This window comes from Mercurialis annua, linkage group LG8 (assembly GCF_937616625.2).
Source record: "Mercurialis annua linkage group LG8, ddMerAnnu1.2, whole genome shotgun sequence".
In the NCBI taxonomy this organism is placed as follows: domain Eukaryota; kingdom Viridiplantae; phylum Streptophyta; class Magnoliopsida; order Malpighiales; family Euphorbiaceae; genus Mercurialis; species Mercurialis annua.
The window spans coordinates 4,054,236-4,126,227 of record NC_065577.1 but is presented as its reverse complement, the minus strand read 5'-3'; the positions used below and the strand labels follow the sequence as shown (position 1 = coordinate 4,126,227).

Below are 71,992 nucleotides of genomic sequence, written 5' to 3'. Positions count from 1 at the left end.
AATCGATTAGCTTTTTTTATTATTACTCTTATTTGAAAGACTTTAAGTCAATTATAGTCGAATATGTCCAATTGAATTAATCTATCTGAATTTTGTCACACCTAAGTCATTGAATTATTGCATTTACTAAATTGCTCTAAAAGAAAGTCAATCTTTCAATGACTATCACATGTGTAAAATTAAACACAAATTATTCAATTGAGCGAACTTTATATAATTAAAATAAAATTCTTTAAATCAAGTTAAAAATAATAAAAGTGAAATATGTAATTATAATTAATGAAAATAATAATAATTTTAGATTATTAGACCGGAAAAAAAATCGTTGATATAATATGAATTAGCAATAAGTGTCATTGAAAATTATCGACATGATTAGTAGGGTAAAGTTGGAATCTTATAATGCCTGGGTCTTGAGTCCGAAAGTGACCGAGGAAAAGGCATCCCCGACCGTGGTGGAGGCGGTTGAGACTCTACCGGCATGGGAGGGGTCAAGTTTGCGGCTGAGGCCGATGTGCCCGTACGGGTGACGGGTGAGCTAGAAGTACTTGGTGTGGTTTGGAGTTTAGGATCAGTTGAATTTATAGTTTCTGACCTAATTACATCCATGGTTGACAAAGATATAGCAATGAAGAAAACTAAGATAATGCACTTGTAATTAAATTCCATAATAAAATTTGGATGAATTTCAGTAGGTTATTGAAAGATCTTTTTTATAAGAAATCGATATAGAATAATGAAAGAATAATCTTGTCTTATTGGCCTTTTATAATTAGATGCATGTCATTTTTGTTGTTTAATTAGTTAATTATTGGCGATTTATATTAGCTCAAAATATTGTTATAATGACGAGTTTGAAGTTTTATGCTGATCTCCTTCAAAAGTATGATTTAACTTATTATTGACTTTGATTAGTTCACTTAGTTTTAAGTTAATGACAAAGTCTATATGACTATGGTCTTCTAAGTAAAATAAATAATATGGTATTAAACCTATTTTTAGTACTAAATAAATGGTTGTTATGGATGCTAATAATAGAATTTTAGGTAATAGTCAAATTTCGCAAGTTAAAGCTTTTAATACTTCCTAGCATCAATTTTGTTCAAGAAAATTAATTAAGAAATTAAATTTATAATAAAATAGAAAATCGAACGAAAACAAACATAAAATTTACGTGGATCATCAAACAAGTCCACGAGCGAAAAAATAAGTTTTATTGACTAAGAACATTTTCAGTGATTTTTCTAAAATTATCAAACTCTTTATTTTGAAGAGTTTAACAATATATTAAGACCTAATCACTCAAAAGCACTGCACTTTTAAACTTTTTTCAATTGTACCCTGACGTTGGAAAATTCTTTCAAAACCTTCCCACCTTTAAATTTCTTTTCAATTGCACCCTGACATAGAAAAATCCTCACAAAACCCTCCCGCGTTTAGATTTTTTTTAGTTAGTACTCCAAATTGGAAATTTTTATGGTTTTAATTTTAAAACGTTATTGCATATAATTTTAGGAAGAATGCTTTTTTACATTATTAATTACATTATCATTTAATTAGAATATAGATTAAAATGTAAGATTATTTAAAATTGTTTTTCATGTGAAAAGAGATCAATTTAATATTTTGGAGTACAATTGAAAAATAATTTAAAGGTGGAGGGATTTTGAGAGGATTTTCTTACGTCAGGGTGCAATTGAAAAAAGTTGAAAATGGGGGACTATTGAGCGATTAAGCCATAAATTAATACTCAAGTAGAGTCTATTATTTGAATTTAAAGTAAAGACATGTGGAGCAATTTCCATCCTTTATTTTATTTTTAAAAAAGATAAAAAGTTCAAAATAAATTAGTTATTTTATTTTTAACATATAAAATTTTATCGTTTTCATATAAAAATAAATAAATAAATATTATTATCAATAGAATTAAATGCATCGAAAATCACCCACTTTCGAGTGCTTTGCATTGAACATAAACTTTTAATTTTGGAAAAAAAGTACACGAATTTTTCAATTTTTGCAATTAAGACCACATTTGCGTTTTCTTTGAAAAATGATGCCGTTTTACATCCAAAATGATGCCGTTTTACATCCAAAATGGTGTCGTTTTACATCCAAAACGGTGCCGGTGTTTTAATTGCAAAAATTAGAAAGTTTGTGTATTTGTTTGCCAAAATTAAAAGTTTATGTTAAAATTGCAAAACACGCGATTTTTGGTGCATTCACGCGTATTTAATATTGTTATCAGGCTAAAGGGCTGAAAAACTACCGATCTTTATTTTGATTTCCAAATTCACTCTGACGCAAGAATTTTGTCAATTTTACCCTATTTCGGAATTTTGGCTTTCAATACCACCCTAAATTAGAAAAATTAGATGATTGTTTACTACAAGTATTAAAATACATTAAACAAGTAAATTTTTAAGGATCATTTCATATTTTTTTTCTATTTGGACAAATTTAAACAAGTCTTTTAGCTTAAAAAAGTTTCAAATAGATCCTAAATAAAACATTAAGCAAGTATATAACTAATTATTAAATTTCAACACGTCCAACTCCACTTACATCGGATCCGCCATCGCCGGACTCGTTGACCCAACTCCGCTAGTCACCCGTCATCGCCTGGACCATCGCCGCCGCTCTCCACCGGAAACTATCGACACATTTTTTTAATTTTTTTTTAAATTTCAGAGGAGGACGAGATGCTCCTCCTTTTCCGAGGAGCTATTGCTACTCATGGAGGAGCAGATTTGCTCCTCGCCGAGGAGCTTCAAGAGGAGGAACAGCTGCTCCACCTCCGACAATTTTAAAAAAATTACTAATTTAATTTTTTTAATTTTATGGAGAAGATAGTTTTTTGTGCAATTTATAACATTAAAGAATATTTAGATTATTTGATAAATATGAAGGATATATAATGCTTCAAGGTGCTATTAAAAACCAAAAATCTGAAATAGGGTAAAATTGACAAAATGCCTACGTTAGGGTGGAATTGAGAACCAAAACAAAGGTCGGTAGTTTTTTTAGCATTTTAGCCTTGTTATTATTGTTGCTATTGTTATTGTTATTTAAAAAAAAAACAAAGTAAAGAGTTAATATTAGAGAGTCCGTTGGACAAAAATTAAAAACATCAATTTTTTAATGCTCTTTATTTTATAAAATATGTTCTTTATTTTATAGAACACGCTCTTAAAAATAAAAAGCACTATTAAAATATTACAAAAAATAATAGAGATTCTCTCGATTCCTAAAATCGAATTTGTTTTGTAAACCCAACAAGAATAAAGTAAATCCCATAATACTTTTGCTCATATTAATCTGTCTCACACTTTTAAATTTAATAAATCATAAGACTTGACTATTTGTAGAGATCTGTTGAGAATTAACCCAACTCGTAATACTCGGTAAATATTTGATCGAACCCACAAGAAGTGTGTTAGGAGCAATTGATGAGAATGAAATTTGGTTATGATTCAATTCGTCTAGCGAAAACACAAATGGTTGAAGTTTTACGTAAAATAACTTGCAAACAACTATTAATTAAACACGCTACTTAACTAAAACAATTAATCAACAATCAACTAATTAACACGCGATTTAAACAATTAGGGTAAAGCGTTTAGAGGTTGCTAGTCATGCCAAAGTCATATCTAAGTAGTTTGGGTTAAGGTGATGGGAACTTAGGTCGGGTCAAGTTATTCTACGGAACCAATTCCGCTCTCTCGAGCCGGAATTGAAAGAGTCGAAACTTGATTAACAATCCCGAAATCTAATCCACTCTCGTGCTCATAGATTTCAAGAGAGTTAATAAAGCCAACTAGTCAAGCAAACTCCACAACCAAAATAGCCCTAGATCATGCTAATGCATCTAGGTCTAAAGCATGTACTCCCCTAGGTATAGTCTAATTAGTTAACTCTCGTCCTCCTAATTAAACCACATAGCAAAGAATAAGAGGCCAACCTATTCTAAGCATTAAGCTCAAGAAGCACAACAACCAACATCACCCATAAACCCTCACCCTAATCACCTATCTAATCAATCATGGCAATCATAACAACTCCCAAACAAGGGGTTTAGCTACTAATCATCATCATGGCATAACTAATTAAGCAATAGTAAAGATTAGGCATAGAATAAAGAATAAATACCTTGGAGTAATAAATGAACTTTAAACACATGAACAAGATAATGAAGCTTGAATTAAAAGATCAATACTTGTATTTAATAAGTTTCCCAATATAGCAAAATCTGGAAAATAATTGAAGAACACCAAGAACTATATAGATTCTATCCTAAAATAGAGAGCAAAAGGAATGAAATTGATTGATTCAAAATTGTTGTCTACAAAAGTGAATGATTCTTGACCTAGAAATATAAAGTGTCTTATATAGTCTGGACAAAAAGGGAAATAATAACATCCTAGTACAAGAGTTGTTGGGCTAAAAAGGGAAGTGGGCCACTTAAAGCTCTTTCTTCAAACAAATTTCGTCTTCAGCTTTTTTCACATGTCTTGGTCGAGAAGCTCATTTAAGTTGAGCTTCTCGATCGAGAAGCTCCTATGATGAGTCTTCGCACAAAATGGTCTTCATGTCTTGGTCGAGAAGCTCATGTCTTGGTCGAGACATGTGTTAAATTACACAGGTCTCTTTTGCTTTTCAGCTTCTCTTCCAAGACATGCTTTGAAAACTTGATTTCTCTTTAACTCTTTGCTTTAGCTTCCGACTTTGATATTTCTTTAATTCTTCACTCTTTTTAGCCCAAATAGTTCCGCAAACACTCCAAATCACCTGAAACGCCAACACACATAATAAGGTATCGAAACACCTAAAAACACATGTCAAAACGTAATAAAGTGATGCAAAAACTATCTAAATACTAGGAGTATTCTACTCCTATCAAGATCAAATCAAGAAATAAGGAGTAATAATCCGAATAGGACTACCCTTCCTATTAGTTCATAAAACATCAATAATAGATAAATTAATTATCCAAAATAAATTAGGATAATCTAAATAAAATATTCTTAAACTAAGTAGAATTATAGATCTAATCATATCAATCTCCGCATTGACTGGAATTCTCTTACATCTTCAAAAATTAGAACAACAAATAAACTCCACAATCTCCACTTCAGCATAACTGGTTATTATAATTGAGAGATTTCAAACAAGTCTAAGAACGTATTGGACTTGTCAATGCAAAATAACGTAATATATAAATAAAATAAATTATCAACTGATTGGTACGCAGTTGTAAATTTGTTGTCATCGATCTTGACAATATCATTAGCAGAATCTGGTGAAAAAGACAATAACTGATCCATCAATCGCATACAAACGACCAACTCTATGAACTTTTAATAACACCACATAATCTTTCTCAATCTCCAAAACTCCATTCTTGCCATAAACTCATATCCACAAATTTTAAAATTGATACGAAGATGATATTCTTACGTATTTTAGGAATATGTAGAATATTAGTGAATGTTCTAACTTCTCCATCATGCATCTTAATCTTAACTTAACAAATACCAAAACAATTGCATGTTTGACCGTTGTCCATAATTGCAGCTCCACTATTAACTTTGTTATAGTCGAAAAACCAATTGAAATTGTCACAAATGTGATATGAGCAACTTGAATCTGCATAAACAATTTGATCAAAAAATTATACAATTATTTTTGCCTAAACCAATTCATCAACCGGTTTTATGGTCTGAACTACCTTTGGACTGGTTCTTCAACCAATTCATTGAGGAAACTCGGTTGTAAATCCAGTTCAGCCCTCGAGGTAGAACCGGCTGTCAGTCTGGTAGGTTCACTTCGAAAACGCTTGAAACTTCTGATCTTTCGCCTTAAACTACTAGCATATCTTCATGGTATTCATCTGATTATTTTGTAATATTGGCTTATATGGTTGGCTTTCAATAGTTTTTGGTTTTTAAATTTTTTCAACTATCAAGATTTAGACGCCCCTTCTTCTTTCAATAGTTACAAGTAGAGTTTTTATGTTTCGGCTACTTGCTATCATATTTTGTCTTCATGCTAGTACTAATTGTAAAGACAATATCAGAGATTTGATTAGCATTCCCATATAAGCTCCTTATCCAAAAATTCTTTGGAAAATATGGTAGATTAACTCACTTAAACAAAAGTGTATCATGGTTAAATATTAAACTTTTACGAAATTGTTTATAGTCATTATGTAACTAACAAATTAAAGCAATATAGATACAAATCTTCTTCGTCATATCAAATATCCAAACTCTCTAAATCCATAAAAATTGAGTTGAATTCTCTAAAATGTATTTTCAAAAACGTATCTTATGTCATGTGAGCCTTTATAGACAATATTTGACAACAAGTTTACTAGTGAGATTTCAAGAACTGCATTTTAAGTTTATTCTACATATTCATAGCGGATTTCTCGTGTAAAACGTTAATTGGAGTAGAATTATTTCTATTTTCTATGTCGATTTTAGTCTTTCTAATGTGTATTTATTGTTATAATTGAGCTATTTTAGGTCTTATTGTTGTGTTTGAGTGTTTCAGGTTAAATGCATGGAAATTGATGAGTTCTGGGTTTAGTTAGAGCATTCCAAAGGCTTCTGAAGCAAAGAGACGCGGAAAACACATTTGCATACATGAGAATCTGACCTTGTTGTATTAATTGATATTTTTGAAGCATTTAGAGATTTTCAGTTGACATTGTGTTATTCGAAAGAAATAAACTGGACATCTGTTGGTAAAATACTGCAAGCGTACAGTGTCAACTCGTAATACAGACTGTGAAGTCCGGATATCGTACCCACAAGGAAAGCTACTAAAGACAACCAATTAGGAGACTCGATTCGGATAGTTAAAAGGATAATTTGGATTGAAGTATGTAAATTTAAAAGCTAGATTAAACAATTAAAGAATAAAGTAAACTAAGGCTGTAAATTAAATAAGATTTAAACAATAATGAGAAAGATCAGGGATTATTAATCTACTTTATGCCATTAATCTCATGGTTTATGGATTTCGTTATTAAATTGCGGTTCAGGCTGATCTAAGGCACCTATAGCTCTCTCTCAGGCCGCTACAGGCAAAAACAGTCGATTAAACAATTAATAGGCAACTACTCACTCTCGTGTTATAATTAACCTAAATAATTACTTGATTGATGTTTGTTAAGCAAACCTAAAGAACACACATTCGCTAATTCACTCTCGTGTTGTTAACTCCTGTGTTATTGATTACACGGTCTATTTCAATTCAACTCTCTCAAGTTACAATTAAAACACAAGCCAATAGTTTAAGTGATCAAATTAAACTAAGCATTAAGAACAGTAATTAATACGCAATTATAACAAAAACCCAAAAACCAATTAATTAACAAAGCATAAATTCAATCAGTAATCCCCGACGATAGGTTAGTTACTCATGATCAAAGATAAACCAACAATATAATATATAGAATTCATAATTGATAAGATAAACAATGAAAAAGATCTCTCTGAATTATCGTACCTTAATCGCATAAAAATCCCAATATAATATCGAAGAATAAAATCCAGCTCAAAAAGTAATCAAATCGAAGAACGGTGAACTAATCTGAAAATAAAGCTAATCTATTGTTTTTAGTCTAATGTAATGGTAAACGAACTAAGTCAACCCTAATTTGGTTGTAAACACCACTATATATACCCGTTGTCAGCCTCAAATTCGTATTTTGGTGAAGTCCCAAAGTCGCCCCTTCATAATTTTAGAATCGGAATGAAAGATCGGGGTCAAAACGTAATGTTGGACAACTCAGCAGATAGGCACGATGGGAGGCACGTTGCTACCATCGTGCCTTCCATCTCGCCTCCTCTTCAAGTAAAGGACCAAACAGAGGCACGACGCGAGGCACGATGCCACCATCGTGCCTTCCATCTCGCCTTCCACAAAACATGAATAAAACTAGGGGCACGATGCGAGGCACGTTGCTTCCATCGTGCCTTCCATCTTCCCTCAGGCAAAATCTCAGAAAAAGCTCTGAAACTAACTCGAAACGCCTATCCAACTCCGGTCTTGCTTAAACTTCACCGTATTGCTCCGATTAGGTCCAAAACTCCGTGAAATCTACGTGGTAGTACCTGAAACGCTCAAATAAGAAATGAGACCCAATATGCATAAAAATAATCACTAAACACACGTAAATAACTCGTAAAACAACGATAATATAGGAGTAATTCTACTCCTATCAAACATCCTCACACTTAACTTATGCTTGTCCTCAAGCAAGAAACGAATCATGCTATAGCCCAAATCAAATAGAATGTCAATAATCAACAAGAAATTAACATTTTTCAAACCCCTAAAGTGATGAATCAATTAAATCGTGCTTTTAAAACCGACAACACAAAGAGAATATAAACCAAGCCAACTTACATAAAATTGCGACATGAATCAATACCACCAAGAATACTCAAACATGTTCACTCATACTTGAACCTAATACGCATTGTTAAATCAAAGCATGCAAACTCACCACAAGCAAAGATAACAAACATTTAGTCCTATGAGCAAAAACAATAATGCTTGAATCATAAAATCACATGGCAAAATAACTCACAAGGTACACTCTAACACTCATGTGTTCAAGGGTTCGAAATTCAGCACTCAAAATTGAAACATTCTAATCCTACCATAGGCTTGCCTGCAATCCATCATTCCACTACTCAGTCAAGTCAAAAACATAAATCAAAATGGACTTTATTCGGGTTGTAATGGGGTTTAAGCGAGGGTATGGTACAAGGTAAAAGAAAGGGTAAACATGACTTAACAAACCAACATAGATCAAAGGAAACCAGAAAATTAATCACATTAGCTCTCTAAATATACAATCTCTCATTCTCTTCTTTTATTTCCTCGAATTCTCAACTTTTTCAATTTTTTTTTTCTTTTAAGCTCAATATTCTGATTTTCTATTCCTTTTTATACATTTTTTTTCTTTTTCTAAGCTTTTGCTTTCTATACTTTTTCTGAATTCCAGGAGGCACTAATAATCACAAAAATCAAGAAATCATCAAACAATAATCACGAGCTAGGATGTTACTACATCCTCACACTAGTTTCCTGTAATGTCAGTCAATTTGCCAAATCAATCAAGGTAGAAAGTGAAAAGATGAGAAAAGATAAAATGTGTGTAAAGTGTGTAAGTAAACAAAAATAAGGTTAAGGCTCAACTTGGGTAAACTAAAGGTAAAAGGTAGGCTGTTTAAGTGGTCTAAGGAAAAAGTGAATCCTAAATGCCATTTATCATCTTCATGTTCTTTAACTTAACTTTGCAATATGACAACGGAAAACAGGCAAGTTCTAGAGAATATAAACATGCTTCAAACCACACAACAAGAAAAATAAGCACAAAAAAATATGCTCCCATAGGCTCAAAATCTCACAAAATTAGTCGTGTGTTCACCATGTCATTCACTATATCAAACATTGCCATTATTTACTCAAGTTTTCAGCAATTTGCACCGTTGCTCAATCCTAATTCACATGCCAAATTTCACAACAATTATCAAATTACAAGCATTTCATTAAACTCGAATTTTCACCCTAGTCGCATTGACCCATGTCATCAAAATCAAGTAAGAAACGCTTAACTACATTCTCCAATTATTGTCAACAATTAAAAACACATTTAACTCATTCATCACGTAGGGGAAAGAGATATGCTAATAATTCTGAAATCATGACATAACAATTATCCTTAGGCTATTTAGGACTAAACAAACATCAAACATGAGTAGATAAACCAAAAACAAGGGTTCACAATCATAGACTACTACAGACGTAAAATAAAAACAAAACACAAAATAAAACACAACTAAAATAAAAACATAAAAACATAATGTTTTCCCCACCCTCACACTAGTTCATGCATTGTCCCCAATGCAATGAAATAAATAAAAACATGACTGAAACATAAAAGTGTAAAGGGTGAAAAGAAAGATACCCTTGGGATTGCCTCCCAAGCGCGCTTTAGTTAGAGTCCAAAGCTAGACTCTTCGCGTAAGGTTGTTAATAATACAACCTAACATGAGGAAGCCGTCTTGGTAGCATCTTCTTCCTTCTTTCCTTTGTTGGCTCCTTCAAATATAGATCAGATAATACAGAGTAATCATTGTCCCTGTAATAAAGAACAAGAGGAGTGTTAAGCAGATTCATATGTTTGATATTATTTCCGTCATACTCGGAATCAAACCCTTCTAAGAATGGATCCCTGTAGTCAAAGGTTTTGTTGATTTTCTCATAGAGTACTGTAATACCAACCCCCTTGATTTTGAGTCTGCAGTGCTTGGGCCATCTGCTGATTCTGCAACTCAAGATTGTGGATAGTGGCAGCATGATTCCTCAATGTTTGCTGCGTCTCAGCATCATTCTTCATCATCATCTCCATCATTTTATCAAACTTGCTATGGAGAGACTCTTCCTGCTCTCTCTGCTGTTCAGTCTCATATGAATACTGCAGTTCATCCCCAAAGTTGAAATCAGAGTTCCATTGGTCTTGATATGTTTGGATGTTACCCCAATTGTTGTTCCACCCATAATTTTGATGGTTGTCCCACCCCATATTGTATGTGTTGGAGAAGGGATCACTAGCTTGACATTGACCACCCACAAAGTTGACATGTTCATTTGAAGTTGGATAAAGTATTGGACATTCAGCCTCAGTGTGATAGAAACTCCCACAAACCACACAATTCTGGACCCAAGCCATTATGCTTTTTTAAATAAGTACACCATAGAAAAAGTATCTGGAGATAAATCAACAAATACCCACGGCGTAAAACAAGAAAAAATAAAAACTAAAACAAGTCAAGCTATCCTAACTTAGTTGTTAAAGATATGCTTTCCCCAGCAACGGCGCAAAAAACTTGTTGGTAAAATACTGCAAGCGTACAGTGTCAACTCGTAATACAGACTGTGAAGTCCGGATATCGTACCCACAAGGAAAGCTACTAAAGACAACCAATTAGGAGACTCGATTCGGATAGTTAAAAGGATAATTTGGATTGAAGTATGTAAATTTAAAAGCTAGATTAAACAATTAAAGAATAAAGTAAACTAAGGCTGTAAATTAAATAAGATTTAAACAATAATGAGAAAGATCAGGGATTATTAATCTACTTTATGCCATTAATCTCATGGTTTATGGATTTCGTTATTAAATTGCGGTTCAGGCTGATCTAAGGCACCTATAGCTCTCTCTCAGGCCGCTACAGGCAAAAACAGTCGATTAAACAATTAATAGGCAACTACTCACTCTCGTGTTATAATTAACCTAAATAATTACTTGATTGATGTTTGTTAAGCAAACCTAAAGAACACACATTCGCTAATTCACTCTCGTGTTGTTAACTCCTGTGTTATTGATTACACGGTCTATTTCAATTCAACTCTCTCAAGTTACAATTAAAACACAAGCCAATAGTTTAAGTGATCAAATTAAACTAAGCATTAAGAACAGTAATTAATACGCAATTATAACAAAAACCCAAAAACCAATTAATTAACAAAGCATAAATTCAATCAGTAATCCCCGACGATAGGTTAGTTACTCATGATCAAAGATAAACCAACAATATAATATATAGAATTCATAATTGATAAGATAAACAATGAAAAAGATCTCTCTGAATTATCGTACCTTAATCGCATAAAAATCCCAATATAATATCGAAGAATAAAATCCAGCTCAAAAAGTAATCAAATCGAAGAACGGTGAACTAATCTGAAAATAAAGCTAATCTATTGTTTTTAGTCTAATGTAATGGTAAACGAACTAAGTCAACCCTAATTTGGTTGTAAACACCACTATATATACCCGTTGTCAGCCTCAAATTCGTATTTTGGTGAAGTCCCAAAGTCGCCCCTTCATAATTTTAGAATCGGAATGAAAGATCGGGGTCAAAACGTAATGTTGGACAACTCAGCAGATAGGCACGATGGGAGGCACGTTGCTACCATCGTGCCTTCCATCTCGCCTCCTCTTCAAGTAAAGGACCAAACAGAGGCACGACGCGAGGCACGATGCCACCATCGTGCCTTCCATCTCGCCTTCCACAAAACATGAATAAAACTAGGGGCACGATGCGAGGCACGTTGCTTCCATCGTGCCTTCCATCTTCCCTCAGGCAAAATCTCAGAAAAAGCTCTGAAACTAACTCGAAACGCCTATCCAACTCCGGTCTTGCTTAAACTTCACCGTATTGCTCCGATTAGGTCCAAAACTCCGTGAAATCTACGTGGTAGTACCTGAAACGCTCAAATAAGAAATGAGACCCAATATGCATAAAAATAATCACTAAACACACGTAAATAACTCGTAAAACAACGATAATATAGGAGTAATTCTACTCCTATCAACATCCTTAAACTTTCCAGGGCGTGAAGAACCAACACATTTCAACGTTTTTACACCGAGTTATGAAGTTTTAAAGTCGGTGGTCGTAGAGCGGAAAACTTGGACCGAACAGTCCAGTTGGGACCGTACGATCTCAACCACAAAGCTACAACAGAGAGTTCAAAGGAACTTCGGACCATTTAGTCCACTACTGACCGTTTAGTCCACTTTGGACCGTGTGGAAGAATATATATATATTCTTAAAATTTGCAAAGAAAGTTCCGAAAATAAAAATGAACAAAAAAAAATATTAATTTTAATTATTAATAGTTCCAATGTTATGTAAACAATAAACGAAAACTTTCAAATAGATTTATTATGGGCGTAAAGTGATACTGGTTATTTTCTGGCAAACACTTATCTATCAACAACTATAGTATGTTTGCTAAATATAACATGACTTGAAAGTTTGTTATTTTCGTCCATCATTTAATTATGGGTGTTGCAGAATATGCAGATGCTTAGTTTATAGCTGATATGGTCCAATATTATAAATGTCAAATAGAATAAGTTTTATAAAAGTGGATGAATAATTGCGCCAAATCAATTATCAATGAGGCGTATGTATATTTAATAAAAATCCAAAAATATTAATAGATCAAACTGATAAATATTTAACATTCTGGTTTATTTGATGAGTAAATTATAGTTACCGATAGGTAAAATTAATATACCATTTCTTTTATTAATAGTATCTCTAATACATTCAGTAAAGAGTCAACGTTTTTAAATTTAAAGAGTTTATCAATAATAATCTATAGCATGACAAAATAATTAAAAATATAAAAATTAATTATTTATTCATTTAGAATTTAAAATTTTAAGATGACTAGCATCTCCAATGGAATGCTATTTTTTTATGCTAAAGTAAAATGCTATAAATAGCATAACATTTCAATTTTTATTCCAATGCACAAAGTTAAAAAGATATGTTATAATTATTTTTTATAGGATTAAAATCTCTTAATTTTATTTAATTGTTAATTATTTAGTAATTTTTTAATTAAATATTTTAAACTAAAATTTATGTAATATTTTTTTAATATAATATAATTTTTTATTATATTGATGTATGGTCTACTATTAAAAAATCAAATCGATGTCGTAAAATTAAATAGAAGCACAAAATTTAAAATTAACAAAAATAAAAAAGTAAAAAAATAGGTTAAAATAATAAATGCAAAAAAATAACCGTGGTAAAATTGTAATCAATAATGGATTGTTATTGGTTGTTGTAGTTTAGCATATGCTATAGTCTATGCTAAATTTAGCACGTGATATAGCATATGCTAAATTTAGCACAAATTATAGCACTACATTAGAGATGCATTTTAAGATTAAATGCTAAATTATGACATTAGCACTCCAATTTAGCATTGCATTGGAGATGCTCTAAGTATTAATTTTCAAATTATCTCATCCTAATAAATGGCTATATAACTCAATTTACAAAACATTTATTAATTAGAAGGGTTATTGTTTACATAACATTGGAATTGATATGTGTAATTTTGACTAAATGGACAACTAAATAAAAACGGAGGGAGTAGTTACTTCCAATAAAGTGATAAATTAATTGCTTGGTTTTCGGGAAATTAACAGTCAAACTTCATCTTAATTAGGGAAGTAATTTTTTTAGAAAAAATCTAGATAAATTTCTTTTGATGAAAATGCTAGATAAATTGTACTTCTCTCTATAAATAAATAGAAAATACAATAATATCTTTAATTTAATTGTTTTTTATTATTTAGTAAGCATTTTTTTATTATTTAATGCATAAAAATCACTTGAAGAAAATCAAATAAATTATTACTATCTCTCAAGTAATTAAGTTCATGAGTAATTAACTTCGCAAAAATCCACTTGCCAAAAATTATATAACTATGAACCAAGCGAGCTAGGCCTGCTGTGACAGTTGAATTCACTATATGTCTATTATCCTGGATCCTAAAGTTAATAATTAAATGAATCCACAATAGAAATAATGTAGATATGTTTTGATTATATAAATATATATTGTAGTAAATGGAAGACAAAAATTACCATTTATTCAAAAATAAAAAGATTATTAAAAAAAATCAAACAATTACATATATCATTTGAATGTGATTTACTCTATAGTCTTACTGAGATTACAATCAGAAGAATATTAAATTTAATGCTCCATAATGTAGAACGGGATCGTGGAACTAATAATAATTATGATAACTATTTGGTTGGATGAATTTAGTTCCAACTCGGTTCGACATAATCGGTCGCCATTTGATTTGTGGAAAAAGGAGTAAACACAGTTTTCACTGTCTCGGTTGATACACTTACGGGATTAATTGGCAATATTGTATCTCCAGAATGCGGATAATATTGAAGTGGCTCAGGTGCCGGTTCTGGTGCCGCTGCGGGCAAAAGCACGCGAGCAAAGCTAACGTTCATGCTTGAAAATGACAAGGCAATTAAGAAAATTACTAAAACGGTGCACTTGTAAGATGCCATTTTAAATTACTTAGAGAAATTATTAAACGAGTTTGTATGTTTGTTTGTATGTATGTATGTATTTGTAAATGTTTTCTTAATTACTTGATTTGAAATGAAGAAGTGCCGACATTTTTATAGGTCGAAAACAAAGAGCTATTTGGTAATATTTAACAAATCGGAAAAGCTTAAAACATGTAATTATGTTATTTAATTAGTTAATTGTTGATGACTACTAATTCAAAATCTTGTTAAATTGAAAAACTTGAAGCTTTATCGTTAATCTCATTCAAAAGTATGATTTAACTGTTAATTTAGTTTTAACTACATGAAAAAGTCTATATGAGTTTGGTCTTCTTAGAAACAAATGATATGGTATTAGACCTATTTTTAGTACTAAATAGTTCTTTTGTACCTGCAGGCTGCAGCAGAACAATGGTTGTTATGGATTTTAATTTTAGAATTTAGTTAATAGTCAAATTTCGCAAATTAAGCTTAACTACTAACTAGCATCAATATTTATTTTTAGGATTATTTGCAAATTAAATCCATAATTTTAGCGTAATTTGCAATTATAACACAAAATTTAAAATTCGATAATATTTGTTACTAATTTTTATTTTTTGGCAAATTGAAATGCTGATCAATCATGCAACAATAAAAATGATGATGTGGCTGTATATTATAATATCCACGTCAGTGATTTTTTTAACTTGGTGTTCTGATTTGCTAAAAAATAAAAATTGGTGACTGACATTATAAATTTGAACAAAGGGTCAACGCGCCCCCTAAACTTGTGACACGGGGTCATCTAGTCCAATTTATACTTTTTTGAGCAACTAACCCCAAAACTCCTCATTTTTGGATTAAATAACCCCATAATTTATATTTTTATTTTAAAAAACAAATTTAGGATAATTATATAGCAACAATTAGGGAAGTATCTAATTATTTTTTTGCATCCCTCACCTCCGATCTGTATTTTACATGTTTTGAAAATATAATTATGGGGTTACTTGACCCGAAAATGAAGAGTTTTGAGGTTAGTTGCTCAAAAAAGTATAAATTGGGTTAGATGACCCTGTGACACAAGTTTGGGGGGCGCGTTGACCCTTTGTTCTTATAAATTTTCAAAGTTCGTGTTGTAATTGAAAATCACGTTAAAATTTGTACTGATTTAATTCGCAATTAATCTTTATTTTTATTTTAATGAATTTTATGTTGTAATTTTCTAACCCGTTTTTATAGCTATAGATGAAACCATCTTCTGCTAAAAGAAATTAAAGTTAGATTAAAAAAATCAAAATTCTTAAGTTTTCATTTCTCTCCATTTTTCGTTTTTTTTATTAATATCAATTCTTAAATATAGCTATACCGCATTAATGCGTCGGGTACCCGCCAGCCCACAACTTCTTACATACAAAATTGTGAGCATATATTTTTTTTGATATTTTCCTTTATATTAAAACCAAAACTATTGATAATTTAATATACAAAATGGTCAATGCCTTATAAAATTTACTTATATTTACTTAGATAATTTAATATAAAATACATATAAGGCATTGACAAAAAAAAGTACCGGTATAAAATTTAAGTAAATTTATATTCCATATAAAACCTTCAGTCAGTTATTACTAGCTCGCTTCTGCATTCTTTTGCTGTTTACAAGTGGCATGCTTCTTTGATTGATTATATGGAGCGTTGTATGCGAAATCTTTTATGGTCAGGAAGGATCGATGGATCAGAGCAAGAGTTTCTCTTGGGTCAACAGTGATGATTTAATAGCATTGAATATGTTACATATATTTCTTTAGCTTTTTCTTCAAGAAAATTGTATCTAATGAATTTTTTATTTTTGGTTTATTAATTTTATTATTGGTAGCGAGTAAAGTGATGTATATGCTAAGAGGGCGCGACTTCTCTATTCCTTATACCCTTGCTTTTGGAAGCTTAGTCGCGGGTGAGACATCCTCATGATGGGCGCGGCCTAAATTATCGTTGGGGCTACAACATATATATTTGATGCCACAATAAATACCTTCTTAAAAAAATTGGTTTTACATTGATTGTTTTTATTTTTGTTGGTAATTACTATTTACTGGGGTTTTTTAATTGCCTTGAATATTCAATTGTGTAAAGTTAGATGTTAAGCTATAAACACAACTTATAACTTTTTTGAAGTTTTAGTGAACTATAAAATTTCAATATTTAATTAAGTAGTCGATTTAGTTTTTAATTTAAATCGAACCAATTTAAAATCTCTCTTCTAATCTTCTCAAACGCTTTTTTTTTTCTAAATAAATTTCAATTTTTTAATTAAAGCTAATTGACCCACCTATTAAGTTGCCATTAGTATTTCACTATATAATATAAAAATAATTGAATTTAATAACATTAAAGTCATTAATATTATAATTAACATATAAAATAATTTATTATTAATATTAGTTTTTTTAATAAAAATTGAAATTTATTATTTTAATAATTTAATTGTTGGGTATGGAAAATATATTTAAAAACAAATATACAAGAGAAAGGGATAAAAAAAAGTAGGACAAAAGGTGAACAATGAACCCTATTTTGGCAATTTATCTCCTCAACTTATAAGCTAATTGTTTTCTAAATTGATAATTTGCTCCTCAAGTTGTAAGTTAATCTATCCAAATGGAGTTAATTGTCATAACTATCAAGTTCGTGATTAATTTGTCCACAAAATTAATTTATATGTTAATTGTCCATTGTTTACAAGTTGAGGAGGCAAATTGTCACTTAAATTTTTCTTTTACCTCTCCATCAATTATTACGTGTCCAAACAGAAAAAAAAATTAATTTCACCTAATTTATGAACTTGATAGTTATGGCAATTAACTCATGCAAATTACTCTTCCGTTCCGCTTCTATCAAACCTAATTCACGCAAATTACTCTTCATTTATGTAATGCTATAATATAAGTGTGAGATTTTAGTGTTATTATATGCAGCTAGTTTGCTATTAATTCATATACTGAAAACCAGAGGGAAACTGGAAAAAAAAAATGACAAGAAAGTGTAGGATTTGGTGGCCAGAGAGTGAGCCATCTTCTTCAAGTCATTTATTGTTTGGTTGGTTCATTTCTTCGCTATCCAGCTGCCAATCTTGCCTCCAGGTATTAGAAAAACCCCGTTCGGGTGCGTTCCTGATTCCCCAACTCCAAATTTTTACTTAAAAAAATCTAATCTTTTTGTAATCTTTTTATCATTCCTTTATCAAATATAACATAATTTTAAAACTTTGTTTTTCCAAATATATACATGTTTAGTTTATAGCTGAAAGTTTGGTGTTGTATGTGTCAAGTAGGATAATTTTTAGGCTAAACCCATCTAGAGGCCCTTGTACTATATCATTTTTGTTCAAAAAGCCCTTATACTATTTTTTTATTCTTCAGGTCCCTCTACTTACATAATTTTTGATTTTCAGGTCCTTTTTAAGTTTTCTCCAGTCCCTCTGCTTACAAATTTTTTGTTCCTCCAGTCCCTTAAAAGGACCTGAAAATCGGAATTTTGCCAAGTACAGGGACCTGAAGAACAAAAAAATAGTACAAGGGCTTTTTGAACAAAAATGATATAGTACAAGGGCCTCTAGATAGGTTTAGCCTAATTTTTATAAGATTGTGTTACGTCAATTCTAAATGAGTCTAGTATATTTAAAAAAAAAGATGAAACAATGATGAATTAAACTGATAAAAAATTAAATTATGTTTATTTGAAAAATGAACTATAGTTGCTAGGTGACAAATTTAAAATACCTTATTTTTTATTAGTAGTATCTCTTATACATTCAATAAAGAGTCAAATTTTTTACTGAAATAGTTTATCAATAATAATTTAAAGGCTAATAGAGTCAAAAACCACCGACATTTATTCTTTTTTATCAATAGCAATCTTGACCTTGTAAAACCATCAATTGCACCATATTTTAAATTTGTCATTTCAATAGCACCCTAAAGCGTCAAATTGAACTTTTTTCATTTGGATAATTTTTTTTAAAAAAAAAATCCATTTTTAACACATCATTTAAATAACATTTATATATACCACAAATAAACAACCTCCTTCACAACTTAAAAAATTTAGGCTAAACTTCTTTGAGGTCCCTAGACTCTATATTTTTAGTTCATTAGATCCCTTAACTTCTATTTGATTTCTTCGGTCCTTAAACTTTTATTTTTTTGTTCATCGGATCCTTTAACTTATATTTGTCTTTCTCAAGTCCCTAATTGTTTATTTTTTGGTTCATTGTATCCTTAAATGGATCTTTGTTTAAGGACCTAATGAACCATAAAACAAAAGTTTAAGGACCTGAAAAATTTAAATAAAGTTGAGGGACTTGATGAACCAAAAAATGAAAGTTTAAGGATTTGAGAAAGCCAAATAAAAATTGAAGGACTTGATGAACCAAAAAATAAAAGTTTAAAGACCTTAAAATGAGTTTAGCCAAAACTTTATAATAAAAAAATTATCAAATATAAATAATTAAACTCTATAACCTTCGCCGGACATCGGAACCACGACCAGCCGCCGGACGGCTAAGCTCGTCTTTCCCAGATCTGCAGTTAGTCCTCCATGTGGAAGACGAGTGGCGGGGGTCGATGGCGGCTCGACCGAACACTATTAGAAAATACAGAATTACCGACGGAAATTTTTTGATTTAACGACGGATTTTAGCCTTTTACCAACGGAAAACTTAATTTACTAACGGATTTCAGCCTTTAGCGACGGAAAAATCCGTTGCTAAAATGTAGTTTTCTAGTAGTGGAAGTAGGTGGTGGCGGGTTGGATAAGATGGCGGTTTATTTTATTTTTCTAATAAGTAGAAATGAGGGCTTATTTGAATATATTTTAAGTTAAGGACTTGTTTAACGTTGTCAATAATGCAGTGACAGGTCAATTCCCCATCTGTTTATGACCCTGTAAACTTTACCGACGGAATAGTCGTCGGTAAAACGTCGGCTCTTCGTCGATGTGTTGGTCAAAACTCACCGACGGATACCGAATGTTACCGACCGTTATTAATCCGTCGGTGATGGTTCCTGACGGACTATTTTTATCGCCAAATAATGCCGACGAATAACATGCCGACAGATTGTTTCCGTCGGTATTCCGTCGGAAAACACGTTTTCCGACGGAATTACGGGTGTTAGTGACGGAAAAATCTGTCGCAAACACCGGACATTCTTGTAGTGGAAGTAAGGATGGCAATGGGGAGGGGATTCCCCATTCTCCATGGGGACCCGCCCCCTAATGGGGCGGAAATCCCCACCGATTACCCCCACGGGTACGGGGATGGGGAAAAATCATTACCCAACCACGGGGATGGGGAGGGGACGGAGTATAGTCCCCACCCCATGGGGATCCCCATCCCCGTCCCCATGGGGACCTGCTTTATATTTATGCATATTTATATTATATTATAAATTTTAGTATATTATTTATAATTTTAAATAATTTAACTTAATTTTTTTATTAGTTTTTATTTATTTATAAATATATATTATTATAAAAGATAATAGTATTTTCTATAATAATTTTTTAAAAATATCTTATGAAAATAACAAAATTATTTATAAATTATATTTAATTGTACGGGGAATGGGGATCCCCATGGGGTTGATTTTATCCCCATTAATTAAATGGGGACGGGAATGGAGATTTCCCATAGACGCGGGGATGGGGATGGGGATGGCTTCCCCGTCCCCACCCCGCCCCATTGCCATCCTTATTCTGAAGCTTTTTTATTTTCATAAAATCCGAAGCTAATAATTATGTGGATCCAAAATCGAGAATAATGCAATTATTTTGTCTATCCCACAATATAGTAAAAATACAATGTATACATATTAGTAAATGTAAGACAAAAGTGCCATTTATTTGAAAACAATAAATTAAATAAAAATTCAAACAATTTTGAATGTCATTAACTCTATAGTCTAAGTGAGGTTACATTCATAAGAATGTCAACCATCTATAATGTAGACCGGGATTGAGAAACTAATGATTATTGTGATAACTATTTGGTTGGATGAGCTAAGTTCCAACTTGGTTCGACATAATCGGTCGCCATTTCATTTGTGGAGAAGGGAGTAAACACGGTTTTCACTGTCTCGGTTGATACACTTACGGGATTAATTGGCAATATTGTATCTCCCGAATGCGTATAATATCGAAGTGGCTCAGGTGCCGGTTCTGGTGCTGATGTTGGCGCCGATGCAGGCAAAAGTATACGAGCAAAGATAACGTTCATGCTTGAAAATGATAAGATAATGAAGAAAAATGCTAAGGCGGTGCACTTGTAAGATGTCATTCTAATATCAAATTTATTTAGAGAAATATTAAACGAGTTTGTATGTTTGTTTATATGTATGTATGTATTTGTTAATGTTTTTTTAATTAGTTGATTTGAAATGAAGAAATGCTGACATTTTTATAGGTGGAAAACAATGAGCTATTTGGTAATATTTAGCAAATCGGAAAAGCCTAAAACTTGTAATTATGTTGTCTAATTAGTTACTCCTAATTGTTGACGATTACTAATTCAAATTTTTGTTAAATTGAAGAATTTGAAGCTTTATCGTTAATCTCCTTCAAAAGTATAATTACTACTACCTCCGTTCTTTTTTAGTTGTCCATTTAGTAAAATATATTTGTCTCTAATTAGTTGTCCATTTAGAATTTCAATATTATTTTAGCTATTATCTTCCAAATTTACCCATCCCTAATAAATGACTCTATGTTTTAACTTAAAAGGTATTTATTAACTAATAGGGTTATATTAGTATTTCTCTTTATAAATCAAGACAAAAGGAGCACTATCTTGTTATGTGTAATATTGGCTAAATGGACAACTAAAAAAGAACGGAGGGAGTATAATTATAGAATTGCCGGGTCAAACTGGCAACTTTCAAATTCCTTCAAAAGTATGATTGAACTATTAATTTAGTTTTAACTAAATGAAAAAATCGATATGAGTTAGGTCTTCTTAGAAACAAATACTATGTTATTGGACCTATTTTTAGTACTAAATAGTAGTTCTTTTACACCTGCAGCAGATCAATGGTTGTTATGGTTTTTAATTTTAGAATTTAGTTAATAGTCAAATTCCCCAAGATAAACTTAACTACTAACTAGCATTAACATTTATTTTTAGGATTAATTATAAAATAAATTATAAATTCTAACGTTACCAACTTTTAATTTTTGATAAAATGGAACACTTACCAATCATGCAACAATAAAAATGCTAATGTATGTATATTATAATGTTCATGTTAGCGTTTTTTAGTTCGATGTTCTAATTAGCCAAAAAAAAAATATGTGACTGATTTATTGTTAAGTTGCAAAGTTCGTATTATAATTGCAAATTCTGTTAAAGTTCATAATTTAATTTGCAATTAACTTTTATTTTTATTTTAAAGAATTTTCTGTTGTAATTTTCTAGTCCATTTTTGTGGTTAGATCTGAGAATTTTATATTCGATTTCTAATTTATAGATAAAATCATCTTTTTAGATTAAAAAGTCAAAATTCTTTTAGTTTCCATTTCTCTCTATTTATTTCATTTTTTTTCTTGTATCAATTTTTAAATATAGCTATACCGCATAAATGTGTTGGGTACCCGGCAGCTCAAATTTTTTTACATACAAAATTGTATGCAAAATTATATTTTTTGATATTTTCCTTTATATTAAAACTAAAACTATTATATTCAATATAAAATACATATAAGGCATTGACTAAAAACACAAGTACTAGTATAAAATTTAAATAAATTTATATTGGATTGTTTTCAAAATACCTCATTTTGAAACATATTTACAGTAAATTTGTCCATTTTTTTCATAATTTCTCACTCTATACTAATAATAAATATTTTTACAAAAGTACCCACTATATATAACCTCAGATTTGAGTTTCAGCATGTAAATCCATGTATACCTAATTTTATTATCTACAATATAGAAAGGAAATACTTAGGTCCATAATAAACTGATTTTGAAAGGATCCCAAATATCCATGTGTATTAGATCAAAATTGGACTTTACAATTGAAGTACTAATGGAAAATGGAATTTTTTTTTTTTGCTCAGCAAAATGACAAACTTTACAATGATGAAGTTTTGGTTTTATGATTCTTGAATCTATTGAATTCAATACATCCATTCTAGAATTAAAAAGATAGCCTAATCAATAGTGCCTGAGAAGTTTCAATAAGGGGAGGAAAAAGTTGTTGTGCAGTTGTAGCAGCTACAAGCTTAACTATATGGATTTAAGGTTTGTCTAGGATGTATAATCCATGACGCTTTCTAGCTAATACAATCATTCTCATTGTTTGGATATCCTGGATGAAACAAATATCACAATATAGAAGAATGAAAATTTGTTTTGTATTTGTCAGTTGACTAGCAGATATCAGATTGAAAAAAAAGTAGGAACATAGAGGACTCTTTGAAGAATGAATGTGTCTGAAAGATGCACAGTACCAACATGAGTAGCTTGAGCCCTATGATTGTTTGGTAAATGTATAAAAGAATTTGAAACGGCTTTAATATTTGAAATAACTCAAAGAACAAATAATATGGTCTGTTGCACCACTATCTATGATCCATTTTTCCTTTTATGAATATGATTTCTCAAAGCATGATAGAGATATTATACCTGATTCATTGCCTATGGAATTGACAATGGTTAAGATTGTATTTACAGATACTGGTGTAGCATTTGCATTCTGTAAAAGTTGCATAAGCTACAAATATTTCTCTTGAGTGAATTATCTCACTCTCAAGCTGATGCTTGGTTTCAGCTTTAACACATTCAACTTGATTAATATGTGAAGAATTTGATATTTTCCCTTTGACTTGTAGTTTGGAGGAAAGCCATGTTTTCTATAGCAGATGTCTACTGTGTGACCTAAGTATCCACAGTGAGTACATTTCATCATACTGTTGTTTGAGAACTTTTTATAGTTTCCCTTAGACTGAAACTTTCCAGTATTATGAGTAAAACCAGCAATATGCACATTGGAATTTGCACTCTGACTATAGAAAACACTTGGTTCAACAAGTTTTGATGAACCACCAGTAACCTAACTCTCATGTTGATTTGCTAGAGAAAAAACTCTATTGAGATTTGGCAATGGATACATAATCAAGATTTGAGATTTCAATGTAGCAAAATTCTCATTCAATCCCTTTAGGAACTTTATAGCAGCATCATTGTCTCTGTAATTCCTTATCTTTTCATAACCTCCACACTTATACTGAGGATCACAGCTGCAACCTGGAATAGGCCTTAGATTGATCAGTTCATCCCACATTTTTTAAGATGTGTGAAGTATTCAACTACACTCAGTGTATTCTGTTTGAAATTGTTCGTGTCTTCTTGAATGTTTGAAACTTTATATGCATCTCCCAATGCAAAATCTTGATTCAAGATCAGTCCATGCTTCCAGAGCAGCATAAATTTATTCAATGCTCTTGTTAATAGGAGAAGAAACTGAATTTTAGATCCAAGACATCACCAAATTATTACTACGTTCCGACACAGAATACATTGGATTATCCTTTGTGGGTACAAAAATTGATCCATCTACAAGTTTCATCTTGTTCTTAGCCACTAGAGCTTTCTTCATGGATCCTGACCAAGAATGGTAATTGATAAATCATTGCCGCCTGCTTTGCTGTCTTTATGTTACTAGCTACGTTATCAGTAATTAACACCGTTCAATAGAGGCTTAATAAGAGATGAATTTTTGTTTGGATGAATGTAAAATTGACTAGCAAGATTCTCTTCCTATCTCCATGGAATCTGAGAAGCGGCGGTTGTCATTTTTGAAAGAAAATATGATTGCAAGAATCACAGTAATGCAAGGATACTGAATTTGTGATTTGCTTGTGAAACAGAGAAAAAAATCAAATGGGCATGAAGTGATTGTTTCCCGAGAAAATGAAAGGAAAAGAAGAAAAAGATAACTGCTAATAACTCAAAGCTCTAATACCATTTTAGAAATTGAGAGCAAAATGAAATTTTATTTCTTAATGACAAAGATTACAAGTCACAGCTTTATGTAGCAAGCTGAGAATTACAGAAAAATAATTGCTTCATGATATGTGTCATGATTATATAGGTTAAAGCTATAAGAAACTAAAACACACACCTGTAATCACCCTTTAACTAACTTCACACACACTCCATCAAGCTTGAACATCTCAGCAGAATAATCTGCTTAAACACTGTCACGACCCAAATTATTGAGCCGAGACCGGCGCTAGGGAATGGGAGTGGTAGCTCCAAAACCCTTAGCAAGCCTAAAATCATAAAAAAAAATTCGCAAATAACAAATAAGGACTAATTACACGGAAGCATATAGATAAACATATATACATATATATACACTAGTCGTTGTCAAACATATGGGCTCTAACTTCCGTACCATGTTCGTACTGGCCCCACGATACTATATACATACTAGTGTATCTAATACATATCACCGGCAACTGGCGTCGTGAAACAAAATACAACTGACGTGACTTACAAAAAGATACATACACAGACAGCAAGTAAAACAACAAACATAATACACTGATGTCAAGACCATGACTCTGTCAACTCAGGACCACTACTGTAGTTCTACGAAAGTCAGGAACTATACATGCAACTGACGACTTCCGGACCCAAAAGAGGTGGACTCTAGCCAAGTCCAAACCTTAAGCATCTGAAATGTTTAAAATAACGGGTCAGACTATGCTGAGTGAGATTACAAATTACTAACGGTAATATAAAAATAACATCACATTTAAAACAATCATTTATATAATATACAATATAAACCAAATATTTGATCCGATCGAAACCCTAATCTTATGAACGATCCTGAACTAGGCATTTCCTAGTATTCGTAAACGATAACAATTTCTTAATCCTGATGGTAGGTTACGGGATAGTTCAACTAAGTCAACCAATACCATCTGATACAGTCTCGGGATAGTTCAACCATGGTGACTCGTACCATCAGTTTAATCCAACAATCGATATGAGTCTCGGGATAGTTCAACCATGGCGACTCGCTAGATAAAGGCCGCGGGATAATTCAACCATGCTGACCTTCGTATCATACACAACAAGTTAGTCTAATTCTATTTGCTAAGACTTACCTGACACTAGTGATCATACAGCCTATTGACATCCAATAGGTAGTTGTTTCCTCGGATCGCACACCAGATTCTTATAGTTAAAACAATCAATCAACGATATAGTATACAATAAAATCATATAATATGCGATGTATGTGATAATATTATTTATAATTTATCAAATAACTTTTACGAATAATATACGAAAGTAAAATATAACTCACATTGACCGTTATCCAATCAAAAAAACTTTCGATATAACTATCAAATCTTAATCCAAATGCGTCGACCTTGTAGCTTGCTGATACGTCTGTTACATGTTCAAATCAAATACACATTTAGTATATAAATGTGAACCTCGTGAACCTAAAACCCTAAGTTATAGATTTAGGTTTTCCCAATTCGATGGTTCACGGTTCGTAAGCTCAATAACCTTTAACTATTATCTTATACTTGTTTAATACCCTTCGAGATATTCGACTAATTGATTAAACTTTGCTTGAAGCATTCATTGTGAAACCCTAATTCAAAATGTCAAGTTCGACGATCGTTTTTCACGTTTTCGGAGTTCACGAGACGCTATCGGGTCGGGGTACATCGTGTCGGACCTCGGCACGACGTACAGGGATCGCCAGTGGCTAGGCACAATGTGCCTAGCCCCTTTAACGGCGTGAGACATGGTCTGGCGGCGTGAGAGGTTGTCTCGCGTCGCGAGACTCAGCCTCGCGTCCCGAGACTACCATAACAGCCCCTCGCACATCACGTTTTTCACACTTTAGCCTTCTGAATCCATCCTGACATGCTTCCATACCTATAACCCACAAAACAAATCTCTGAAACGATAAAAAATGATGATTTTGACGTGATTTAAGTGAGTTCGACTCGACCGTAATGTTAGTTAACCCAAAACAGCCAATAACCATCAATTCACACAACCAAAATGTCAAGCTTATCTTATTTTGAAGCTTAGAGATGATACAGATCGAGTTTCTGAAGAAATCGGAACGAGAATAGCGCGATTCGGACGTCGAACGGCGAAACCCTAGACTTCATAAGCTTTCTCCGTTTTCTAAACTTCTCCGATCTTCTTCTTCTTTCTTATGAATTCATTCATATGAATTCCTATATATATGATGGCTACATAACCACTTCTATCCCTCATTTCATTAACTTAAATCATTTCTCTTTCAAACTTATCCTTTTAACCAAACGGTTAATTACTCGCTTTAACTCAATTACGTACGTATTATTTATACCTAAATAAATAACACTAATCCAAAATTATTATTTTCCGTCGATAATCTCTTGATTGCAATTTCCGAAAATTAACTTATTATTTACCAATTTGGGACATAAACTTTATTTTAATAATTTTTTTCAACGTTTCTTTTAGTCCCAAATTTTATCTTTGAATTGAATTCTGATACCAAATTTTTCGTATTAGAATTCTTAAAACCGACCTATTCGGGTCTTGCCTATCCAATCACTTTTATATTTTTTATTCTACTAGCTCGGGTTATCGGAAATGGGATAAATTGCCAACTCCGGCAATACCAATCGTACATGGTATTACAAACACCTCAGCAATATTATCAGCAACATGAACTTAGCATGAAGCTTGAACACAGTAGAAGTTTTTTTTTTAACAAAGAACACAGTAGAAGTTAAATATGCTAATAATTGAATTTTACTATATTACTAAATGATAATTTTTCTTAATACGACAACTCATGTGTAGAATTTGATTAGTTATATTTTCATTTGACAGAATAAATAAAATCTATTTAAAAAATTTCTTCTCAGCTTTTTCTTTAACAATTTAGATATTTTAGCAACTAGGTATCACAAGAACCTGAGATAACATTCATTTTATGCTAATCCATTTTAGATTCTTAAATTATAGTATAATTTTAATTTATCAGATTTTTTATTTTCATATGACTTTTTCAGATTCTTAAACTTTTATTTTTTTATGCATTAGGTCCTTAAGTGAATCTCATTTGCTTTATTGGGTTCTTAAATTTTTACTTTTTAATTTATTGCCTCCTCAAGTGATTCTTAAGTGGATCTCCATTTAAAAACCAATGAACCAAAAAGTGAAAATATAAAGATTTTAAAAAAATAGAGGATGAGTGACCTGATAACTAAAATCGTATAATTTAAGGATCCAAAAATGAGATTAGCCTTCATTTTATACCAAAGATTTTCAAGTAGTATCATTATCTAACAATAATTAACAAAAGTGTCTAAAAATATCACCGCCATAAATATAGCGAGCAGTCCCTTAAGAATAGGTAGTCCAAATACATATATCTAGCTAAAAATTTCAATATGTAAATCACAAAACATGTTAGACTGTATGGTGTTTAATTAGTTTAATTTATATTTAGAAACCCTAACTAATAACAAAACTAGTCTTTAATTACCCTAATAACAATATTTCAGCCTCGTTTGTAGCTAAAATTTCCAAATATTTCATGATTTTCCAGCTATAAATATGCCAACATCATATCTTCATTTCAAATCAATTAATCACAAAAACGTTTACAAATACATACATATATATAGACATACAAACTCGCTTAATAATTTCTCCGAATACTAATAATATCATCATGGAGTCTTATAACTATAAATGCACTATCTTAACATTTTTCTTCATTGTCTTGTCGTTTTCAAGTACGAACGTTAGCCTTGCTCGCAAACCTCCTCCAGTATTAATACCGGCACCAGCACCGGCACCCGATTCACTTCAATATTATGCGAACATGCAACAAACTACAATATTGCCACTTGATCCGAGAAGTGCACCATACATGCCGGTGAAAGGCATGGCTAATCCCTTCCCTACGGGTCAATTGGTGGCCGGTCATACCGAGCCACTGTGGAACTAAACTCACCCCATCAAATAGTACTTGACATAATAATTAATTAGTTTTCCATCCCCAATCTTAGATTATGGAGGATTAGTTAGTAATGTTCTTTTGAATGTAATCATGAAACTAGACTGTATAGAGTTAATGACATTGATCAATTGTAAAAAGAATTACTTAAATTTTTTTATTAAATTTGTGATTACTCTTTTCTTTCCTCAAATATATGGTACTTTTGTCTCATATTTACTTCTATATATTTGCCTTAATCAAAGGTTTTCCAGCTGCATAATATGTATGTATAAATAGTTTCATAACAATCTATCTTAAGACATCTATACTTTTGATTTATTTATTTTTCGTCTTCAAGCGTTTTTGTTGTTTTACTTAGTTTTTATATTTAAAAAAAAAACAATTTTATGAAATCCTTATGTTAACGGACATGTGAAAATGTGGTGCACTCTCCATTAGTACATGGATCAAGTAAAACTATTTTCGACCAAATAAAAAAAAGATTCATAATATTTGTGGGATAGACAAAATAGTTGCATAATTTTCTGTTTAATTTAGGCAAAATACTTGGGCCATGTTTAGTTTTTGAAATGGAATATTTTGGAATAAAAATAAGAGAAAATTAGAGAAAACACTCTATTTTCTAAAATAATAGTAAATTATACCTCAACAAAGAAAAGATAGAGAAAATACCTCATCTTCTTAGCACTTTTATTTTTTTACTCTAAAGTCTTTTTTTATTATAATCATACTCATTTCTTATTATTTTTTACTCTAACCATTTTATTTTTACTCTAACATGAGTATCTCCCTTTTTTTCTCAGATTTTCTACTCTTTCTTTCTTTCTTTCTCTTTTTCTCTTTCTTCTTCTTCTTCTTCTCCATTTGTCTTCTTCTCCATTTTTTCTTCTTCTTTGTTTATCTTTTTATTCTTTATCACGCCGCCGTCGTTTCTTCAACGATCCGCCGTTGCTCCGCCTTCGTCCCGCCTTCGTCCCGCCTTCGCTTTGTTTTCACGTCGCCGTTGATTTGCCGTTCTTCCATATTTTAGCGATTTTTTTTTTCTCAACTCGTGGTGATTATTACGATTTATTTTAACTCTCAGATCTAAAAAAATTGTTCTTGAATTTTTTCAGTTTAAGATCTGAAAATCTGCATTAAAAACAATTTTATGATGAAAGAAAACAATTTTCTGCAGAAAAAACGATTTTCTGCAGAAAACAGCTCCTGGTTATCATATCGTTATCACTATGACGTTATCATATCATTATCATAACACTGCAGAGAAAAATATTTTTCTATAAAAAAAAACAGTTTCTGATTATCATATGAGTATCACTGTATTATCATGTAGTTATCATAATATTGCAGGAAAAAAAGATTGTTTATAGAAAATAATATTTGATTATCATATTGTTATCATAACATTATCATGTCGTTATCATAGCATTATTATATGATACCGAGATGATAATATTTATGGTACCTATATGATAATGTTATGATAATATTTATGATACTATTATGATAAACAGTGTCTGATTATCGTATAAGTATCACTATATTATCATATCGTTATCATAACACTGCGGTGATAACGATATGATAATGTAACTGTTGCTTTTTATAAAGATAAGTTATGATAATAGTATGACAGAGTTAATGATAATAGTATGATAACGTACGAAAAATAATTTTTTAAAAAATATTATGATACTGAGATGATAATGTAACTGCTGCTTTTATGATAATGGAGTAAAATTATAATTATTTTAATTCCGAGAGTAAAAACATAAATATGAAAAAAAGGTGAGGTATTTTTTGTAACTTTTCCTTGTTGAGGTAAAAAGTGCAAATATTTTTGTTTTTTAGGTAAATACCTAAATTTCCCTAAAAATAACCATTCTTTACTTTTTGGGAAGAGTACTTATTCCACAAAATCATAGAATTGCAATTCTATGGAATACTTATTCCATGAACCAAAGTAAAGAATTATTATTTTGTATGAAATAGCTATTAATTACTGTTTTTTTAATTAAGTTCTTCAACTTCAGTTTTATTTAATATGGCTCTTAAACTTTAACTTTTGTCATTTGAATGCTAATCCCTGATTAACGGATATGAAGAGAATGTATTACAATTGTCTAAAGAGCGCATAAAGTTTGACGATCTAAAAATTCATTAATCAATTTTGCAATTGGATCCTTCAACTTCAATTTTGTTTCGGTTAGATTTTCAAATTTCTATTTTGTTTATTCAACTCCCCTATATATGGAAATAAAGCATCAAATTATATAACAAATCAGAGAAATTCTTAGATAGATCGAGTCTACCACATTCATATATAAATTAAATCATTCATAATATAACACCTCATTAAAATGATGGCAATATCGTAATAATTGTACGATAAATGCATCCAAATTTTAATGGTAATATTATGATATTACCATCATTTCATAAGATATATCAATTTCTAATAAACTACTTTTACAGTCTAAAAATAACTCATAATGCAACGAATTTGCTAAATCAATATCAACCAAAATCCTAGCAAAATGACCAAAATGACCCTCCAATGTAGCTCTTAAATTCTAATTGGAACTTTAATTTTTAAGACAATATTCACCAAAGTGTGAGGATCTAGAAGTTCCCAAAAGATCTATAAAATCTAACCCAGGCTTGGGTTGTTGATTTTTCCTAGTAAGGATCAAAACAAGAGGTCCAACGTCGTATTCGAAGAAAACTGGGTTTTCGACACCAACACAAATCTTTATCAAGTTGAGAATTTAACAAAATTTGATAAAAACCACATCCTAAGGAGATAAGACGCCAAAAGTTTAAACCCCATAAAATAGACAATCTTTTCTTTAAACCCGGCAATTTAAGCTGTTGGTGGGGAATTAAGCTGGTTAATTTCTAAGTAGTTCAACTTCCAACCTAAGAAAATCAATAATTAATCACTTTTTATTAATTTAATAAGCTATCTATCTGACTAGTTATTTGGTACTATTTCTTGATTTGTTGGGCTAATTAATTGAGATGTGGATGATCAGATTATGGTAATTTGGAAACCTGTAGAAGCACTGACATTATGTCTTAGTTTAACTAAACTGAACAGAAGGGTTACCATAATTCTAATTTAAGTCTAATCAATATTTAATCTCTTCTGTTAGTAATATATGTGGCTGAAACCTTTGGCATACTTCTCAAAAGTAGCTCAGAAATTCAATTATAAGAACATATCATCTACATTGTAGGATAGTTGATCCTGGTCGTCCCTATAATTTAGGCTTAATTCAGTTCGGTCACCCGATTTTATTTTGTTCCAATTTGGCAACTGAACTTCGATTTAAGTGATATTGGAAGATTTTTAAGTGATTTTCAACCAAATTATGCGTACGTTGCAATCAATGTTTGATTATTTATATTAAAGTACACTTTATTATTTATAGGAGTAATGTCATAAAATTTCATTTTCTTTACATGTTTTATTTTAATTTAATTTTGATTTATAAAAAATGTCAAATTTATGCACCAACTTTAATTTTATGACAAATCGATACACCATTTTAAAATATGGTGTAACTTACTGAGATGGAAGTAGGGGTGTGCAACGGTCGGTTCGGTCACCGAACCGAAACCGAATTAACCGAACCCAAAATATTAGAAATTTCCAAAACCGTAACCGAACCGAATTATTTTGACGGTTATTTCGGTTAACCGAAATAACCAAATTTTATTAAAATTAATTATTAAAAAATAAAATAAAAATAAAAAATACTAATTTACTGGTATTGTATAGTTTTAAGGTTATTTAGTAGTTAAATCCTAAAAAAATTCAAACTTACCTTAATATTTTAAAAAAAATTATAAAAATAACATTGTAAATATATATAATTCGGTTATTTCGGTCGGTTCGGTTAATTCAAAAATTTCATATCCAAAACCGAACCGAACCAAATTAACCAAACTTTTAAAAAATGAAAACTGAAACCGAACCGAATTAACCAAAAACCGAACCAAACTAAAATTTCGGTTTGGTTCGGTCAAATAATTCGGTTTTGACCGAATACTGCACACCCCTAGATGGAAGTCATTCTGATTCGATGTAACCTGCTTACGTGAACATCATTTTACGGCATCCACCTCAACAAATTATACCAAATTTAAAATGGTGTTTCAATTTGAGACAAAATGAAAGTTGGTATATGTTATCTTTTTATTTAAATTTTACAACAGAAAAGATATGCAACTTATCATATAAAATTCATTAAAAAAAAAACTTAATCATCTTAAAATTTGCTTTTAAATTTACTTCATTTGATTGATTTATCAAATAACTAAATTTAATATTTCAATAAATGATATTATTCAAAATTAAATATTGATATTCAAATATTTGATTGTATTTTCTTCAATGGTTAAGTGTTATAAAAAAAAAGGTTGAAAACTGAGGCATCTATTTAGAAATATTGAGATAGTTCAGTTTTATTATTTAACCGAGTTAATCATTTATAATACATGCTCCTAACTTCAGTAAGTGTCACAAGTAACGAAAATGAAAGTATAAGGATCCAATTGGACAATAGTAAGGTTGGGGTATTTAATTATATAAATAGTGAAAATTCAGGGACTCTGTTACATGTATTGCCAAGAACGAACACTAAAAACGACAGCTTGATAGCTTGTTTATTTAAACATACAGCATTGGCTAGCGGATAATTAAAAGTTGATGATGGAAACAAAAACCAGATACAAAGAAAACCTGTATAATATATATAGCTAAAAAATAGTAAGAAAATACAGTAATCCAACATAACCAGAATTACAAAAGATAATGACAATCTGAATAACAAAAATTAGAATAATAATAACCAAACAAACAATAAAAATTTCTGCACTAAACATAAAAAGAGCAGAATATGAAGAACGCTATGTAAAATTCACCGAGGAAACATAAAATGTTCTGAATGTAAGCATTCATTTAAGGAGTAGTAGTAGTTGACTGAGGTGGTTTGATGTCTTTTGGAGCAATTGGTATGGTAGGCAATGTCGGCTTTGGAAGCTCCGGAAAGTGTGGGAAAGATGGGAGTTCCGGTTTCGGAAACTCGGGAAGCTTGGGGAGTTCGGGTTTTGGCAATTCTGGAACTTTTGGAATTTCAGGTTTTGGCAATTCAGGCACCTTTGAGACTTCAGGTTTTGGTAGTTCAGGGATCTCGGGGAGTTCGGGTTTTGGCAGTTCAGGCATCTTTGGGAATTCAGGTTTTGGCAGTTCAGGAATCTTGGGCAGTTCAGGTTTCGGAAGTTCAGGAATCTTGGGAATTTCAGGTTTTGGCAATTCTGACACCTTTGAGACTTCAGAATTTTGTGATAAAGGCACCTTTGGAACTTCAGGTTTTGGCAATTCCGGCAATTTTGGGACTTCAGGTTTTTGCAATTCAGGAACCTTGGGGAGTTCAGGTTTTGGCAATTCTGGCACCTTCGGAACTTCAGGTTTCTGCAATTCAGGTAACTTGGGTAGTTCGGGTTTTGGAAATTCTGGAACCTTTGGAACTTCTGGCTTCGGCAATTCAGGTAACTTAGGTAGTTCAGGCTTTGGAAATTCAGGCAATTTGGGTATTTCAGGTTTCTGTAATTCGGGCAATTTCGGCACTTCTGGCTTTGGCAACTCTGGCAGTTCAGGTTTCGGTAAGGTAGGAACTTCAGGTTTCGGAAGATTAGGTACATCTGGCAATTTCGTGTCGAGAAGCTGTCGAGCATCAACCTGAATTGATAAAGTGATGATCAATAGCAGAAAAAATGACGACGAAAGGCGAAAATAAACCATTTTCAGAAAACGGATTTGAGCTTTTGAGAAATTGGTAATTAAGTTTCTTTGTTGTAAATTTTGTGTGTTGATTCTGAGTTGTATTGAGGGTTTTTATAGATTTCAGAAGTGGAGAATTTACAAGTTTGAAGAGGTGAGTTGGTGGAAAAACTTGTGTACATGTAGTTCAACTTCTCACCTACAAATTTGTACTCATTATTCTAATATGTTAAGCCAGATAGTTGTCTGTTTTTCCTTCAAGCTGTAACCAATTTGAAGGACTATAGATGCTAATTAGTTTAACTAGATTCAACAAAAATTAAAAATAATGAGCTTAAAGTACAAATGAAAGGTATTTCCTTTTCGTTATTCTTTGGCAAGTACACCTTATCCTTCTAAAACTCATTAGTTACTTGTTAGAATCATTCTATGACATCTTTCAATAAGATATCTCCAACGTAAAAATGATTGATGCAACTCTCCTAAATTGATTGTAAATATAATTTTTTTGAATTTAATCAGTATTTTAAACCAAAGTGGTGTGCCTACGATTCAGCTAGTTTAACTGCTGGTTCAACCGATTCAACCATTGGTTCAATAAACAATTTTGACCAGTTCAATCCAATTCAATGTTGTCTAATTTGATTGGACCAGATTTCAGTTTTTTTAATTAATTTAGACTAGATAACTTGTCAATTCTTAATAGTTGAACCGAGTGGACCGAGCTAGTTTTTAAATCTTTGGTTTAGATATCATATTTTTATTAATGACCATTTTAGAATCTATAGTATTCTTGATGGATAATTCCATCAAAAATCAGCTAAAATCCATCGAGAATCAGGTTTTCTAATGAATTCTCGACGGTTTACATGTGTCTAAGAAAACTCGCGTTGAAAATAATTCTTGACACAAATAAAAATTACTCGCTAATTTATTAATGGAAAAGGGGGTCGTCGGATAAACATTTGTCGAGAAAACAGGGCTCAACATAAATGATTTAACGATTAATTTACGACGGACATACAATAATTTAGAAATAAAATTGGTGTTGATAATTTCATATGATTTTTGCCATCAGGAATCCATCGGGAAAAAGCGGCAATCCTATTTTGTAGGTAATCGTGTCGGTAATTTTTTTTTTCTTTCCCAATGGCATATTTGTGTAAAATCTGTGGGCAATTTCTGACGGGTCGGGAAAGCATCCTAATTTGCCGATGAAAATAATTGTCGGCACTTTGGGAAAAGATTTTACAATTTTTTTTATTCATTAAAATATAATAAGTGTACGTTATCTATATCTATATCTATACTATATATAAAAGCACGGATGGGGGGGGGGACAGGCAAATTTACCGAATAATCCTTTTTAATTTATTATTAAATAGAGGTTTTATAGTCATTAACTAATTAATTATTTAATTAATCACTAAATATATATTATAATTAAAGTCCTTATTAGGATAGATAGCTAAATTATCTCCTATTTAGTTTTTAAGTACTCATTAGGATACATAGCTAAATTATCTCCTATTTAGTTTTTGAGACAGATTAATATTGCTAATTTAGTATAGAAAAAATAGCTAAATTGTCTCCAAATTAGCAGGAATAGCTGCTTTTTAGTTTGATTGAAGTTGAACTACAAAATAAAAATACTGTATTTAATCAATATATTATTATTTAAATTTCTATCCTATTATTATTATAAATATAATTAATAAAATTAAGTTAATTATTTAATTATAGTTATTATGAAACTAAAATAATTCATAAAATATAAAATTAAATTCTAACTTCATTAATAATAACATGTAAATTAATTATTCTAATCAAACTCATAATATATTTTCTAACTTTTTAAAAATCTAACTTTATTAAAAAAATTATTTAATTGTATATACACCCAAACAAATTACTAACTTTAGAACCTTCATATACCAATCACTAATTTTAATAGCTTTACGTTGATTTATCTATACTATATATAAAAGCACGGATGGGGGGGACATGCAAATTTACTAAATAATCCTTTTCAGTTTACTACTAAATAAAGGTTTTATTGTCATTAACTAATTAGTTATTTAATTAATCACTATTATAAATAAAGTCCTAATTAGAATAGGTAGTTAAATTATCTCAAATTTAGTCCTAATTAGAATAGGTAGCTAAATTATCTCCAATTTAGTACTAATTAGAATAGGTAGCTAAAATATCTCCAATTTATTTAGTATGTAAAAAATAACTAAATTATCTCCAAATTAGTAGGAATACCTATCTTTTAGTTTGATTGAACTACAAAATTAAAATATTGTATTTGGTCCATATATTATTATTTAAATTTTTATCTTATTATTTTTAAAGATATTATTAATAAAATTAAGTTAATTATTTAATTATGGTTATTATAAAAACTTAAAGAAATATAATTTCGGTATGGAAAAAAATTTAATAACCGAATATATTATATTTACTTTTATAAAAAGTCTTAACTAATTTAATATTAATTGTAAATAAAAAATTGATATAATTATAATAAATTTACTAATATGTTCATTGATGAGTTACGTTACGAGCCACGTGCATAGCACGTAATGCGAAACTAGTAACAATAATAATCTATAAAATATAGAAATGTCTATATTTTTATATGATCTCTAATGATGCTCTTCATTGGAAAAAGTTTTTTTTTTAAACAAAGAGCATTTTACAAATAAAGAGTGATAATTTTAATTTTAATCAAAAGAATTCTCTAATATTGATAATTTTAAAATTATAAATTAATGATAATTTTAATTTTAATAAAAAAATTAAATTTTTATCTTATCAATAAATTTTCATTTTTAATCTATTTATATAGCTAGTTTTTATATTAAAAAATATTATTATTATTTAAAAAAACAACTTATTTTGAAGTTTGAAATTTTAGCCTTGAAAAAATAAAATTGAGAATGAAACTCTAAAGCTAAATAATAAAAATTCTATTGAATTTTTAATTTATTGCCAAATTTTTTTTAATTTAAAAGTTTGATAATTTTAAAGATTTTTTTTTAAAAAAATGTTCTAAATTATAGTATAAAAGTATCAGTTTTTTTTTTGACAATAAGTTAAAATATTCAGAAACGAAACACTTCTCACAGAAAATTAATGTTGGTAAGTTGAGAAAATAAAGAAGTCAAATGTCTATAATTTCAGTGGTAATTGATGTCCAATAAAATTTTAATTCTTTTCAATTTAGTTAATTAAAATTTTATTTCAATAAAGATTTTTCAAGACAAAATGCACGTTGTAGCCAGATTTTGCTTATTTTTGCCACGTGACAATCAATTTTTGCTTATTTTTCCATAAATTCATGTCACTTAGGTATAATTCCATTTTAAAAAAAATTACGATAACTAAATTATATAAATAGCAAATATTTATGTAAAAGAATAGCAAAACCCGGTTGCCCCGTATGTATATTTAGCTAAAATGCCTCTCGTTAAAATGAAAATTAAAGTTTAATATTCGAAATGAAAACAAACTAAATTTAGTCACCAAATTACATTAAAGGTTTCATACTTCGAAAATCAATTACCCATATTTTTTCCCTTAACTAAGTAGTATTTGGAAGAAACGCAATTGTAGCCTTGTAGGTCCTTAAAGTTATGTTTTTGGTAAATGAGTCCATTAAATTCAATATGGCACAACTGCATCCTCGAGTCTTTCATTCTTCTTTATATCAAGCTCTTTTAGAACATTGTTTAAAAAAATAACAAAATACATTAACAATACTGTAATTGTTTTTTGTAAGAATTACCTCAAAATATGTTCAAATCCGAACTTTGTAATTTCTGTTTCGAAAGTCTCTTGAAATTTCTTCTTAATAATCTATGTATCGTATCAACTTCAAAAAGAATCAGCATCAAAAAATTACAGCTAATTAGTAGTTTGTTTATTCAAACATACGACAATGCCAAGCGGATAATAAAGAAGTTGATAAAAGCAAAAGTTATTTTATCATATATATAACTGAAGAAATAGTATAAAATACAACGATTCAACGTACGTATAAAAGATAGACGATCTGAATAAAAAAAATTACAAAACAATCAACCGGACATACAAATACAAACTTCTGTGCTAAACAATATATGATGCAATAATAATATTGAATGAAGAAAGCTATGTGAAATCCACCGAGTATACATAAAATGGACTAAATGTAAACATTGATTCAAGGAGTAGTAGTAGTTGACTGAGGTGGTTTAATCTCTTTGGGAGTGATTGGTACGGTAGGCAATGTCGGCTTTGGAAGCTCCGGAAAGTGTGGAAGAGGTGGGAGCTCAGGTTTGGGGAACTCGGGAAGCTTGGGGAGTTCGGGTTTTGGCAATTCTGGCACCTTCGGAATCTCAGGTTTTGGCAATTCAGGGATCTTGGGAAGTTCAGGTTTTGGAATTTCAGGTACTTTTGCAACTTCAGGTTTTGGCAGTTCAGGAATCTTGGGGAGTTCGGGTTTAGGCATTTCGGAAATCTTGGGGAGTTCGGGTTTTGGCAGTTCAAGGGTCTTGGGAACTTCAGTTTTTTGCAGTTCAGGAATCTTGGGAATCTCAGGTTTTGGCAATTCCGGCATCTTTGGAACTTCAGGTTTCTTTAATTCAGGTAACTTGGGTAGTTCAGGTTTTGGAAATTCCGGCACCTTTGGAAGTTCCGGCTTTGGCAATTCAGGTAACTTAGGTAGTTCAGGCTTTGGAAATTCGGGCAATTTGGGCATTTCAGGTTTCGGTAATTCAGGCACTTTAGGAGCTTCAGGCTTCGGAAACTCTGGTATTTCAGGTTTTGGTAGGACAGGAAGTTCAGGTTTTGGAAGATTAGGTACATCCGGCAATTTCGTTTCAAGAAGCTGTCTTGCACCCACCTGAATTGACAAAGCGATGAGCAACATCAAAAAGAATGATGGCGAAAAGCGAAGATAAGCCATTCTGAGGAGAAGAGGGATTCGAGGTGTCGAGAAATGATAACAGAGTTTATTGTTTGTCAGTTTTGTGTGTTGATTCTGAGTTGTGTTGGGTCGGTTTTTATAGATGTTAGAAGTTTCAGGAGTAGTTATTTTATTTTGTAGGCAAAAATATGCTTTTATAGATATCGGAAGTGAGTTGGTGAAAAACTTTTTACATGTAGTTCAACTTCTCACCTACAAATTTGACTTCAGTTTTCTAATATGTTCATAGTTGTCTGATTTTCCTCCAAGGTGTTACCAGATGAAGGATTATGCATATTAATTAGTTTAACTAGATTCGACAAAAATTATTGAAAAATAGGCTTAAAGTACATATGAAAACTATAAACTTTTGATTAATTATTCTTTGGTAAGTACACCTTATTCTTTTGAATCTCGTTAGTTATTTTTTAGAATCATTCTATGAGTCACCACATCTTTCAATAAGGCACCTCCAACGTAAAATTGCTTGATGGTGCCTCCCCCTAGCGGCGGAACTAGGACTCCGGCTTAGGTAGGCGAAATTTTTATTGTTCGATTATTTTTTAAAAAATTAAGCATAATGATACCTCATATGGCTGTTTTTTATATAAAAAAATTAATCTAAACATGTTACTTGGAAATTTAAAAATAATTAAGCCAAACGACGTGTCATTTATCTATTTTTAATTTATTTATTTTAGATAAACAACATGTTTGGTTTAACTTTTAAGGGGTAAAAAGATACTCATTAGAAAGAAAATAAAAATATTTAAGGTTGTTTCTAATTTTAGTCCCAAAAATTTTAAAAAGTAAGGGGTCAAACTTGTCCTTTAACCCTTAAAAATTTAAAAGGAAATTAGATGTACCTGTTGCAATCAAAATAAGGTCATTTTCGTTTAATTTAAAACGACGTTGTTTTGATGGGGCAATTTTAACAAATAAACAAAGGTTGTCTTACCCATTTGTTGTTTGGTTGCAAGCTCTGCAACTCACCTTCAATGGCGAACAGATCAGACTGCGATTGGGTCGGAGGTGCACCGCTTGAAGGTTCTTGCCAGAGGGGTGGGGCGGCACCTTGTCCCACCCTCTTTCCTCACCTGTTTTGTCTAAAATTGATGGTCAATAAAATTTATTGAATATAATTAGTGTTTTAAAAACTGAATTAGTGGTTGAATTAGTGTGGCCACGGTTCAACCATCGGGGTTTTATAGAATAAAAAATAGACTTGCCTCATGACACAATTGCTGATTCAACTGACGGTTTAACCGAATTAATTGCCAGTTAAATTGGCCATTTTGACCAATTCAATCTAGTTCGATTTGGTCCAACATAATTGGCCCATATTTTTGGTGTTTTGAATAAGTTGGACCGGAACTAACCGATTCTCAATTCAACTGGTTGAAACGACTGGTCGGTGTTGGTTTTTAAATCATTGGTTTAAATATCATATTTTATTAATGATCATTTTAAATTTTATTGTATTATCGATGGATTATTTCATCGGAAATCAGCCAAAATGCATCTAGAACCAAATTTTCCTAATGAATTCTCTATTGTTTACATTCGTTGATGAATACTTTGGTCCAAAAAAATTTCTTGACACAAAATAAAAGTTCCTCGATAATTTACCAATGGAGAAGGGGGTCACCAAATGAACATTCGTCGAGAAAGAACCACTCAACGTAAATGATTTATCGATCAATTTACAACGGTCATACGATAATTTAGCGACAATATGGTGTTGGTAATTTCATTTGAATTTGATTTTATGGCTAAATATATTTGTTTGATCCCTGTATTTATACTCATTTACCCATTTGATCCTCTATCTTTTGATTTATCCTATTTAACACCTCAACTTGTAATTATTGTTTGTTTAACCTCCGGAAAAAGAGTGAAGTACAAATGCGTTGATGTGGTGAAATTTGCTGATTCGCTTGCCACCTAACTAAACACATCACCAAACTCAAAAAAAAGAGGGGCAAATGGTTCAAGTTGCAAAATATAGGGTCAAATTGGTAAACGAATAAAAAGACTTAAAAAAAATCAATCTTGTAAGTTTTAGGAGTATTGGCAAAATAAATCCTAACGTCTCATTTTTTTGTGATTTAAGCATAACGTTTAAAACTTTACAAAATAAATCTTAACCTTTCCAATTTTTGCACATTGTATTTCCGGACACTATTTGCTTATGTGGCAGCCATATTATTGGTATATTAAATTCCAACGTTTTAAAATTTTGCAAATAAAATTCCAACGTTTTGCATTTTTGCAACCTGTAACCTAAAAAAGATGACAAAATGGCTGGAATTAGAACTTGGGCTACAATTTCCAAAAATTGAAAAGGTTAGGATTTGTTTCGTAAAATTTTAAACGTTAAGTTTAAATCGCTGAAAAAGTGAAACATTGTGATTTGTTTCGCCAATACCCCTAATTTTTAACAAATAAACTCATACTTATAAAAAAATCAAATGCAATTTTTTTGAAAAAAAAAAGATTAACATGTTTTTATTTATAGTTTAGAGTTATATATTAAGTGTTTTTATTTCTAAATTTGATTTTAATGTTGGATTTTATTTTAAAAAAAAAAAAAAAAATTGGGATGTCAAAGAGTTAAAACTGGTTCATGTGTCAAAATGTACCTTTATTATATGACACATCGGCTTAAGTTCAAGGGTCTCACGTGCCATTTTTTATTTGTAACCAAACTCTTGTCCCACATGCACAAGGAGAGGGTTAAACTATTATAAAAAGGTTTAAATGCACAAAAAATCATCAACCTTCGCGTGTTTTTGGTATTTAACATAGTCTCTTAATTTTGGCATATTTAACATGAACTTTCCATTTTTTGCAATTAAGACCACACGTGTTTTCTTTTGAAAAATGGTGTTATTTTACATCCAAAACGTTGTCGTTTTAATCTAAAACAGCGTCGTTTTACATCCAAAATGGTGTCTGTGTCTTTAATTGCAAAATTTTAAAAGTTCATGTACTTTTTTGCCAAAATTAAAAGATTATGTTAAATACTAGAAACACGCGAAAGTTGGTGATTTTCAGTGCGTTTAAATCTTATAAAAATGACAATTTCAAATGTTAAGTTGATATAATTTACAAGTTGAGGTGCTATAGCGTAAACTAAAAAATAAAGGGTCATATGAAAAAATTAATACAATTCAGAAGTCAAATAATGTATTAAGCTGATTTTTCCTCCAAAAGCGGCAATCCCATTTGTAATTGTCTCTTGAAACTTGATTTTTTTTTAGAATTCCTCAAACTTCATTAATCGAATATGAAACAGTTACATTTGTAAGGAATTCGGGAAAATTCGAAAATAAAACCCGATAACCTGACATGAAACGTACAACATGCTGCCTGATTCGCAAATCTACTTACGGAAATATAAAACAAATTATCTAGCTGTTTCGCCAATAAAGTGTCGTCTTCGCTCAATTTTCAATATCACCCGCAAACTGATTTATGAAATCAGAAACTACAGCTGTGACATCCGATACAACCAACACATGAAAACTCTTCATAGAAAAAGGATAACAACCTTTCACATAAAAAGGATAACAAACATTTCATATAGAAAGGACGACAAAACAAAATTCCTAAAACAAACAAACAAAATACAATATTAAAAAAACTATTATAGCCCATAAACGATTTCATCGTTGTTGTTGAAAGATATCCAATCTATTTTCGATTCTTGATTTATAAAAATTTGAATTGGATTTACGTTTCGTCGATAAATGTTAATACATCAAGAAAAAATTGAAAAAAGAATTGGCTACTTATTATACTATTTGAAATTCAAATAACATAAAAAAAAAAGATAGCTACCGTTAATAGTATTACTTAAATTATTGACGGCAGTCAAAAAAAATTGAAAAAAGAATTATGAACAGCTAGAGTTTTTTCAGAGAACCTTTCAAAAAATAACATCCATTTATACATCTGATTTCTTTTTAGATTATTAATTTTGATGTGCTCTTAATGCTTATGGTGGTTGATATTTGATGATAATCATCACTCATCAGTTATAGATGAGAAGAAAAGTAGAAGACAAGTTTCGGGGACAAAAAAGCAACAGCAGATAGGTGATATTTTTGTTTTAATTGAAAAAAATTACCATTTTGAAAAAACTAGGGCAAAATTAGCCAATTGTACTGTTCACCGATTTTATCCAGTTTTTCTGGTTCAATACGGTCTGATCTGGTTAAATTATTTTGGGAAAAGTTAAAAAATACTTAATTTATGTAAAATAATACCAAATATATGGTTTTTTTTGGGACTAACAATTATATTCCTTAAATAATTACTGTAGCACATGAATCATTCAAAAAAATTGAGACAACACGTACTTGCATGGTTAATTAAAATTTAATTGTACACGCGTCATACAACTTGCTGACATTTGTTGGAAGAAATAAGATTAGGCAATGATTCTAAAAATGAGTGTACATGTGCCATTATGATTCATTTCAATCTATTCAATTTAAAGTATTTGAAAAAAGAAATCCATTTTTATTTTTATTTTTGCTTACTGAAATAAGCTCAATATCCATCATATTAAAATTTATTAATTATTTTACATAATAAATATGCTAATAAAATATCTAAACTTTTTATATTAAAAATAATTAACTAATTTATTACAAAATCCAAACTTTTAAAATATATATTTAGCTATCATTTTATTTTCATAAAATTTTAATTACAATTTCTATTTTTTTAAAGGTAATATTTTAAACAAAAATTTCGTTAAGTCTAACTAAATTTGTATTGATTATATTAATAAAATAACATATATATTATAATTAAAAATACTGAATCTTTTACATTTGTTGATATTATTTTATTAATTAATTTGAAACAGATTAAATATCATTTATTAAAGAACATGTATGAAATTTAAATTAAATTGTATATTAAAATTATATGAAATGTATGTTTAAACTAAAAACAGCGAGACCAATTTATATACTAAATGTATATAGATAATATACCAAAAGCATACTTTATAATTATTTTGACATTATAAAATATATACAAAGTATACATAAAATATACTTATTATTTTCTATAAAGTATTTTTACATTACGAAAAGATTACAGAAAAAAGACCGAAAATATACAACAAATATAATATCATTTTAAACAGTTTCTATCAAATTCAAAATCCAACATGACATAAGCTAACAAAGTATATACGAAAGAAATACAGAAAAAAGACTGAAAATATACAACAAATATAACATCATTTTAAACAGTTTCTATAAATTCAAAATCCAACATGACATAAGCTAACAAAGTATACACAAAAATACAGAAAATAGACATAAAGTATACAACAAATGTTAGAACTGAATTTGGAACAACTAATTATCACATTCTAAATCAAACATAATAATTCGTATACTTTTTATATATTTTTAGTATATATTTTTATTTTCATTATCCGTATAATAATTTGTATATTTTTTATATACTTTTAATATACTTTTTATATTTATTATTTTTTATAAAATATACACAAACAGAAAGTATACAACAAATATTAGAACTGAATTTAAAACAGTTAATTATCAAATTCTAAATCAAGCATAAAAATTTGTATACTTTTTATATACTTTTAGTATATACTCCCCCCGTCCTGTTTTAGAAGGGACAAATGAGTTTTACACAAATATTAATAAAATAAGACAATATTTTATTTTGTCATGTTTACCCTTATTAAATAGTATAGTTTCTCCTAATAATAGAATAAATGCATTGTAAATTAAATTGCATTTAATGCATATTGAAATAAGTAAAAGGATAAAAGTGAAAGTTCAATATAAATTGGCACAAAAAACACGATATGGCCTTCTTAGATGGGACAAATAAAAATGGGATATGTCCCTTCTTAAACGGGACAGAGGGAGTATTTTTATTTTCATCGAAAATAAATTTTGCATTATCTCTTTAATATTAGAGATGTATCGAAAATTAATCATATATTTTTTATAAATAAAAATAACAAATATATAAAAGTAATTCCTAATATGAAATATTAGAAATAAAAACCAACTTCCATACATGTGATGTTTTTTTTTTGTCAAAAATGTTAATCGACTCTTAAGAGTCTCAATTGTTAGTTTGTTAGTTATCGAGGTGTGATTCAAACCCACAACCTCTCGATGTACTTAGAGGTGCCTTAGTCATCCAAGCTAGGCCCACATTGGCACACACATGTGATGTGAGGCTCATCATTGTTCCCAAAAAAAAAGTAGAAAGTCTACTCTCAGTTCTTATGTAATCACGTGTCTCTATAGAGGGAACCACCTGTAAAAAAGACATAAATGATCCCCACAAAAATAGACAGGAAATAAACAAATGACAGAGATAAAAGCTTGGTGGACCAGTGTCCGTGTTTTGAGGAAGCAGAAGTTGCGTGTTGTGCGCAAAAACTCTGACACATCACGTGTTGTGCCAAACCAAAATCTTTTGTTGCAAATGTTAATAAGAGCACGTGATTTTGAAATTATTTTTCAAAATTAAGTGTTATGTCTAATTTTTTCAATTATTTTTTTGGCTTTAATAAATTAATTGGACTGGATAATAAGCCAAATTTTGGTTCAACCGGTTCAACGGGCCAGTATGATCCGGTCCGATTTTCAAAACAGTGCTTCACACTAATATGTTTAAACCTTGCAAGTATAACAATTGAAGGCAATGGTTCGAATCTCCTAAACAATTTTATCTTAATATAGTTTACTTCAATATCTTAGAGGATTGATCTATTTTTAAGGCTTTTATACTATAAATTATATGGCCTATAAATAAAATTTTGTTTTGATTCTTCAACTTAGCAAAAATATATATTCAAGTCCTTGTATAACGAAAACGACCTTGTTTCATTTTACTCGAAGACGTAAATTTTACCCTAGACGGTATCATTTTCGTTATTCATAGACTTAAACATGTATTTTGCTAATTAGTTGAAAGATTAGAAAAGAACGATATTTTGTATGAGGACCAAATAACTAAAAATGATACAGTTTAAAGAATTTAAAATGAGTTATTCTTATCTTAAAAGATATTATATGCCTTAATGCATGTCCTGTATATTCTTTTTCTTTATCTCATTTTTCATGAGGAATTTATTAACATATATACATAAAAGAAATTATATGTAAAACACATTCACTAAATTTTCATGCTATGTTATATGTTACACATTAAAATGCCATGACAAGTTCATTAGTAATGCATTTAATTGGAAAAATAAGAAAATGATATCTATATCATTTATTTAAGTGATATCTGTAAATAAAATTATAATTTATATATCTAACGTATAACCTTGTCATAACTTTTAATTATTTTCATTCAATTTATTTATCTTTTGCAATTTGATACAGACGAGTATATAGATGTTGGTAAGGAAAATGTTACCTATCATAAATGTGACATATACCTGCATTATAAATTTACGGCTCAATCCATATTTTTCACTTTTAATTTATTTGATTTTTAGTCTATTTTATTTTATTATTTAGTTTTTATATTTTTTATTTTTATTTATTTAATCCTTTTACAATTAAATATTGCAATGATTTAGTATTTAATAGATTAGAGACGAAATAAATAAAAAATAAAACTTTAAAAAAGACAATACAAATAACAAATTTATAAAAAAATTAGACGAAGACAGAAGTACAGAAACTAAGTAAATAAAAAGTGAAATTTTGTAAACCCTAGCCGACTCTCTTCTCTTTGCTCTCTAATAAATCCTAACTGCCTAGAGCTTTTTTTTTTATTTTTTTTTTGGCAACCGTCAATGGATTTATTTTTCTATTGACGGTAGCCACCTCTTTTGTTTATGTTATTTTAATTTCATAAAATATAATTAATAGCCAATTCTTTTTCATTTTTCTGACGGATTAAAATTTATCACGAAGCGCAATTCAATTATCAAGAAGCGACGATAGATTGAAGATCTTTCAGTAACAAAATGAATTCGTCTATGAGCTATAGTAGTTTTATTTATTTATTATTGTTTGTATTTTTTATGAATGTTTTACTTTGTCCTTTTTTTATGAAAGGTTTGTTGTCCTGTCTCTATGAAAGGTTCGTTGTTAGAAGGAGTTGTTGTCTCTTTTTTAGAAGGAGTTATATCAAGTGTTGATTGAATCGGATGTTGTGAGTTTGCGGGTGTTTGGAGAAGTTTGAACGAAAAGTGATTGAAGACTGCACTTAATTCGCAAAACAGTTAGTAATTTATTTTATTTTCATAAGTAAGGTCTGCGAATCAGGCAGCATGTTATCTGTTCCATGTCAGGTCATCAGGTTTAGTCTTTAAATTATCCCGAATTTCTTACAAATGTAACTGTTTCATATTCAATTTAATGAGATCCGATGAATTTAAAAAAAAGTAAATAAAAAGTGAAAATTATAGAGATAGTAGATCAAAGACCAAATAAATAAAAAGCTTAATTTCATATAAAATCATCACATTTACACGCTTTTTTATTTTAATCATATTCTTTAGAAAGTGTCAAATGAAATTGCCATTTTTCATTATTTGCAAACCTATCACGAATGTGAAAATTTGGTGTATTTTTGTTGACTCGACAACCGGAATCAACAAGAAAAGAATAAGTTTAAAGTATTTTTTTGTGTTAATTAGAGCATTATTCACATCAAGACATTTATTTGAGAGGAAAAAATAACAGATTTTCTCATCGGTGATAGATTTGTAAAAAATAAAAGGTGGTACTTTTATTTGACACTTTTTAAAGAACGTGATAAAATTGAAAAAAAAACGTGTAAAGGTGGTGATTTTATATAAAATTAACCCTAAATAAAAAGTAAAAAGTAAAGGAACCTGAAAATGGATTATGTCTAAATTTAATAAACATGAATATGGCGTATTTTAATTAACTAGTCTCGATTTACGTGCTACGCACGTGGCTCTTAACGTGACTTGTCAAATATTATAACTATATTTACAATAAATAATTGATAATTATTTTTATAATTATAAATTGTATTTAAATATAAAATATCATATAATGATTTACTTAGTAGTTATTAGGAATAGTTTATCTTATTTATAGAGAATATAAATAAAAAATATCAAAAAATAATTAAATATTAATTTATTAAAAGTAATTTATCTTAGTTAGAATTATAGAAGATTAAATAATAATTAAATATTTGAAGTGGTTTATTTTGATTAATATTCTAAACAATTATTTTAACATAATATTATAAGTAGTTTATTTTAGTTTGTATTCTAACTCATTATTTCGATATTTTTTTTATTTAATAATTAGGTTTTATAAGTATACAGTCGACCCTCTAATAGTTAATATTCAATAAATTAATAATTCTAATAATTAATAAAAAATTGAGAGAACCAACTTCGTTCCACGTCGGATAATTAATAATTCTATTATTTAATAATTAATAAGATGTAAAATATATTCTATATGAATATTAATTATTAGAGATTTTTTTTAGAAGAAATATATAACAATTGATGATTTATTTGAGGCAATACTAACCTCAATTCATAAAGTGGAAGCTAAAATACCATCAAATTATGACTTTTTTATTCGTTTGAGAAATTTCAAGGGAAGTTATTAGATAAACAAATCAAAGTAAGTGAAGCATCTCTAATATAAAAAGATATTAAAAATTATTTTACTTTATAAATACAACTTCTTGATAATTATTGTTTAGTTTGATATCAATTGATATTTTTTAAATTAAATATAAAATTATCTTTTTTAAATTGAGTGATTGTAAAGTGTATTTAGTTAGTTTTTTTATAATATAATATTAGGTCTTTTAATATAGATGCTTTAAAATATTTTTTATATGTTTTATAAATTTTTTATACAAATTCAATAAATTAATAATTCTAATAATTAATAAATTTTTGATCCACCATGTGTATTAATTATCAGAGAGACGACTGTATTTAATAGTATAAATTTTTTGAACAAAATATATGCTACAGACGTTTAAGAATTCTACAATTGAATATACAATTTTTTTCTTTGTTTAGATTTAATTTGTTAATTTTTTTAAGTGCTTTTCATCATCACTTCTTTATTTTAAAAGCATTTATTACGAAGATTTTAATTCAATGATAGACTTTATTGCAATTTCATAAACTAACACTAAATAGGTTACTTTCAATCGTTAACCTGGCAAAAAGAAATTGTCTTGCACAAATGTAGTACTCCCTCCCTCCCAATACAGTTGTCTACTTGCCTTTATTACACAGTTTAAGAAAAATAATTATTGTGTATAGATTTTATAAAAGAATGAAGGTTCAAACACCCCCCCCCCCCCCCCCGAACTTGGCACGAAATATCAAATAAACCCAACCTCGCAAAAGTGGATCAAATCACCCTAGAACTATGCAAAAACGTATCAAATACCCCCTTTCCCACTCTCATCCTAGAGAGTGAACACACTCTCCGGTTTTAAATGGATTTAAGCGGTTTTAAATGGTTAAAAACTTAATATAGTCCTTAATTTTTATTTTATTCACAAAATTGACGTTTAATTATTTTTATTTTTTAAAAATTTAAAAAGTTTAAACACCATATAAATTTTAAATTAAAAAAATAGGGACCATTATTAACTTTAACCATTTTATACCATTTGACCCTAAAATCATTTAGAAAATAAAACTTAAAACCTAATTTTTTTTATCCTGCCGCACCATTCTTCCCCTTCTCCATATCTCATCAAGCCTCCTTCAACAAAAACAGCCGTCGTTTCCTCCAGCAGCAACCACCAATCGTCCTTCGACAGGATCAGCCGCCGGTCATCCTCCAACAGCAGCAGAATCATCCTTCAGCAGCAGCCGCCGATCGTCCTTAAGTATTAACTCTCTTCCCATTTTTTCTGGTGGCGGAAGATTGGTGCAGCGGTGGAAGAAGATTGATGTAGCTGTGGCGGAAGATTGACGCGGCAGTGACGGAAGTAGCAGCCGGTCCATCCCAACAGATGTCTTCTCGCTTTTCCTGTTTGTTGTCACCAGAGGTGGAAAAGTTGCTGCCACCGTACAAACAAAAATTAAAATTGAAGTAAATGTTTATGTATAGATTGTTTGAATTTTAATTTTTTTGTTGTTGGATTTATATATTTTTTGTCAAAAATAGCCTACTCTAATTGTTAGCGGGGGTTAGCGGGAGTTAATGTTAGACATTTTTTAAATAGACACACTGCCCGTGAGTGTTGAGGGTCGAACCCTCAACTTCATACACATATCATTAGAGCTTGGCCAACTGGGCTAAGTCTTCAAGTGTTTGTTGGATTTATTTAAATCTTAGTATTTTGTTCTTGAATTTGTTTAAATTGATAATGAAGAGTTGAAGAATTAATTCCGGTGGTGGTCTGCTCTTGGAGGGGTGGGGAATTGATTAGGGTTTTTTATTAATATTTTAAGAGTTTAATTAGCATTAATTTTGAATAATTACAATTGATTATGAGAGTATTAGATTTAATTAGAAAAAAGGGTAGAAAAGTCCCAATTTTATATTAATTGGATTTTAAATTAAATTTAATTAGTTAGTGTTTTAATTAAAGTTAGCTAGAGTTAATTAGGGTTAATTTTTTTAAATAGGTTATTGTTGGTAAAAATACGCAAGCGTACGTATGCCAACTTGTAATACAGACTGTGAAGTCCGGATATCATACTCACAAGGAAAGCTCTAAAGACAACCAGTTAAGAAACTCAATTTGAATAGTCGAAAAGACAATTTTTGTTGGTTTTGTAAATTAAAAGACAGATATTGATTAATGTAGATTAAAGTAAAGTAAAACTGTAATTCAAATGATGTTTTAACAATAATGGGAAAAGCAGGGATTATTAATCTTTGTTATGCTGTTTATTTAATTTGGGTTATGGATTGTATTGTTCTGATATGGTTCGGACTAATCGGAAGCACCTAAAACTCTCTCTCGAGCAATTGCAGGCAAAAGTATAAAACTAATGAATAACAGGTTAATTACTCACTCACGTACAATGATTAACCTAATTACTGATTAATTGAATGATTATGAAGTGAATCCTAAGAACACGCATTCGTTAATTCACTTTCGCGCAATTAACTCCTACGTTCCTAATTATATTGTTCTATTCCAATTTCACTCTCTCGAAATAAAATCAAAACAATTGGCAAAGGCTAAGTGATCAATTCAGGCTAGGCATTAAGTACAATAATTAAGAACATATCAAGAACAAAAACCCATAATTCCGATTTAACTAAACAGACATAATTTGATTAATAATCCCCAACGAAGGGTTTAGCTACACATAATAATGAAAATACTAAAAGCAATCATTAAAGAATTCATACTAAGATTAAATAAAATACTGAATTTGAAATTGATAATAATCGTACCTTGTTCGAAAGTAAACTAATGATAATCGATAACAAAATAATGAAGAACTGATAACTTCGATAATCAAACGATAATAAAAATCTAATCTAGGGTTTATGTCTAATGAAAATTTTTCGAACCCTTGTTCAACGTTACAAACTAGTATTTATACGGCTCCCGAAACTAAAATCTAATATTAGGTCGAAATTGGTGAATACCCAAAAGTGCCCTTGTGTTTTTGCAGTTTCCGGAATTGATTCTGGGGCATTTTTGTCCGTTTTGCGAAAGTTTGCACGAAGTGTGCGAGCGGGTACTGGAGTGTGCGATCGCACACTCCTTCACTTGGCCAAAAGTCCCATTTTTCCTCATTCTCTACTGTATCCTTCGATTTGCTCGCACGCTGATCTGCAATGGAGTGTGCGAGCGGGTAGTGTGCGAACGCACACCTCCTGACTTGGCCAATTCTTCATTTTTCTTCTAATCTTCAATTTTGCTAATGTCTCCTCCCAATTAGCTCGCACACTGGTCTGTCATGAAGTGTGCGAGCGGGTTATGGCTTACTTAACCCCAAAATGACATTCTTTAATTCCAAATTCCGCTTAATCGCACTCTTTGACCCCAGGACTTCTAGAAAACATCAAAAACGCTCCAAAAGTCTCCATATTTGCATTTTTCTCCTGAAACACTCAAATTGATAATAAGCCACTAATAAACTCAAAAACGACAAATATAATGCAAATAATGACTCCGAAAACAATCTATAAATAGGAGTATTTCTACTCCCATCAGTTATTCCACTCTAGTTTTTAGTCAAAAGGGTGAAACCGATCCGATTTTGCCAATTTGTGGGGTGATTTGATCCGGTTTTATGAGGTTGGGCATAATTATTTGATCTTTCGTGCCAAGTTCAAAGGGTCTTTTGAACCTTCACTCTTTTATAAAATTTTACTTACTTTTCTTATAATACTACTATTTAATATAAGGTTCACATGTAATTTATTTTTATTTTATTTATCAGTGGATTTTAAATAAGAGTAATATAGGAAAATTTTGTGTAAAAGTTAATTATTTTTTGAAAATGGTCAAGAGTTTTGCGATAAAAAAAATTTCAATATGGACAACTCTATTAAAACGGAGAGAATAGTAAACTATAAATTTTCCTTTTTGCCGTTGTACAGTCTTGTTTGTTTGGATTGTTAGCTAATTAAACTACCTATTATTATTATACTTAGGACTCTAATATTTTTATTCTAATATCTTCCTAGATATGTTTTAGTTTATTCTGGATTAATTTCTTCGATCCTTGTTAGAATGAAATTCTAATGATATTTTGACTTTAACAATTAGATAATAACCATTAATAATAAATTAGAAAATACATTAGCATAAATATGTTTGTCTCTCCCAACATCCATGATTTTATATATGGTATAAATTATGTTAATAAGCGCGAATATAACCACTTATTTTAACAAATTAACATGATATAAATTGTTTGATCTATTTACTAATAAATATATAAGGTAAAATGATTTTTTATATTTTTATTTTTATCCAAATTGATAAAAAAAATATCCATAAAATTGATAGAATTTTTTTTTTTTTAGAATTCATCAAATTTCATTTATCGAATACGAAACAGTTACATTTGTAAGAAATTCGGAAAATTCAAAAACTAAACTCGATGACCTGACATGGAACAGACAACATGCTACCTGATTCGCAGATCTACTTACGAAAATAAATAAATTATCCAACTGTTCCGCCAATAAAGTGCCGTCTTCCCTCAATCTTCGACCATCGCCCGCAAACTGATTTATGAAATCAGAAACTACAGTCGTGGCATCGGATACAACAAACACATGAAAACCCTTCATAGAAAAGAGACAACAATCTTTCACATAAAAAGAACAATAAATTTTTCATATAAAACGAACAAAACAAAATTCTCAAAACAAACAAACAAAATACAATGTTAAAAAAATTAAAAAAAAAACTAATATAACCTATGAACGATTTCAACTTTGTTGTTGAAAGATCTCCAATCTATTTTCGATTTTTGATTTATGAAAATTTAAATTAAATTTGCTCTTCGTCGATAAATGTTAATCCATCAAGAAAAAAAATGAAAAACAATTAGCTATTTATTATACTATTTGAAATTAAAGTAACATAAAAGAAAAGATAGATACCGTCAACGGCAGTGGCGGAACTACGGGAGGGTCGGCCGACCCTCCTGGCCGCCGGAGAAAAACAAGAGACCGGTGCTACTTCACCGGTCTTTTATCTTTGTTTCCACCCCAGACCACAGCAGATGTAGATCCCTAGCTGCCAACTGAAAATTAGACATAATATGATGAAGTGTGGTGAAAAACAGTGAATTATGAAGCTGCGGCGCCGGCTTCACAGTGTGGTGAAAAACAGTGAATTATGGAGCTGCGGCGCCGGCTTCACAATGTAGAAGAAGACTTCTTTTTTAGATTTAAAACGGTTTCTCTTTTCAGGACAAAAATAGATGGCCAGGCCAATTGAATTTGTAACTAATACTTATTAAACAAAAAGGGCTAGGCTTATTTGTGGAGATACAACATTTATTTCAATTTTTTTGACAAATAGTTTTTATTTCAAATTCATTGTTCCTCCTTTTAATTCATATATTTATTTTCTAAAATTTCTAAATTTCCAAGTATCTTTTATCAATAAAATTAAACTTGAAAGTCATTTTTAACTTAAATTCTCCTTCAAATCTCTAACCTAATATAATTCTTTAATATAAAATTTTCTAATTTTATCTTTCAACATCAAACTATTTTTTCAATTATAATTATTGATTCTAATAATTTTTTAACATTTCTCTTTAAAAATCAAACCACCTCCATTTTTATGTAACTTTTTTTTCTTTCATTTTTTTTGTTTTTTATTTAGAAATATTAATTTAATTTATATATTTATACATAATTATTTAAATTTATTTTTCTATGTTATTTAAATTGATTTATATAGTTGAAAATTGATTGTATATTATTAATTATTGATAAAATAATATTTCAATTTTTTTATGATTTTTTCTATAAATATTTGAGGAAAATTAATCAAAATAAATTAATTTAGGATATGAATTTATTCGTTGTTCGAACATCAAAAAAATACCAACTCTTATGATTAAATAGATACTCCAATCATAATTTCCAAAAAATTACTTGTCATTCACATATAATTTAGTCCGGGCTGGAAAAAAAAAATCTTGGATCCGCAATTAAATTTCGACCCCCCTAATTTGAAATCCTGGTTCCGCCCCTGGTCAACGGCATTATCTAAACCATTGACCGCAGCGGAATAAGAATTGAGAAAAGAGCTATGGACAACTAGAGTTTTTTTTTAGAGAAAAAAGAGAGAAGAGAGGCTAGGGTTTTTTTTTCTCAAATAAATTTAAATTTTTCAGAACAAATGATAGCTTGATTCTTCATAATAAACTACATGTTGTATCTACTTATGTAACTTCTATTGTCCCTGGTTATTATGCTCAACTTCAAAAACGAATCAGCATTAAAAACGACAGCTTGATAGCTTGTTTATTCAAACATATATAAATATATACGGCAAATGCAAGCTGATAGTAATAAATAATTAAGAAGTTGGTGGAAACAAAAACCAGATAAAAAGAAAAATAATTCTATCATATATAGCTTAAGAAATAGTATATAAAATATAAAAATACAATGATTCAACAGAAGTATTATAAATGATAATGACAATCTTAATATACAACAAATATTACAAGAATAACAAACCAAACAAACAATGCAAATTCCTGTTGCTAAACAGTATTAAATGATGCAATAGTAATATCGAAGAATATGAAGAAAGCTATGTAAAATCCGCCGAGGTAGCATCAAATGGTCTATATGTAAGCATTGCTTTAAGGAGTATTAGTAGTTGACTGAGGTGGTTTGATGTCTTTGGGAGCAATTGGTATGGTAGGCAATGTCGGCTTTGGAAGCTCCGGAAAGTGTGGAAGAGATGGGAGTTCTGGTTTGGGGAACTCGGGAAGCTTGGGGAGTTCGGGTTTGGGCAATTCTGGCACCTTTGGAAGTTTAGGTTTTGGAAATTCGGGAATCTTGGGAAGTTCAGGTTTCGGCAATTCAGAAATTTTTGAGGCTTCAGGTTTTGGCAGATCGGGGATTTTGGGGAGTTCGGGTTTTGGCAGTTCAGGAATCTTGGGGAGTTCGGGTTTTGGCATTTCAGGGATCTTGGGAAGTTCAGGCATCTTTGGGAATTCTGGTTTTGGTAGTTCAGGAATCTTGGGTACTTCTGGCTTTGGCAATTCTGGCACCTTTGGAACTTCAGTTTTTTCCAATTCATCAGTCGACTTTGGGACTTCAGGTTTTTCCAATTCAGGAGTTTTGGGGACTTCAGGTTTAGGCAATTCCGGCACTTTTGGGACTTCAGGTTTTGGCAATTCAGGAATCTTGGGGAGTTCAGGTTTTGGCAATTCCGGCACCTTTGGAACTTCGGGTTTTTGCAACTCAGGTAACTTGGGTAGTACAGGTTTTGGCAACTCTGGCAATTTTGGCATCTCAGGTTTCGGTAATTCAGGCACTTCAGGCTTTGGCAACTCTGGCAATTCAGGTTTTGGTAAGATAGGAAGTTCAGGTTTCGTGTCGAGAAGTTGCCGTGCATCAACCTGAATTGATAAAGCAATGAGCAACAGCAGAAAAACTGATGACGAAAAGCGAAAACACGCCATTTTGAGGAGAAAAAGAATTTGAGCTTTTGAGAAATGAGTAATAAGTTTCTTTTTTGTCAGTTCTGTGTGTTGATTCTGAGTTGTATTGGATTGGCTTTTATAGATGTCAGGAGTGGGAAAATGTTGAAGTTTCAGGAAAAGTTGGTAAGAAATTAAGGTTATGTTCTTGGTAGTTTAACTTCTCACCTAATAATACTTCCAAACTAATCCTGACAAATGTCTGCTTTTCCAGTTGATTCATGGTGACCAAATTTTGTTGTTCAACTGAATTATCTTGTGAGGTTGAGATCGTTGGAGCAAGCAATGAACAAAGGGTCAACGCACCCCCTAAACTTGTGTCACGGGGTCATCTAACCCAATTTATACTTTTTTGAGCAAATAACCCCAAAACTCTTCATTTTCGGGTCAAGTAACCCATAGTTATATTTTTAAAACGCGTAAAATACAAATCGGAGGTGAGAGATGCAAAAAAATAATTAAATACTTCCCTAATTGTTGCGATATAATTATCCTAAATCTGTTTTTTAAAATAAAAATATAAATTATTGGGTTATTTGACCCAAAAATGAAGAGTTTTGGGGTTAGTTGCTCAAAAAAGTATAAATTGGGCTAGATGACCCCGTGTCACAAGTTCAGGGGGTGCGTTGACCCTTTGTTCAGCAAGCAATTGCCAATTTTTCTTCTCGCGCAAATAGTGTCGAAATTAAAAAATGACGGGCGAGTTACTGACTGAAAAAAGAGGCGGAATGAGATGACTTCAGACAAAATATACTAATAAAAGTAGGCGGTCCGGGAGGAGCCGTCCGCCTACCTCCTAGATTCCACCTCTGCTCCCGACTAGATGAGTTACATATGTCAAATATATATACCAATGGGAGTTGGTCCAAGTGGTAAGCGGCTTGGTATCGCTTAAGCAAGGTCTCGGGTTCGAGTCCTTGTGAATGCAGAAAATTCCCACTGGAAGACTCCCCCACCATGCCAGGTGCGCGACACGGGTCGGATCCGGATTAGTCAGGGCGAAGCCTTGGAAACCGGATGGGCTTACCAAAAAAAAAATATATATGAAAAACGTCCTTCTGTCTCATATTAATAAATAAATCAATATAAACGCTAGTCTTAAAAGATTTGATTTATCTAAATAAAATGAGTTATTTATATTAAAAAAAAATCAGACTTTGTGTCTTTTCCTTTCATGCATTCTACCATAATAATAATTAATAAGGGATATATGACATTTCTTAAATAATAACCGAGTGCATATACTAAGAATTTCATTATGTTGATTGTATTTCGTTATATTGAAGCCCTTCGAGCTTAGCTCATCTACGCTCTTGCAGCATGCTCTTCAGGCCATCGACTTTCGTAAGCTGAGCGTCTTCAAACTAGTATATTCTCACAATAGCGAGGTTTAACAACAAAGTTACGGCTTTAGGTGAATAGCGGAAGCGAACTCTCGAGTCTTAGCCCACACCAATCGAGATAACTCTGTTGGCATAGGATTCGTACTGCTATAAGATAAAGATAAATTAGTAATATCAGAAGCAATCTCAACTCCAACTTTGGCATACTGCTGTAAGTTCTTATAAACAGTTTTTTCAAACTGCTTCTAGAAATTTTAACATTCTTTCAACAAGTAATTACTGTAAAAAAAACAAAAGAACAACTAAACTATAACTGTAAAATCTAATGCCATTTGATTGTAGAAATTGGAGCTTTCAATTACAACAAAAATACAAGGTAAAGTTTTACATTTGCTTATACAACATAAAATGAAATCTTCTAATTACAACACAAATACAACAAGCTAGCTATTCCATGGATTCAAGGGAATAACATTATTTTTATCACATTTTTCTATTTATAAACAAACCACAAACTAAGCAAGCACGTAAATACAACAGACAACACGATGATACAAAAAGTAGTGGAAGAATGATGAGATGGTGATATAATAGACAATTTGAAGGCCCGATTTAGCACCAAAATGCTCGGTCTTTTACTGCAATTTTGCCATTTTCCCCCGTTAGATTGCTTGCCTTGTAATCGAGAGTCCATTTCTCAAATGCACAGTCAACAAAGTCATAGTAGCCACCATGAAGAGACAGTTCATCATTTCTTACTTTTTCTTCTATCCATGGATAAGTGAGGAGGTTTGTTAATGAACAGTTTACTGACTCCTGTTGAAAGATGAGAAATAGTTCACCAACTTTGCATATATAAAGTTTATGCATTGCGTAAATGATTACACGCCATTTATCATTAGTTAAATCCATCTGTTCTTTTTAAAAGTTTACTCAGTTTCTAAAACATTTACAAAGAAAGATAATTGAAACCAAAATTAGTTTAAAAGTAGGTAAAGAAAAATATAAACTACCTTCTCACAGTGTCTGCACTGCCGATCGAAGCTGAGATTAGTAGCGGCGGCTTTTGTTTTTAGCCTTGCGTTCATCCCAACAGACACCCAGCTTCCAATGAAACTACTGAAAAAGGAAAAAAGAAAAACAAATTAGCAAAAGAATCAACAAAGGTTAACAAAGGAATCGACAATAACTGCCTTCTTAACAGAACCTTGTTTCCACATCATCATGCATGCTCATTAAAGCACGGATTCCTCCGCAGCAACTGTGGCCAATGATTAAAATATTTTCAACCTGTAAAAAGGAATTTTAAATTATTTCTGAAAGAAGATAAGGTATAATTTTCCAGGCATGACAACTGATGCACAAAGTTCCCACATCTCAAAGAAAATCATAGAACTATTGATTCTACCATATAAACCAATATTTTAGAAGATAAGCCGTTTATTCACAATTATCTTACAACAGGGAATAATCCAATTTGATGGTTGTAAATTGTAATCAAAAAACTATAATATATGTGTGTGTGGTGCTTGTTTCTGATTCTTGCTTGAATACTTGCCCTTTTTTCGCTCTCAAATAAATTTCTCCAAGAAATACGAAAGAAGGAAAATCTAAAGTTGACACTTATGTTTTACTTACATTAAGAGAATTTACAGCAAATTCTAATGCAGCATTTGTTTCTGATGGTCCGCTCTGCACATATATAAACAGGTCCAATTCAAAAACTGCAAATGCCAACAAATTTATATTCCGATATCACCTCCATCTAACAGTTAATCAAATGTGGTATATATACCTCATATGAGGGCACCATATTTGCAACATTGCGCACCACAAATGCTTCTCCTGGTTGGAATCCCAAGATATTCGAGGGGCAAACCCTAGAGTCTGCACAAGCAATCACCATAAACTGTCGATGAAAATGTTAGTCAAATCGAAATTTTCTGACATTCAGTTGCAATGAACCCCAGTAGGAATCATTACTATGCATAAAAATATGGTTAAGTTTTATTAAATGAAGTAGAAAAACAATGATTACCTTTGGTGATTGACCCTTGGAAAGATTTTCAAAGTGTTTCAAGTTTTCCCTGCTCGAGAAATGAATATGAAATTAAAAGGCATAAATAATTTTCCTTTTTGAAAGATAGCAAAGAAATGAGTCAGAATTCTCCACCGCTTACATGTAGGTGTTCTTTTTAAAATTCATAAAATGTTGTTTCATGTCATCGAATAAAACACCATCATCTTTGGTTACTACTGAAGGATTCTCCATTTTGTCACTTCTAAGTTCCTTGGTCGCCCCTGGAGGCTCCTTTGAGGCCTTCAACTTCAAATTAGCATTGCTGAAAAAGTTGGAAAAAATATTTGTAACAGCTTCAACAAATGTTTCAGTATTGTCAAATACAGTGAATTGCATAGCTTGAAACTCGATCAAACAGCCAACATAACTAAAGATCAAACAGTATTTGCAAGGTTCACAAATTTTACTACAAACAGATAACTGGAAAAGCTAACCCTACAAACTATATGGCACGAAAATCATAAATACCAGTTAATATAATTTTAGTAATAAGACGTGTTTCTGTAGATTTTAACTATGTTGCACAGAAACTTCACGAATCCTATATTCCAGCGTTTCGTTTCCCTTCACGATAACATTTTTGAAGCTTCAAAACTCTATCAAATACAACATCAATCCAGAATAAATTGCAACCAAGTAAGCAATACATCATAAACCATGACACATTTTAAATTAGAGCATTAAGGCAAAAATATATAAAATAGCTCGAGTAAAAACTGATAAAGCTATATTATAGCACACAGATTGCAGTTGGCTTGTAGTGTTTATAATATTAGAAACTTCTGTTATTCATGGCTTCTACTGTACATGGTTATCAGTTTTAGATAGAGTAAAACTCTTCAATATCTATCTTGTATAATAAGAGTTCTAACTCTTATCATTCACTTGCTGTATATATAGCCTTGTATCACTGATTAACAATATAATTCATTATTGATCTCATTCAATAATTCTATAAAAACATGACTGAAAACCAACTAAAATCAGATTACTACAGCAAATCTAGCACACTACCGATCCAAGATTTGACATATGCTGAATTCTAACTACAGAAATCACAATACAATAAATAAAGAAACAAACAAACATTTAACTTGAGACATTCAGCTAAATTGATTAAAGATCAACCAACTCACCACCAAAACAGCTTCTAACACTAAAAACTGAGCTACATCAAAGAAATTAACAGCACACATACAAAGTTACAAACTAACAAAAGGAAACAAGCTTTTCTTGGTAACCAAACAAAAATCAAAAGGAAAAAGATACAAACTTACTTAGAAATTGCACATAATCTCAAACGGGTATGTTCAGTCCCACCTAATTTCACATTAGACTCAAAGATCTGCAACAAAAAACACATAAATCAACAAAAAAACACTCAAAAAAAGTGGCAAAAAAGACACAAAAAAGATCATAACCTGAGTTCTAAACAACAAAGATTTAGACTTTATTGGTTTAATCAACGATTTACTACAAAAGGGCTCCTTTGAAACATAACAAGAAGGTGAAAGATTAGCCATTAAAGATGGAACAGAGTGGAAATTAAAATAAAAAGATGTGGAACTGAGACAGCCATTTGTAAAGTTGTAAGCTTTATTTATTTATAATTAAAGGGCATGTGTTATGTTTAATTTGGTGTGGTGTTAGATGAAGAAAGAACCGACATTGACGGAGGAAACAAAGTTTGTGGGCATTTGCTGCTTGTTTTATTTAATGGCGATGATGCCAACTAAGCTAACATAGTGTTCTTGATTTTGAAATTTTTGAAATTTTTCCTGAATTTTTGGATATTCTTTTCTCTTTTTTAACCGGTAGTTGTGAGTCTACTTGGCTCGAGAAATGAGTTGGTAAAGTTTACCTCTTTTAACAAAATCTAAGAGATTTATAATTTAAATTAATTTTTTATGTGCAAGTGAATTTGATAAGGAATAATTATACAACGCAACGGTTGCGTCACGTCATTCGTGCAATAAATCAATGAGGCGTTAGCCATGTGCAAATGTTTAATGATGAAAAAATAAGCAATAAATAAAAATTTCCTATTGCAAATAATTATTGGCTTGTTGTAAGAATTACGTGGCACATCCGTCGTATGGGATAAATACTCTTTAATAAGGCGTTTTTCTGACTTGATTCAGATGGAGGGCCCGAACTGTACTCATTTCGTTTACACTCCGACCTAAAAAAAAATTCAATTATATCCTATTTCGGGTTTTCAGGTTTTAACTCTACCTAATGAGTTAAATTGACCTCTTCTTATTCGAAAAAAGTTCAAATTAATCTTTTATTTTTAATCTATATTCTAAATAAATGTTAATGTTATTAATAGTATAAAAACACTTTCTTCCTTAAAAATTCAACTGATGATAAACATCTTTATTTAATTTATTCAATAAATTTTAAAATTTGAAAACGTTAAACAAATATCCTTTATAGAAAATAAAGTCGATTTACGAAAAAAAATTAGATTATTAAAAACACACCCTTTGCCGGTAAGCTGTTGATGGTTGGTTCATTGTAAAGAAGGTGAAGTCGTTTGAAGAGTAAGCTCCAAGCTGCAATTATGCACGAAAAAAAATGATTAGCAAATGGGCTAATGACATAATTAATATAAAGTGTCAGGGACAGAGCTACCCTGTCGGGTCAAACAAAAATTAACTCGTAAAGATTGAAACAAAGTGTTTAAACGGAGTTGTTCTTCCTCGAAAAAAAAGAAAAACAGATTCGACGGATTGTCGGATCTGTTCTTCCACTTCTTCCCCGGCCAAGGGAAGAACAGCGGAGCTGTTCTTCTCCGACATGGAGAAGAACGGCGGATATGTTCTTCCTCGCCAAGGGAAGAACAGCTAGCTGTTCTTCTCCAGCCACGGAGAAGAACAAGGCTATGGCCGGATCTCTCCGGCCAGCTCTTCTCTGGCCTCCATGGCCGGAGAATAAAAATTTTAAAAATTAAAAATAAAAATAAATTAATTATCAGAATGTAGAATTTTTTAAAGATAAAGGTCTTGTTTGTAGTTTTTTAAATTGAAAAAAGTAACATAAACTCTTATATTTAGTTATTTTTAATGCTTTCATCCTTAAATTAATAAAATTGTCAAAATTTAAAATTTTAGGGTACAGTTGAAACCTGAAAATCTAAATTAGGGAAAATTGAAAATAACCTAGTCCGGGGTGTAAACGAAAAAAAATTTAAGGTGGGGGGTTTTTTAAGTGATTAAGCCAGTTTAAATTAATATAATTTTTAATTTATTGAAATTTAATTTGATATTGAGATTTTAATTTTAGTTTATTTTAAAAACTAATTAGGATGAACCATAATTCAAAAACTGTAGTTTAAACTAATTCAATACTATTAATAAAGATATGAAGCATTTTTTATTTATATTAAATGTTAGCCGGGATTAATAAATATTATAATGCATATGAAATCAGGCAAACTATGCAAAAAAAAAAACCTCCTCATTAGCCAAGCCTTCATATGCCAAATGAAGTCATTACATTGATAAAAAAAATCATTACAAATCGAAGTCTACTTCTGATGATCTAACATAAAACAAGTATTTTATATTGGTATTGTCTGATTCGTAAGTCGTCTTACAAAAATAATAATAATTTATAAAAATATTTTACTAATTTAATACAATCTTCTATCAAGAAAAATAAAAATATGTTTTCAGAAAGACTCTGATTTCTTAGTTCCAAAGTTACATCCATAACGTCTGATTCAATAATCACATTAGAATTTTTTTTTCAACCAACTTCAGGCCTTTTTTTACTTAAACTCTATGACAAACTTGAAGAGAAAGACAATAGAGAATTCTTGCATCGAACTTTAACGATCATGCTAAACTTTAATTTTCCTCGCCATATATTTGGTGCAATTTTGTTTAGCTCCTAAAATATAGTTGTGTTCACTTTCCACCACCCCTCCGCTGGGGCTCGACAATTGATGACCCATCATCCATACCAATCTCTACATCACAAAATTATCGGTCCTCAAAAGTTAGCAGCGCTTACAAGTAGCCAAATTATAACAAGCATCAAAAATAATCAAAGACGTTGATCCCTCTTTCTTCGACCAAACAACATGGTTACGATTGATCCAAATATATCGACATATTATAATTGATAGAGTCGCTTCATCAGCCTTCATATTTTCCAACTAGATTGTAATACCCCAAAATAATTTAAAGTAATTACGTCGTGCCACGTGTCGAAATTTCCGATAAATTAAATTAAGGAAAATTTAATTTAATTATATCGGGAATTTAGAATAAATTTTAATAAGTTAATTAGCGGGATTTGAGGATTTAACTTTAAAAATTAATATAAAATAAATTATAAATCCCGTGACGGATTTTATTTCGCCAAAGTCCGCGAAATAATTTATAGTACTAGTGGTAAAAGTTTCGGGTCAATCGGAGATCGTTTAAAATTAGGACGCGAATAGGTTTTGGATTAAATTGAAACTTTTAAAAAGTCTCAAGGACCAAAGCGCAAATTAGTCAAGTTATATATATAAAACCCTTCAGATGAAGAATCCAGACCTTCATCTTCACATTTCATTTCTCTCGTATCGTTCATCGCCGTTTCCGTCGCTCGATTCCGTTCTTCGTCCGTTTCCAACGTTCTATAACTCAAAACAATCGTATTTCAGTGGCGTATCACGGTAAACTTGACGTTTTCTCGTTTAAACGAATATATTTTGAGTTATATCGATTCAAAGTTTTAGGCCACGAAACGATTTTATCGATTTATCGATTATAGAATCGTATTTGGATGTTTTGAAGTTAGAATTAGCGTTTTGGATACGTTTAGAGCGTTTTAACGCGTTGGAGCACGTCGGAAATCGATCCCGGGCTAAGCCCGTGGCTGTGCATCGCACAGCCGGACTGTGCGAACGCACAGTCACACTGTGCGGACGCACAGTCCCCTGTGCAATCGCACAGGTAAACGCGCGTACGCACAGCGTTTTCACCTATCAACCCGTTTTGAAGAAAATATTTCGTACGCGCATACCGAGACTTGAAACCGATTATTATTCGATTAATTATTGATTAATTAGAGGCGTTAACCTAATGAGGTTAAACAAGAATTGAGTTAAAAGTGGTATTCGATCCGTAAACGAGTTAGGTACCGTTTATCGGAATATACGTGAGAAGCACGACGGTTAATGAGAATTAAGTGTATCGAGTCTCGAGTCTAGAGTAAATCTTAGAATAGGATTCTGATACAAGTCAACTGTTTTAAAATTTATTTTAGATCCGGCGAGGCAAGAAGCAACTGGACCAGTAGATCGGGAAGCTTGACGTTCCAAAGCCCCGACGTATTTTTGGATTAGCGTTTTCTGTGAGTTTATACAAGTTTACTTTTAAAGTATTTACACAAGCAATTATTTTATATTGCTTTATGTTTGATTTGCATGTTTATAGTGCGAAATCTTTATATGAATTGCATATATGCTTGATTTGAAACCAGTATTGATCTGATGGAACGTGCTACCTATTGAGCGGCAATAGGACTGTGTGATCACCAGTTTTGATTTGATACAGCTGTAATACGATTAATAACACGAATTTCGAAGTCAGATGTACGAATGTGATACGAGAGTGAACTCGGTTACAATGTAACCTGAGCCCCGTATCTAGTGGGTTGGACCCACCATTGGAGTTAAGAGAATTGTCGCGACTGACGTGGTAGAGTGTGAATACTCCCGGGTCGGACTATTGGATAAGTTTCCTTTGAGTACATACGATTAGCATGTTCGAGGATTAGGGTTTCAATCGGATCTTGTACTTGGCTGCATATGATTGAATATTGTTTTATGTTTCATTTGAATACTTATTAGCAAACATGTGAACTCACTCAGTATATTCTCATATACTGACCCCTCACGGACTTCTTTTCAGGGTAAAAGACGCTTTTAAAGCAACGGACTTCTACTCTACTTCCAGAAGTCTGTATTTTTGAAAGTATGTAAAGAAACAGTACTTTACTCTTAGAGCTGCAGTAGATAAGTGTTTTGCAAGTCAACCTGTAATATATAGTTTTCTGTAAATATAACTTTAATGTTTTAAAGTATATATGTTTTACACTTGCTGCGTTTTGATGTTTGAGATTGCCAGAGGATATGTATGCCTGACATGTGTTTTCAGCATGACACGTGTTTATGTATGTCATGCATGACGTTGATATTCGCAAAAAATTATTTTACGTTTTTAGGCTTGCTACGGGTTTCGAAGCAACCACTCCCATTCCCTAGCGCCGGTCTCGGCCCTGAGATTGGGTCGTGACATAAATACTACACTAAGAGGGGAAAAAAAGCCCACCGTACAAATCATATGAAGTTGTTACAGTGATAAGAAAATCATTACAGGTCGACAACTACTCTTGATGACCTAACATAAAATGACTTTTTTGCGTAAAAGCATGTATTGTGTGATTCGTAAATCGTCTTACAAAAAGAAATGAAAATAACAAGAGTGTGTTGCTAATAATACAGTCTTCTATCAAGAAAAATAAAAGATCTATTTTATGATTAAAGCTAGCTGGAAATTAAAAATTTAAGTTGTACCAAAATTTTGTCTATGTTTCAATTTGAAATCCCAAATTTCATTCATATTAAAGAGGTGCCAAACTTTTGCCTATATTATTATCAAATTTTGCTGCCAAAGTACTGGACAAAACGACTTTCTGTTAATAATAACTTAAATTTTTATATTATTTTTTATTTAATTAGGAATTTGATTTATTTTTTAATAAAATGTTAGTAAACTGTTAGTAAACGGTTAGCAAATTAACTTATCCTTTAGTAAACTGTTAGTAGACGGTTAGTAAATTATTAGTGAAAACAAATATTCAGTAAATCGTTAGCAAACTGTTAGAAATTACAATTATATTATTACAAATAAAAAAATATTATTATGAAAAATTTTGGTCACACTATAAATTTCAATTAATTTTGATAGAAAAGTATTTTTGAGAATAATAATGTGTTTGAAATAACCAAGATGTCCATTTTCTCATAAGCCCAGTACTGTCATTTCACAGCCCAGCCTTCTTACCATTAAGCTTTCATAAGAAAGACTTTTCTGACTACTGACCGGTTAATTACTAGGTAGAAGACAAACACTTGGGGTTCTGTCTTATGACTTCACTTTTATAGTCTTGTCAAACGAACAAAGGATCAATTCACCCCCTCAACTTGGCACGAAATATCAAATGAGTCATTCTCGTCGCTTTTGGTACAAACAGACCCAAAACTTGCGTTTTCGTATCGAATCAGCCCCTTTTTTATTCTTGCCCACTCTCAACCTGTGTTTGAAACACACTCTCCTAGTTAAAAGTCTAGAATAGTGCTTATTATTTTTAAAAATTACAAAATAAGACCTGAATTTAAAAAAAAAACTAAATTTTAAAAAAAATAAATTGAAGGAGGAGCAGCTCAGCTGCTCCTCCTCAGCTCCTCCGGCTGCCGGAGGAGCATTGCTCCACCGGAAGAGCAGACCCAGATGGGTCTGCTAGATGGGTCTGCTTCGGCGACGGGTCTGCTCTTCCACGATGGAGGAGCAGACCCGCTGAGATTGCGGAAAAAAAAAACGCGAAGAAAAAAAAATCGAAAAAAGCGATGAATTAGAATTAATTGTGTTTTATTAGAGTGAATTAGGGTATAATTAAGAGTTTTGATTAAGTAAAATATAATTTTTTTTAATAAATTTAAATAAAATGTAATTAATTCGAGTTAAATGTGTTTAATTAAGATATAATTATAGTTTTAATTAGTTAGGATATGATTAATTAAGTTAATTAAATAAAATTAACAAACTCACTCTCTCAAGGGCTCTTTTGATACGAAAACACAAGTTTTGGGTCTGTTTGTACCAAAAGCGATGAGAATGACTCATTTGATATTTCGTGTCAAGTTGAGGGGGTGAATTGATCCTTTGTTCCTTGTCAAACTATGATACTTACACGTGGCAGATGAGATCAAGATGGTCATCGTCATGTATGTTAGAAAAATGAGATACAAAGTTAGTCGAAAGCTTGAGTGTACTGAATCTTTACTCAGATGATCATGCTGTACACTGTCCTTCAAAATAAAACCTGAATGTCTTAAAATTACTTTCAAGATTGTTTTGTTAGATTTTAGGATTGATGTTGTCATCTTTACATATAGAGAATAAAATATAAGTGGAGTATTTTTTCATTACATCACCATATATATTTTTATAAATTATTTAGTAGATTAATTGTATTGGAAAAGATAATAAAAGACAAACAATAGTACTTGATTAAAATAAAAGAGAACAATTAAAAATAAATAAATAAATAAATAAATATTGTTGCCTCAATTTTCAGTTCTGCTATTTCATATTAGCATTTTAATTATCTGTAAAATTTAATAAAATAATATGTTTAATTATTTTCCGATTACCAATATGTTAAAAGTCAAAAATAAGTTTTAATTTAATTTAACATTGACAATATATTAAAAGTATTATAATCATAAATATTTTTATATGTAAAACTAAAATGTTAAACTATATCAAAAAAATTGGGGAGCTTTACCCCGTCACCCATGTCGTTGTAGCAAATAAGCTGATTTAAAATAAATTAATAAAAATAAAACAATAATCATAATTGATCCCGCTAATTTCCGCTAAATATATCACAGATAAAAAAGTTGTATATCAAATATTTTAAAATATATTTTTAACTTTTAATAATTCGGATATCAAACAACAAAAAACACTCCATTAATACAATTTATTAAAATAAAAATAGAAACACTGCAATAAGTATTTTAAAAGGGTTACACGCCACTAGTTCTTAAATTAAATGTACTTAATTGTGCATTCAATAGTGTTAGTGGTGCAAATTGCTAATTGGTAGTTTTTTAATTAAACAAACAAAAATTAACCCAAAACCTTCCATTTCATTTTTCTCATCTGAATCCTGAATCAAACAAAACTCCACATGTGAAAAACCTGATTAAATCCAACAATTACCATTTTACCCTCATAAGTCTCCCTCTTCTCCGATTGCCATGACTGACTTACGAAATGACACAAATAGCCCTCCTCCAACATCCATTAGCAACTCATAACTCCCTGTAATTGTTCTAAAACGACAGGGCTTTTTCGTCAACTCAACAAAAAATTGACCCAGCTTCCTTTTCCTCTTCTTCCCTTTCCCAAACCCTAATCCGCAAAGTAGAGAGAGAAATTAAAAAAAATTAGAGAGAGAAATGGACGGCGTCGGTGGCGGTGGCAGTTACAGAATAGAGGCGGAGCGGTGGCTAACGATATCGGAAAAGCTACTAACAGCACGCGATTTCCAAGGAGCTAAAAGCTTCGCGATCCGGGCGCGTGAATCGGACCCTAGATTACTCGAATTCGCCGACCAAATAATCGCCGTAGCCGACACGCTCCTCGCCGGAGAATTAAGAGTGATAAACTACAACACAGGGAGCAATAACAACGACTATTACGCGATATTACAGATTCCGAGACTGAGTCAATCGATGGAACTCGTCGCGAATCAGTACAGAAAATTAGCTTTGCTGTTGAATCCGACCAGGAATAGGCTTTCATTTGCTGAGCTGGCGTTTAGACTTGTATCTGAAGCTTGGATGGTGTTTTCTAATCCTTCTAAGAAGGCATTGTATGATCATGAGTTGCAAGTGAGTCAGCTCGGCCAGTTTGGTCAACTCGGTCAGTTACAGCAGCAGCCACTCGGTCAACTCGGCATGCCTAGTGGTAGTGGTGGTGGTAATGTTGGTCATCATCATCAACAACAAGATTATATGTTTATGAATCAGCAGCAACAGCACCAGCAGCAGCAGCATCAGCAACAACAGCAGGGAAATCTTATGAGTTTTTCCGAGTCACCTCGGTCAACTCGTCCAGCTCAGCCAAGAATGACTGAGCCGATTCGGCCTATAGCTCAGCATAAACCAGCTCCTGAACCGAGCCGTCCAATACCAGCCACTGAGATGAGCCGTTCAACATATGAGCCCACTCGTCCAACAGTGACAACTGAGCCTACTCGTCCTACTGTAACAACTGAGCCCACTCGTCCTACTGTAACAACTGAGCCTACTCGTCCAATAGTAACAACTGAGCCCCCTCGTCCAGCAGCAACATCTCCACCCCCTCGTCCGACAGCGACATCTCCACCCGCTCGTTCGACTACTGCAACTCCGCTGCCCGCTCGTCCAGCAACAACGCCTGAGCCCAGTCGTCATGTAGTCTTAGCTCAACCTAAAGTATCCGAGTCGTCTCGGGCATCGCATACTGAGTCAGCTCGTACACCAGCTCAGCATAAACAAGCAATGCCAACTATTACTAGTAATGCTGAGTCATCGGCCCGCATGGCTGGATCGTCGACTATGGAGTCAGAAGCAACGAGTTTCTGGACTGCATGCCCCTACTGTTTTATACTATATGAGTATCCAAAGGCATATGAAGATTGTGCAATTAGGTGTCAAAAATGTAAAAGGGCATTTCATGCAGCAGTGATACCATCACCACCGGTAACGTCCGGTAAAGATAGTTACTTTTGCTGCTGGGGTTATTTCCCGTTAGGGTTTTCGGGTAATAAAGGGGGAGGCGGGATTGGTGGTGCTAATTGGTCACCTGTATCAGCAATGTTTGCTACTCCTTTTCAGGGTAAGCAACAAGCAAGGCAGAAAGTGATTTATAAAGATGATGTGTATATAGAGTTATCTGATCCTAGTGAATCGGATTCCGACGATGATGACTGGGATGATAGTAGACGAAAGAAGTTAAAAAATAGCAAAGGGAAAGGAACTCCTAGTAAAAATGTGGGGAGGACCCAAATTGAGAGAGCTAAGAAGGTGATTGTCCAAAATGGGGATGCTACCGCATCAGCCGCTGGCACTAGCGGCCTGGTCAATGTGCAAGGGGAAATTGTGAGGAGAGGAGAAGCGAGTAGTGGGCGGAAGAGAGGAGCGAAGGATTTGGGGAAGTTGGATTTGAATGTAATGTTTAGTAATGAGGTGGAGGAGGCGGTTCCGAGTGTGAGTGAAGGGAATGGAACTGGGAATGGGGAGGAGGACAATATTGAAGGTATTGGGTTTTTTGAAGGTCTTGATGAGTTTTTAAGTAGTTTGCCGATACTCTCTGTTGTTGGAGATGACAAGGTGAAGGCTAGTTAGTGAAGTAAGACCCTTCCTTTCTGTTGTTGTTACTTTTTCGGTTTCTCTTTTTTATTTTTTGGTAGTTCTTTTATTGTATCTTGTAGTATTTAATCATGGAGAGGCACTGGCATTGCATTTGCACATTTGCCTGGCCGTCTTAATCAGTGTATATTTTGCAGATTCCTGTTTTTTTTTCTCTGAATTTTCTGAAATAATTTGCTTTTGGGCTTTGTTAATTTTGTACCTGTAATCTACTTGAAGAGTAGATTGCAAATTTTTGTATCTATTAGGTTCACTGGTTATACAATGCACTTCTTTACATTAAACCCCAGTCAATTACAGAACAAAAACCACTAAGTACGCCAATCACTTTAAAATGTCAGAGGAGCTCTTACCTTCTACAGCATTTCAGTCGAAAAGGTGCGTGAGATCTGTCAACTTTTTTTTTTACCATGATATTTGGTTGATAATTTATGCCTGAAAAAAAAAATTATGCCTGGTTTGATGCTGCTGTTGCAGATATT

General features: G+C 31.3%; 5 protein-coding genes across 6 annotated transcripts; 1 reads left to right on the top strand and 4 right to left on the bottom strand.

Annotated features, from left to right (window-relative positions):
- Positions 1-33,716: 33,716 nt before the first annotated feature.
- Positions 33,717-34,857, bottom strand: LOC126660071 (protein PELPK1-like). Its single transcript, XM_050353403.2, has one exon. The coding sequence runs from the start codon at positions 34,788-34,790 to the stop codon at positions 33,948-33,950; it is 843 nt and encodes a 280-aa protein (XP_050209360.2). The 5' UTR covers positions 34,791-34,857; the 3' UTR covers positions 33,717-33,947.
- Positions 34,858-38,742: 3,885 nt separating this feature from the next.
- LOC130014726 (protein PELPK1-like) lies at positions 38,743-39,851 on the bottom strand. The gene has a single exon (XM_056103890.1). It carries the CDS (start codon positions 39,721-39,723, stop codon positions 38,980-38,982), a length of 744 nt encoding a protein of 247 aa, XP_055959865.1. The 5' UTR covers positions 39,724-39,851; the 3' UTR covers positions 38,743-38,979.
- Positions 39,852-55,836: 15,985 nt separating this feature from the next.
- LOC126660072 (protein PELPK1-like) lies at positions 55,837-56,928 on the bottom strand. Its single transcript, XM_050353406.1, has one exon. The coding sequence runs from the start codon at positions 56,861-56,863 to the stop codon at positions 56,036-56,038; it is 828 nt and encodes a 275-aa protein (XP_050209363.1). The 5' UTR covers positions 56,864-56,928; the 3' UTR covers positions 55,837-56,035.
- A 1,608-nt stretch (positions 56,929-58,536) lies between these two features.
- On the bottom strand, positions 58,537-62,079 carry LOC126661324 (beta carbonic anhydrase 5, chloroplastic). Of its 2 annotated transcripts, none has more exons than XM_050355148.2 (9): positions 61,759-62,079; positions 61,582-61,649; positions 60,405-60,566; positions 60,263-60,311; positions 60,020-60,133; positions 59,863-59,916; positions 59,432-59,514; positions 59,238-59,343; positions 58,537-59,040 (listed from the first exon to the last, which is right to left on the bottom strand). In XM_050355148.2, the coding sequence occupies exons 1-9, from the start codon at positions 61,825-61,827 to the stop codon at positions 58,837-58,839; spliced, it is 909 nt and encodes a 302-aa protein (XP_050211105.1). In that variant the 5' UTR covers positions 61,828-62,079; the 3' UTR covers positions 58,537-58,836. The 2 variants fall into 2 exon arrangements, with proteins under 2 accessions (XP_050211105.1, XP_050211104.1); XM_050355147.2 differs by having other exon boundaries at positions 61,726-62,078.
- Positions 62,080-69,288: 7,209 nt separating this feature from the next.
- On the top strand, positions 69,289-71,704 carry LOC126660421 (uncharacterized). The gene has a single exon (XM_050353917.2). The coding sequence runs from the start codon at positions 69,555-69,557 to the stop codon at positions 71,484-71,486; it is 1,932 nt and encodes a 643-aa protein (XP_050209874.1). The 5' UTR covers positions 69,289-69,554; the 3' UTR covers positions 71,487-71,704.
- The last annotated feature ends 288 nt before the right edge of the window (positions 71,705-71,992 follow it).

Bases quoted from the DNA above. Each gene is read 5' to 3' on its own strand.
- LOC126661324 (XM_050355147.2), bottom strand. From the start codon at position 61,827: ATGGCTAATCTTTCACCTTCTTGTTATGTTTCAAAGGAGCCCTTTTGT. The intron at 61,650-61,725 runs GTTATGATCTTT...TTTTTGTTGCAG, and splicing joins CTTTGTTGTTTAGAACTCAG to ATCTTTGAGTCTAATGTGAA. The intron at 59,515-59,862 runs GTAAGTAAAACA...TCCTTTTTACAG, and splicing joins TTGCTGTAAATTCTCTTAAT to GTTGAAAATATTTTAATCAT.
- LOC126660071 (XM_050353403.2), bottom strand. From the start codon at position 34,790: ATGGTTTATTTTCGCCTTTCGTCGTCATTTTTTCTGCTATTGATCATC.
- LOC126660421 (XM_050353917.2), top strand. From the start codon at position 69,555: ATGGACGGCGTCGGTGGCGGTGGCAGTTACAGAATAGAGGCGGAGCGG.
- LOC126660072 (XM_050353406.1), bottom strand. From the start codon at position 56,863: ATGGCGTGTTTTCGCTTTTCGTCATCAGTTTTTCTGCTGTTGCTCATT.
- LOC130014726 (XM_056103890.1), bottom strand. From the start codon at position 39,723: ATGGCTTATCTTCGCTTTTCGCCATCATTCTTTTTGATGTTGCTCATC.